The 72,089-nt window shown below is 38.2% G+C and overlaps 4 protein-coding genes, 1 long non-coding RNA gene and 3 pseudogenes across 7 annotated transcripts; 5 read left to right on the plus strand and 3 right to left on the minus strand.

Annotated features, from left to right (window-relative positions):
* LOC113067524 (low affinity immunoglobulin gamma Fc region receptor II-like) overlaps window positions 1-6,066 on the plus strand; it is a 6,179-nt pseudogene extending 113 nt beyond the window's left edge.
* A 3,453-nt stretch (window positions 6,067-9,519) lies between these two features.
* LOC113067642 (F-box/WD repeat-containing protein 9-like) lies at window positions 9,520-15,313 on the minus strand (annotated as a pseudogene).
* Window positions 15,314-26,389: 11,076 nt separating this feature from the next.
* On the plus strand, window positions 26,390-27,699 carry LOC113067654 (myeloid-associated differentiation marker homolog). Its single transcript, XM_026240035.1, has one exon. The coding sequence runs from the start codon at window positions 26,633-26,635 to the stop codon at window positions 27,476-27,478; it is 846 nt and encodes a 281-aa protein (XP_026095820.1). The 5' UTR covers window positions 26,390-26,632; the 3' UTR covers window positions 27,479-27,699.
* A 372-nt stretch (window positions 27,700-28,071) lies between these two features.
* Window positions 28,072-30,687, plus strand: LOC113067653 (myeloid-associated differentiation marker-like). The gene has a single exon (XM_026240034.1). It carries the CDS (start codon window positions 29,152-29,154, stop codon window positions 30,016-30,018), a length of 867 nt encoding a protein of 288 aa, XP_026095819.1. The 5' UTR covers window positions 28,072-29,151; the 3' UTR covers window positions 30,019-30,687.
* A 3,157-nt stretch (window positions 30,688-33,844) lies between these two features.
* LOC113067647 (N-acetylglucosamine-6-phosphate deacetylase) lies at window positions 33,845-43,819 on the minus strand. 3 transcript variants are annotated; one of them, XM_026240023.1, is made up of 12 exons: window positions 43,733-43,819; window positions 42,835-42,953; window positions 42,442-42,578; window positions 42,164-42,303; window positions 41,387-41,441; window positions 40,684-40,896; window positions 40,516-40,604; window positions 40,165-40,309; window positions 39,920-40,027; window positions 36,862-36,930; window positions 36,635-36,736; window positions 33,845-34,462 (listed from the first exon to the last, which is right to left on the minus strand). In XM_026240023.1, exons 2-12 carry the CDS (start codon window positions 42,915-42,917, stop codon window positions 34,389-34,391), a joined length of 1,215 nt encoding a protein of 404 aa, XP_026095808.1. In that variant the 5' UTR covers window positions 42,918-42,953; window positions 43,733-43,819; the 3' UTR covers window positions 33,845-34,388. The 3 variants fall into 3 exon arrangements, with proteins under 3 accessions (XP_026095808.1, XP_026095809.1, XP_026095810.1); XM_026240024.1 differs by having other exon boundaries at window positions 42,835-43,024; window positions 43,733-43,792; XM_026240025.1 differs by having other exon boundaries at window positions 43,748-43,779.
* A 9,913-nt stretch (window positions 43,820-53,732) lies between these two features.
* On the plus strand, window positions 53,733-54,447 carry LOC113067660 (uncharacterized). Its single transcript, XR_003279429.1, has 2 exons — window positions 53,733-53,773; window positions 53,857-54,447. It is a non-coding gene; the product is annotated as an uncharacterized LOC113067660 (long non-coding RNA).
* Window positions 54,448-55,296: 849 nt separating this feature from the next.
* LOC113067645 (elongation factor Tu, mitochondrial-like) lies at window positions 55,297-61,150 on the minus strand. The gene is made up of 10 exons (XM_026240020.1): window positions 61,070-61,150; window positions 60,506-60,552; window positions 60,034-60,172; window positions 59,785-59,951; window positions 58,654-58,923; window positions 57,295-57,427; window positions 57,066-57,170; window positions 56,232-56,383; window positions 56,022-56,141; window positions 55,297-55,930 (listed from the first exon to the last, which is right to left on the minus strand). Exons 1-10 carry the CDS (start codon window positions 61,104-61,106, stop codon window positions 55,760-55,762), a joined length of 1,341 nt encoding a protein of 446 aa, XP_026095805.1. The 5' UTR covers window positions 61,107-61,150; the 3' UTR covers window positions 55,297-55,759.
* Window positions 61,151-62,174: 1,024 nt separating this feature from the next.
* LOC113067525 (hsp70-binding protein 1-like) lies at window positions 62,175-63,284 on the plus strand (annotated as a pseudogene).
* The last annotated feature ends 8,805 nt before the right edge of the window (window positions 63,285-72,089 follow it).

The raw sequence follows: 72,089 nt of genomic DNA on the forward strand, positions 1-72,089 counted from the left end.
TCCAACTGTGATTGTCTTCTCAGGTGTTTCTCCTCCCAGTCTCTCTGATCATCAGTCCCAACAGAACTCAACACTTAACATCTGTCTCTCTCTCTCTGAGCTGTGAGGACCAGAGTAACTCTGATAGATGGAGAGTGAGAAGATACACAGACAATGGGTGGCTGAAGATTGTTCATCATCACACTGGGGATCACAGACAGGATCTACATGTACAATCAGCTCCACCAGCACATCAGACACTGGAGTGTACTGGTGTCAGACTGAATCTGGAGAGAACAGTCATCCTGTGAATATCACTGTACACCGTGAGTTTGTGGTTTCTGTATCTGTGCATGTTTATTTAGATATATATATATATATTAGTGATGGCATAAATATTATTTTTTATCTAGATTTATCTCACTGTAATCTTGGAATTAATATAGATTAATCTCATCTGAATTCTGCCGAAGGCATTCAGAATATGTGGGGTTGGGTAAGGGGGATCATTTAGCTTGCATGATTTAGAAACACCCAGCAGTTTGAAAACACCCACAAGGTGACAAACACACACTTTTGTAAAATGTAAAGTCCACGCTAGCTGCTATATGTTTTGCGTTGAGGTGATACTTGATGTGCTGCTGCGGTGATATGCGAACGCTAGTTGGTGCTCCAGTATAATCGGTCCGCCGAAACTCATCCAGTGAGAAACGTTCCGCGGTGCAAAAATAAATTATTAAAATTGCGGGAATTTTTTTTTCTGTAATTAATTAATCTTAGTTAACACGTTATTTTTTGTGTAATTAATTAATCTCAATTAACGTGTAAAGTCCCGGCCCTTTTATATATATATAAAAAAGCGCACGCGCTCCCCTCCTTGGTCCGGGGCGCGAGGGGCGGCGGCTTCCTCTAGCGGCCCCATCTCTCTCGTCGGCCGCGGCGCTGGTAGGGGAAATGGACGGCCCGGCATCCTGGCCCGTCGGCCGTGTAAACGAGTGCGGTTCTCCTCCGGATCGCGGGTCCGGCTGCTCACGTCTCTTGTGGCGCGGGAGTCCCTCAACGCACCCTTCCTGGACCCACGAGGACACCAGCGTGCATGCACGGGGAAGAGACCGGTCTCCTGAGGCGAGGCGCGTTGGGCTTTTAACCAGCGGCGGTAATGAGGCTCCACTTCCTTCAGGTGTGCCCCCATCACACGCTGCAAGCCCCTGTCTCGTCCAGCGCCCCTCCTTTCACACACCCACTCCAGCCGGAGCCTGGTGAAGGCGGCGATTTAGGACGGGGAGCCGGTGACAATCAGGGAGGAGGCAGCTGACTCGTCACATTCCCCCTCCAAGCGACATCCCCGTCATCAGGGCGCCGCCCACACGGGAGTGCTACCATCCCTCAACCAGGCTCCAAACGGTCGGAGTGGGTGGGGATTCCTCTCCGGGCGGTCCTCCCGCTCGCAGCGCACCGGAACAGGGACAGAGAAACCGGGTTTTAGTGACAGCCTCAACCAACCACAGGGTAAATGACAATAACAGAAGTCACTTACCCTTTTTGTGGCTGGGAGGCTGTCCCCAGTTTTCCTCCGTCCCAGTCCGGGTTCTCATGAACGTTTGCAAGCGAGAGGGAGTGACGTCACCAGATGTTTCCCAACTGCGCTGTCTAGGCTCCGCCTTGCCCGCATTCTCCACCAGTGTCACGGGAGGAGCACAAGACAGACACAGTGGGCGTGGCGTCAGGCCTCGGAGAGGCTGTTATTAACTGAAATCATAAAATAACAGGGAATAAAAGTGGCCAAAGGGGGAAAGTGTCCAAAATAACAGGGAATCTGGTGTCCTCGTTGTGCTGCGGGGTTCGTGTGGGTCAGGCAGTGTTCATGGAGGAAGGGTCCAGGTAAGGGGCGGAGTCCGGCGGCCGCACGCGCTCCCCCCTCCTTGGTCCGGGGCGCGAGGGGCGGCGGCTTCCTCTAGCGGCCCCATCTCTCTCGTCGGCCGCGGCGCTGGTAGGGGATGGACGGCCCGGCATCCTGGCCCGTCGGCCGTGTAAACGGGTGCGGTTCTCCTCCGGATCGCGGGTCCGGCTGCTCACGTCTCTTGTGGCGCGGGAGTCCCTCAACGCACCCTTCCTGGACCCACGAGGACACCAGCGTGCATGCACGGGGAAGAGACCGGTCTCCTGAGGAGAGGCGCGTTGGGCTTTTAACCAGCGGCGGTAATGAGGCTCCACTTCCTTCAGGTGTGCCCCATCACACGCTGCAATTTTCATTTACAATGCAGTACACAATGCAGATGATTAAACAAAATCAGGAAGCATCAGTCTGCACTACATACAAACAAACGCTCAGTGGGCAAGAGATACCAAAAATGTAGTTCTCTTTCAGGGGAACTTTGAACTGTGTATTCTAGGGGGCGCTATGGGGAACACCTCATTGTGACCCGTGTCTGAAGCATACATTGAAAAAACAGTTGGCCGTCGACAGCTTATGAGGCAATCTGCGTGTATTGTAAGCGTTTTTTCTATGAAAAAAGCTCCACTCTCGAATGTCTCTCTTTTTGAGGAAAGAGGGACAGCCATCTGCTTCCCATGGTTCAAACACCCCCCCCCCCCAGCACTGCTGAGCATAGAGTAAAGTGAGCTTGTGGGGATCACAGGTGGATCTCGCTGAGAGAGTTTAGAGAGGGACTTTCTCTTCAACTGCACTCTCTCCGGCGGCAGACGAGAGTGAACTTCAGGAGGAAGATGTGATGTCAATTAACACTTTCTGATACTGAAGGTAGTGCTCTGCAGGGTTCTGCCCAGGAAGAGCAAGGAAGATGGTCTGAGGTTGGCGAAGAGGCTGAAGCTGAGCCTTCTCAATCCTCCTGCCCTGGGTATGTGAAGCATGCTTAGAGTGTATGGATCGGCCATGGCAATTGTTTGGACTTGCCGATGGAAGCGTTGCACGCAAACTGCACGCCGCGAGGGTCCCTCAGCGAGCGTTATTTGTCTGACCCAAGCCCTCCAGCCCAGATGAGCCTTCCATTCTTGCCTGATTTTATATGGCAGAAGTCGAAAAAGAAATGCCATCTTAAGTTCCTGCCAGAATACATCTGGCTTAAATGGCAGAGCATACGCAGCAGGTCAGGCTATGGCTTCGTTGCACATGATGGCAGTGCTTCAGGTTTATCAGGCTGATCTGCTGAAGGACCTGGATAAAGGCAGGGCCTTTCAGCTGACCAGGTAGCTGAGCTGTGCCGCACCACAGACCTCTCTCTCCATGCAATCAAGCAGGCCGCCTCCACCATGGGTAGGTCTATGGTTGCCATGGTGGTAACGGAGAGAAATCTGTGGGTGAATCTGGCAAACATCGGGAAGAAAGAAAGGGGCTTTCTTTTCGATGCTATGATCTCACTTTCCAAACTTTTCAGTACCTCCGTCGAGAAATTCAGAGTGGCAAGGGCACACTCAGCTGCCTTTAAATCCTTCATACCACAAAGGTCCAGGTCCAAGCCCGAACAACATAGGGGTCCTGGCCCGTCTCGATCTGAGGATCAAAGATGGGTGCAGACGGGTTAGTGTCACGGCTCGCACTCCTCTCGTGCCTACAGGAAGGGGTAAGAGGAAGCATGGTTCACGTGGAGATAAGCAGTGTGTCTGATCCAGACGAGGCAGTGTTCTCGTCCAAATCAGAGTGATACCTAGGTAGCTACTCATTCATTTGGGTGTTTTTAACTTTTATCCTCCCCTTCCTAATTCCCCTGTAACCACCAGCTCTCCACCTGATCAAGGGTAACAGTCTCCTATGCTCAGAGCAACCACCTTACTGATGGTCTGGACTAAAAGGAGGCACCCTTTGAGCGGGGCTCCAATGCAGGAGGGTGGAGGTGAATATGTAACCCTTTCTGTTTCTGTTAAATTGCTGGTTGTTATGTGTCTACTAATAAACTCTGTAAGTTTCCTTTGCAGTGCTCAGCTACGTTATTTATTAAACACTCGTCAGCACCGGCCATCTGGTCTCATGCTCTGGTATTAGACGGCCAAGATCACAGGCTTCTGCGGGGAAGCCTCGCTGATCATCAGACCTGGCACAGCACTACAGGGAATTTCATTGATGTCCGGCTAGGTCACCCTTAGGGGCCTCCAGGCCACTTAGCTGTGTTGTCACATCCAGCAGGAAGTGGAGGAGGCAGTTACGGAATTGTTCCTGTATATACTGCCTCAGGTGATGCTCCCTTCGCCAGAGGTTTGAGCTTGCCTCTCCCATGTGGTTCAGCACCTCTGCGATGCTTAGGAAACTTTAAGTAAACATGCTAAAATACTAAGCATCAGATGAAGAAGTGAATGACGTGTTCTTCTGGCGCTTATTTATAGTTTCGTCGGTAGTGACCGCCCAATTGGTAATTTTTCAATGTATGCTTCAGACACAGGTCACGACCAGGTGTTCCCCATAGCGCCCTCTAGAGAATGCAGTGTCTCGTTCCCTACTCAGGGAACCATGCTTACATTCGTAACCTGAGATGTTTTGTAAGAAAATGTGAAATTTAAGAAAAATTACAATCTTTAATATTATTAAATATTTGTTACCATATAGTTGCAATTAGGGCTGGGACAACGTGTCAAGGTCATCGATGACATCGACGCAAAATATGTGCATCGATTCGTCGACCTGTTTTTATTTCTCTAAAAAACTTTGCAAAACATTTACCTTATGTGTGCCTGAATATACGCGATGGCCGGATCAACATTCTGTCCAACGTTATACAACCAATCCAGGGGTTTTTCTGCATTGATCTTTTTTTGGCGGCTGAAAAAAGCCTTATTTGATTGGTGAGTGATGTAGAATAGAATGACTGCTGAGCCTGACAGGGAGCGTACGAGAGAGAGCCCCGTCTGCGCACGCGCGCACTCACAGTCTTCAAACAACACGAGCGCTTCTTGCTCTCTTTCTCTCCCTTGTGCCATATTATCAAAATCATTTAACACGATAGAAAAAGGGCGAAACACCAAAGTTTCACACGCACTCGCGCACTCACAGTCTTCAAACTACATGAGCGCTGTCTTGCTCTCTCTCTTTCTCTCTCTTTCTCTCTCTCTCCTCATGCATATTAACCAAAATCATTAAACACGATAGAAAAAGGGCGGAACGCCAAAGTTTCACGTGGAGCATTCAGAGATTTTTTTTATTGAATGCTAGACATCAAGTTGTTGTTATTTTCACCTGATAGAAGAACTTTTTCTCAGTAAGCTAGGCCCTATGTGTTCAGTAAGCTTGTTTCAGTAAGCTATGTGTTTTCAAGGCTTCAAGGTTTTATTGAATGCTATCTCTATACAAGTGCAAAGTAATGCATTCTTTTATTTTGTAATTTTAAGAGCAATAAACTTATATTGCAATGTTAAGGAATTCATGTTTTTTTTCATTCAGATATGTAAATCAACATGTATAAATTGTTAGTAGTCAATTAATGGGGAGATAATCGAAATCGAATTGGTCTGGAAAAATTAATCGTTAGATTAATCGATGCATTGATAAAAATAATCGCTAGATTAATCGTTTAAAAAATAATCGTTTATCCCAGCCCTAGTTGCAATATACTATTTACAAACAGCACACATTTCCTCTGTTTGTGTAGCTGGTGTAATTCTGGAGAGTCCTGTTCATCCTGTGACTGAAGGAGATTCTCTGACTCTACGCTGTTTATTTCAAAATTCAACCCTACCAATCCTCAGAGCTGATTTCTATAAAGATGGATCACTCATCCAGAGTCAAACTCCAGAGATCATCATCTCTAATGTCTCAAAGTCACATGAGGGTTTCTACTACTGCAAACACCCAGAGAGAAGAGAGTCACCCAAGAGATGGATCTCAGTCAGAGGTGAAAGTCAATGAAACTGTGAGCTGATTTATTTCTTGATATGCTCTCGTTCAGATATAGTGATCAATAAAGTGTTTGTGTGTCTCTTTTTCAGCGTCTCATTCAGAATCTCAGATCTCTGTCCTCCACACACTCAGTTCTGTACTGACAGTTTGTCCATATCTGATAGTGACAGTCGTGCTGATCTTCAAGTGCTGCAGGATGAGAGGTATAACAGCTGAATGATTTATTACGTCATTTTAAATCATATTTTACTGAGCAAATATTATTATTATTATCATTAATGCTGTTTGGCTGAATGTGCATGTGGTCAAATTAACATTTGTGTTTGTGTGCGTGCACCGCTGTCCTCCTTTGACTTGCAGCTAATGGTTGATGGATTCAACAAGAAATTAACAAGAAAACTTGTAGAGAAAAACTTGATTTTACCCAACAGGAATTGTTTGTCATTACATAAATTTTCTTCTTTGTAATTGCAAAAAAAAAAAAAATATATATATATATATTATCTGATTTATGTTGATGACACAATGACTCGAACTAATCTGTTTGTTCATAAAGGTTTGGAAGCTTACTTTACATTACTGCTTTTTCAGTTGATTTTCAGTATTATTGTATCATGAAAGTTAATGTTTAATGTTTTAATTTCGTTCTGCTTTAATATTGTAATAAAGTTAGATCTTTTACAGTGTAAGTATTAGTGCTTCTATGTTATGTAACCTCTGTGATGTTTGCCTGCTTTATAACCACATGAACATGTCATTTGTACACTGTAATAAAGAATTTGTTGAGTCAATTAAAATATTATGTTACCCATGCTGCCTAAATTTTTTTTGTTATCTTGACAAAAAATCATCAGTCATTCCAAAATATTAATATTCTGACGGATGTCTTTACGCTGTCAGGTTTAGAGCAGTTCCTGTTTTTTTTTTTTTTCTCTCGCCATTCTGAATCCTCACAGTGATCCGTTGAGCTCCCGCGCTGTTTGAACGGTCTCTAACGCAGATGCGGGCTCAAATGATACATACAAACTGTATTTTTATCGTTCTCCATAGTTCAGCTCAGGACCGCATGTGATAATATCTGTTTTAATATTTAGAAGGGAAAATACTGTGGAACCGCCTGTATTTTGAGGCTTCAGAGTGCCACAATACGAACATTTGCATACAGTAACGTTACATACAGAAAATACAACTCTTTAAAGGTCCCGTTTTACGCGCTTTTTTGAAGCTTTGATTGTGTTTACAATGTGCAATATAACATGTGTTCATGTTTCCCGTGTAAAAAAAACACAGTATTTTTCACACAATTCACTTATCTGTATACCGCTGTTTTCCAGGCGGCAAGGAAGTCGACCGGAAGTTGAAGTCGGCTGCGAGCTGCCATCTTGTAGCAGAACTTCACTTGCGTTAGCATTCCCATTGACTCCCATTCATTTTGGCGTCACTTTGACAGCGAATAACTTTACATCTGAGGCGTTTAAAGACTCCAGTTGTCCATTATTTATTTCTAAAGATACACGACAATGTATAAAGGGCTCCATTACCTTCTATGTTACATTATGGCCCCGTATAAACAGTTTTTGTAAAAAATAGGCTAACGATTGTGTCATAACCACTCGACTCTCTGTCGCATTACCGACAGGAGGAGAAGCTCGCAGGCAATTAACTTAATATGGCGTACTGGGGTTACATTTTAAAATACTATACAAAATAATTAATCAGAATACTTACTCCTGCTCACTCACGCCAAAGAACTCCCCGCTCAAGCTCGCCGTCTCTGCGAGATTAACGATGGCAGTTTGGCACGCACAGCTACTAGAATATTTACATCTGTCAGACAGGTTGCTGACGTCGTCAAGCTTCGATTGAGTTTGGGCGTCAGAAACTGAAGTGCTTCTCCAGACAAAGAGGAACAGCTCCATCTTTCAAGAATAATCTTTGTGCGAATCCAGCATTAAACTGATTGAGATTGAGAAAGTTGTCCTCCAGCAAGCTGTCCCTAAGGAAAATGAGCTGCACATAGTTTAACATGTGCATTATAATGTTCGGGAACCGAGTTAAACATAAATTGTAACCATTAAACTCAAAGTACAGCGTTGCTGGGAAGCCCAAACAAAGAGGATTGGACTCCAAGATAAAAAAAACAGCGTTTTCAACAACATGGCGACAAAACAAACAGCTCTTCCTTCTTCTCCGTCGGAGCGCAACAAGGCCACGCCCCCTGTTTGTGAATTCATGTGGGCGGTGGTTCGTCAAAAAAACTGTTTTAGTGACGTCATTACTACAGGAACTAGAGGGATGTAGTCCAAACGGGTCGTTTTTTGTAGGCAAATTCTGTTAAATCAAATATCTCGCTTGGCATTGAACTTTGAGCTTTAGAATTTTACAGATATTATTTATACTCCAACAATAACATTACACACTAACTAAAGTTTAAAATATGGAATCACGAAGAAGGGGACCTTTAAAGTTACCATACTTACTCTTTTGAGACAACAAATGTAATTTTACACATTAAGCAAATAAATATGAATATTTTACTTACCAAAGTTGTATTCTGGTAAAATGTCCAAACTTTGAGGAGAACTTTCAAACTAGTGGAGACACTGAAAACTTACAATTTTTAGTTGAATGGACAAATTCAGTAACTGCAAGTTGTGTCAACATAAAAAAGTTCATTGAAACAACTAAACAGCTAAATATTTTTTTTTTACATTGTAAGTATGTTTATTCATTATTCTTTAGTGTATTCTTTATTCATGACTTGTATTGCTGCAATGCTCTGTAGTTTTTTCATATTTTGAACTTTATATTTTCTTTCTTAAAAAAAAAACATTCTGGCAGTGTCACAGTAAAAACAAAAGAACAATGACCCATGAGCCAATCAGGTTTTACATGTTAATTATTATACTGTAATCTACATAAATTATTACAGTTAGTATGTACATAAAAATAATACCAGCAAAATGTGACAACTGTAAATTGATTCCTTAAAAATAACTTATGAGACATTAGAAACACAGTAGAAGTGACTTACTGGACTATAAAATATTATTTTCTGTTGTTCTGATGTTACTGTTATCTTGTTTTTATGGCTCATGAGACAACAGACACTGAGCTGTTGTTCATAAGAGAACCTGTAGTTTAAGATACACATGGTATATTATACAAATAAATGATGTTACATTACTACACAACTCTGCAATACTGAATTCTGACTGCTTAATAGAGCCTTTCTGTGGTATAGAATATTTCTTAATACTCGTTGTTGCTCAAAGAAAGAAGAAGAAAAAGCTCTCGCGGTGATTTGTATGCAATACGTCGTGCCTTTTTACTAAATTAAATTACAAATATGTAAATAATATTTGACCTTCGATCGTCTTGGTTTGTAAAGATGAGCTCTCAGGAGACACGGAGCGGTGTCATCTTCCTCCTCCGCTTGTCCTTCAAGGCAGCTTGAAGTAAGCTTGTGTTACTGAAGTAACCAATAATATCGATACAAGTTTTTCATGTTACAGTGTGGTACAGTTTGTTGCGGGTAATTATTGTCATTCAGTAACACAAGCTTATTTCAAGCTGCCTTGAAGGACAAGAGACTGAGACGATCGAAGGTCAAATATTATTTACATATTTAGTAATACAAACCACTGCAAGAGCTTATCCTTCAACACCTTCAAAGACAAGAAGACCTGCGTCTGCGGCAGTCAACCTTTTTATTTGCAGCATTAACAACGACACGCTGACAAATCCAACTGAATCATCAAACTGTGTATTTCTAAAGCTTTTTTAAAAATCAAAGAGGATTTGGACATTCAGTCAGTCACAGAACATAACAACAGCACTGTCCGCAATAACTATAAATAATTCATAAATATAAACATTTTAAATTAGGATATTTAGTAGATTGCTCTGGTCTTGAAGTGCATACATTTTAAAGCATTGTGCCTCATTTGTAAACTGTATACTTGTGTATGTATACCAAAACAGAAATGATCTTAAATCACATTTTTAATAACTGATTTCCAAGTTAGTGTACTACAGGTATATAGAGAGGTAAATACTGAGAATAGAGATATTTTTTGATACTTGTTTGGACTTTACTATATTATACTGCATTTTCAGTCTAAGTATATTATTAGCAGAAGTGTTAAAGAGATGATCACACAAATCACAAAGGTGTTCCTGTGTTACGAGGCACTGAAATGTTTTGCACTCTCAGTGTGTAATCGTAGTGCGACCCCTTTAAGAAGAAGGACAGAAAACTAGGAATGTCATATTTGTGTTTCTAGAATCACTAGAAACATGTATCAGACACTTTTTTCCCATTAAAATTAAACAAAATAAAGCATAATGCATTGATAAATCCCTGGAAACACAGAGCTGATTGATTCTTGTTGTTCCTTGCCATCAGATGCTTCTAGACTCTGTGCCTCCAAACTTCCACATTCATGTCACCAGAAGCGATGGCCAGCGTTCCTCCTTCAACACTTAACTGACAAGAGATAAAAAATCATTAATTTAGGATTTGATAGAAGAGTAATAGTAGTATCGTCCAACAGAAGTATTTATGAGACGTATATTAATGTCTTTGACCGTTGCTCATCTAATCAGATTTATAATGCGTTTGTGTAATCAGTCTTTTGTTTTCAATTCAAGTGTTATAGAATGTGAAGCTCTTTTTGCATTGATTCCAGACAATTCATTTGTTTTGAATAATGATTTTTTTTTGGTTTGCAATCATCAAATTCTAAATAAAAACAGTATATGAAGTATCTTTCATTAGATAAAATTGTTTAATTCAATAGATTATCAAATTAAGCACTACCACATGGTTAAGTAATAAATAATAACAAAAAAAGTAAATGTACACCTGAACACTAAGTTGCAAGTTACAAAATTTGATCAACAAAGAGTTTTGTAGATAGATAGGTAGATTTCTGACATTAATAATTTCATGTAAAAATAAGATTTTGTTGAATTTGCAGAAAAAAAAACTATAATGTGATGAACAGATCTAATTAATTAATATTTTCTTTTGTAATTTATTTAAAATTGTAATTTATTAGTGTGATGCAAAGCTGATTTTTCAGCTGCCATTACTTCAGCTTGGGAATTAGAAATCACTTCCAATTCCAGAATCGGACACTTGTTGTAAAATTTCTATTTAAATTATGCCAATCAATTCCTGTGTGCATGTTTTATTTAGGTGGTGAAAAGGGGCTGTTAAAAATGTATGTCTTTGTTAAATCATTCATTAAAGAGATTCATTCAAAAATCCAGTAAAGGTGAAAAAATCTTGAGTGAATCATTGAATCATTACTTTCAGAAATCCCGTGAGATTTTGTTTAATATTTTTTTCTTTAGAATTGTGATAAAATAACAACCTCTGTTTAAAAAAAGTCTCAATTTATCGAGAATCATGCTTTTTGTACACAAAAAGCTCTGACTCAAGTAGTATTTTTTTATGTAGCCAGCTGATATTTGTTTATGGTATTCAGTTGCAAATAAATAGTTTTGCTATCTAAATATTTGACTTATTATTATTTATTTTTTTTAACCATACTGGAATCGATAAGAATCGGAATCGATAAACAAAATCAGATTCCCAAACCTAGTCTTCAGTGTGAAGAAACATTTCTTAATATTAAGAATTAGAAATGTAAAAAAAAAAAATATATATATATATATATATTTCATTTTTTCCTTCAAAATATTACACTTTTGCAACATTATATATGCATTTAATGTCATGTTTGATCAATTTAAATTTGCTGCAAAAATATTAATTTCTTATCAAAATATCTTCTATTACCACGTGAATACAAATAATATTAATAGTAATAATAATCAACATAGAGAAGATGAATCATGGGTAAAAATTGTAACCTACCCCATTAACCCCTGCCTGATGGTGAAGGGTGCACAGTGTCTTGAGAGGAGCACATGGAAGGTGGACCTGCATCCAATAAGAGACGTGAGCTGCCAATAACCCTGGTTAAAGATCACCTAAACTCTTTTAGCTGACAGAAGACTTGCCTTGATAGTGCGGTCAGAGGAGCACGTGTACAGAGCACCAGGAGAGTAGTGAACGCCGGTGACCAGTGACCTGTGGACGGTAAACTGGGACACGGGTGTCAGGGAGCTGTTGTGCATGGAGAAGCTGTGCACGAGTCCACGGTTATCCCCGGCCCACACCTCTCGACCGCTGTAGGTCAGAGACAGCAGGTACGACCTCAGCTGTAGACGTGCGGAGAGGACGCAGAGAAGAGCATTAGCTGACTGTTACTGTGATTCATTCTTTTATATGTGTGTGTGTGTGTGTGTATACCTGCACTTTCTGCAGGAGTTTTCCCGCCCTGCGGTCGAACAGAGCGACGGTTTGGTCTTTACTGCCTGATAAGATGTACTGGTCATCAGACGCCAGGCACAACACAGCATCACTGTGAAGATGAAGACTCTTGACCAATGGATCTGCAGCTGTGTCACATGAATGAGAGTTGTCAGCAAATACAGTTACAAATTATTAATAGTGTCTGAGTGGACTTTACGTGCTTTAAGAACATAAATATTCTGAACTGCGACTCACCTCGGGTGTCGTAGATGCTTAATTTCTGATCATGTGACCCGGCCAGCAACATGTCCCTCTCGCAGGACAGACATAACACAGCAGCTTTGCACTGGATGAGTCCCCGTTCTGCTCCTCCATCTTCCAGATCCCAGAGCCTGATGGTGCTGTCGAACGAGCCAGACGCCAGCAGAGGTCCGCTGGAGGCAAGGCACCACACCCAGCCCCGGTGGGTACTAATGGTCCCGCGTCCCGCAAGAGTGTACATCAGCTTGCCTCTGGGACCCTCTCGAAGGTCCCACAGGTTCACGTTTCTGTCCCTGGAGCCGGAGACACACAGAGCCTCTTCTCCACCCAGGAGGAGGACACAATTCACATCTGCAATGTGGCCAGAGGGAAGGATGATGTGCTCCAAGGGCGAAGAAGTGCTGGATGATTCAGTCAGATGGGGAATGTCAGAGGCATTCTGGGATTGAACTTGCACGTTCTCTTCTCCTGCTTCCGCTGCACAGTTTAAATCGACATCCAGCTGCATCTCTACCAAGTTCTCACCGTTCACGCCACCAGCTGCTCTTCCTGTCTCACTGCTTGATTCTCAAGCCCTGTCCAGCAGCCAATCAACTGCTCCATTTCCAAGCATGCCTTGGACCAATCAAAATCCTCCTTTGGCCCGACTGGGAAAGACGCTGCGGGACCCGAGAGTTTTTGAGCCCGAAGCTGCCACGCCAAGCGATCCTCGCCAAGCTTTCCCAATGTCTGACATACCTAAACACAGACGAACAACGAGAGTTCAAGAGGTGTTTATTGAAAGAAATTAAGTGAAGTGAGTGAAGTGACATTCAGCCCATACTCAGAATTTGTGCTCTGCATTTAACCCATCCGAAATGCACACACACAGAGCAGTGAACACACACACACGCACACTGTGAACACACACCCGGAGCAGTGGGCAGCCATTTATGCCCCGGGGAGCAATTGGGGGTTTGATGCCTTGCTCAAGGGCACCTAAGTCATGGTATTGAAGGTGGAGAGAGAACTGTTCATGCACTCCCCCACCCACAATTCCATCCGGCCCGAGACTAGAACTCACAACCCTTCAATTGGGAGTCCAACCCTCTAACCATTAGGCCACGACTTCCCACAAACAAACATTAACATTTCTATTCAGCAGGTATTTAAATTAATCAAAAGTGAAAGTAAAGAACTTATAATGCTACAGAATATTTCCATTTCAAATAAATGCTGTGCTTTTGAATGCTCTATTCATCAAATGATCTTGAAACAAAATGTATCACAGTTTCCACAAAAATATGAAGCAGAACAACTGTTTTCAACGGAAAACAATTTCTGACGGATCATGTGACACTGAAGACTGGAGTAATGATGCTGAAAATTCAGATTTGATCACAGAAATTAATTATTCAACTATTTTTCTGTATTTTTGATCAAATAAATGCAGCCTTGGTGAACAGAAGAGACTTCATTCAAAATTATTTACAAAAATATTATTGACCTCAAACCAAAAGGTTTAAGGTTTATAGGATCACTGAGCACAAAACCAATAGTTTGTCAAATAAAAGTATGCAAAAATCTTAATGTATTATTCTTATTAATAATATATAAAAGTTTATTACTATTAATAAGAACTGCATACCCATTTAGTGAAAGAAGCATGCCCTGTATAGAAGAAAATGTCAGGTTTGGATCTGAAAATGTTTACCTGCGGCAGAACATTAATGACACACTTTGCTGGGAGATGTGAGGCTATCTGGGTAACGATCTCCCATGGCAATGACAGCAGGTGTGTTCCATTGCTAGAAGGGGAGGGGCTTGTATCCACAGCGCTGACGGACGCTTCCAAATTCAGTCTTTGAGGGAAAACATCAGAATGCACAAGACTGAAACTCAAACTAAAGTTTGCAAACATACAAAGCTTATGAATAGGCATGAGTCCCTGCAGTCAGTAATAACTCTTACAGTAAACTATAGTATATTACAGTGGATGTTGAAACAACTATTAATACAGACCTTTCTGGTAAGGATTGTGGGGTGTCTGGGCTGAAGTCGGGTGGACTGGCACCAGCAGGGCATCTCTGCTTCTCCTCGTCCTCCAGGGCAACGCTTGTTCTCGACATCGACTGAATCACAAGAGCATAAAATTATGCTGACATCACGTTCTGTTATTCACATTTATATATATTAACCAATTTACTCTGAAGAGATCAATACTACATATGTTACCAAGCTGAATAGTGACCAACATAACAACATTATGTTCTTCTAAGCAACTAACATAACAGAAAAGACAACAACAAAAATTTGCTATAGATACAGAGTATATATCATAGATGCCCGTTGTCTCATTTTTTAGGTACTTACTGTAAAAAAAACGAATTAATTAGGAATAGATAAGTTTTATTCGTATTCTGCTGTAATATAAATAGGATTTAGGTAAATGTGAGATATGGTGGGCGCATACCTTATTTTAATCGAAAATCCTTGTATTCAAAGACAGACTGAAAGGGTAAACAATCAACATCTCTCGTCCACCTGGTTTTGTCATGAATCATTGATCATTTTGATATGATGCTGCACAGTCATCTGTGTTTGTATAGTCCCTCGCGTATGTTAAAGGTGAGCACTGATGTCAGGCGAGAGAGAAATCATAGAAAAGTGAAACGGGTTTTTGATCAGCTTCATCGGAGAAAATATGACTAACTTACAGTAATATTGACATCACTGTGACTTGCACCAACAGACACTTGTCAACACTACACTCCTCCGGCGCAAACTATTTGCGTCATCGGTGTTACAGCGTCGCGCGTCGTGACGACAAGGAACACTCTTCTTTCTTTTACTGTCTATGTTCCAAACGGGGCATTTCGCCAGGGGCGTAGCAAGCTTTTCAAAAGTGTGGGGGATGGATGTGGTTTGTTTATAAACAATAAAAATGATGAACACATTGACAGAGGGGTACAAAATGCAGGGCTTAGAGTTCTCTGGCACTGTGCGGGATTTCCGGCTTGCAGCGTTTGGCTGGGAAAAAAATAATCCTACATTAAAAAAAAGAAAAGAAAAAAAAAATCAGAAAAGGGGAGAAAAAAACGCAAAATCAGAAAATGAGAGAAAAAAAACGCCCACACAAAGCTTTTTCTCTGGTGGTATAAATAATGTAACAATTTACTGTTTTTAGACATTAAAATAATATACACTTTAATGTCATAGTTCTTCAACAGGTATGCAAACAATATCCCAATAATAGCAATTAGCATTAGTCTAAAAAACGAAATATAATACCGAAAAACACTCGTCATGTCAACAAAACGATTAACAGAACATCTTCCCAAACACATATCAAGCTTATTTAAAAACCTCTAAAGCATAAACACTCATTCAAAGTACCTGGAAAAGGGAGATGTAAATAACCATAAGTTCCCGACTCCTCAGCACGAGCTGACCGATAACACCCCAAGAGAGGCGGGACTTAAGGCAGAACAGCCAATCATCAGCCGGTCACACTCAAAGCCGGTGTCAAGTTTGAGAGGGAGGGGGAGGAGGCAGCCGCGGCGAGCGCAGACACAGAACGGTCAGAGAAACGGAGGAGCGACTGTAGTAAGGCGATTGTGCAAAACTGCGGAAAAACTGCAGAAAATGTGCGGGTGTCGAACCCTCTCACCGGGAAAAGTGTGGGTGTTAAAACCCCCACATCCCCCACGGGTGCGACGCCCCTGCATTTCGCCCTATGATTTCGCCCTTCCGAAGGGCACCTGGAACAGAGTTCTAAATTCTATTTAACAACCCCGTCTCTCTGACAAAATCAGAGAATACTTTACTATTTATTACACTTGCCCATTTTATTAAAACCTTAAAATTAATATCCTGAATTCCATTGTTCCTTATTTCTACTAGCATTTTCCTCTTTCTCGTTCATGCTTAGGCTCAGGGCCGTGCACAGGGGGGTGGCCCGGTGGCCAGAGCCACTGCCCCTCTGCCCTCATCGACTGAGGTGCCCCTTTTCCCCACCGCTGCGCTCAAAGCATTCCGTTGATTCTGTGAATCCGCTCCAGGTTTTCCCCGCTCGCTCCGCACTCCGCAGCATCACTCACAGTATGTGTCTGCGGCGCTTGTGAACACGACAGTTCACGAAAGCTGTCGCTTTAACAGGTAGGCTATGCAAGACAGTGTTTGAATCTGCGAAATTAGTCATTTGTGTTTTTGTTTTGTTTTTTTGTATTTATGTCGGTAATGTTTTGTGCTCTTGGTCTTCTACTAGTGCTAACAACTTGTACAACATATCCACGTTCTAAGAAACTGCTTGTCTAATCAAATTATAATTGTACTCTCGATCAGATCAGATCTAATACAAATAACTACAATTTCTGTTGTTGGCACACTTTGTAGACAAGACAACCATAAAAAACAACAATAAAGGATTCTGAATATGCAAGAGTTTTATAACAAGAAAGATAGACATTAAATTATTTGAATGGAAGTGTAATTATATTACAAGAACATACATGTAATTAGCACTAAAAGCCTAACAATTGTATTTAAAATATGATTGTAACAGGTTTGTTATTCATTCTCTATATTAAGATGAAAATGCCTCAGAATCAATTCAACGGAGTAAAAGTGAAAGTCTTGGAACTGAGCCAGAGACAGAAAAAGTTCAGAATGAGAAAGAAAGGCAATACAATGAGACAGAGAGGGAAGAGACAGATGCTGAACAGGAAGAAACGGAGAGTGAGGCAGCCACAGCCATGTATACAAGGGAGAAAAAAGCCAGAAGAATTTGAGCTTTTGCTTCAGTTACAAAATCCATCAGATCCTGCTCATGTAAAGAAATACAATGTAACATACAATGTGGCCTTCACAAAATTTTCAAATTCAGTAGGACCCTGTCGTCCAATTTTGTTGTTCCCAAAAAATGATCAAGGACGTTCATTTCAGGGACAGTGGTATGAAGAACACCCCTGGTTAGAGTATTCTCCTGAGAATGATGCTCTATGTACTGTTTCAGCTGTAGGCTTTTCATGAATGATGAAAAATATATTTGAGCGTGTACTGTCTTCTTTTTTAATTGTACATTTTGTAATAACTGGATAATTTGTGTTAACAAGCAACCACCCCCTTAGTGCCCCTTTTTTTGGTTTAGGCCACTGCCCCTCAAAATGTCTGTGCACGGCCCTGCTTAGGCTACTAGATTCAAATACATGAGGTATTGTTCCTTCAACATGACATTGTTCACATAACCCATTTGGGTGTGTCCATATTATTTCAAGAGGGCTATTTCAATTTGAGTGCCCTAATAATATTCTGTTAAAGATAACCTCTTGTTTCCTTGACTTACCTATACACTTTATATTATGACTTACTTTAAACTATAAAGGAATCTACCATTTTCCCCTATGTTCTGTTTAACTTAACTTTGTTCATTTATCCATTTTTTATTATTATTATTATTTTATTTTTTTATTATTTTATTTTTTTTGTGTGTTGGGACCATTATAAAACTGATGATTTATCATTCTGAACAATTCTTGAATGTATTTGTAGGATACTAAACAGAATGTTGACATGCTTTAAAAGATTTCAAACTCTTTAAGACTGAAACGGAGTCAGAACAAATTCAAACGTTCTTAGGTTTGTGTTCCTCAACCCACTGCAATGCAGAGAGCATTCCTATAATTTCTACTGTATGAACTGCCAAGTGATTTGAAGTTCACTTTACTCCACTGATCCTCTTGAACTAAAAAAGCAACCCCGGTTATTTGACATTCTGGATATTTTGAGCCACATGTATTCACTTGTATATGCCAGGGGTATTGAACTTCTGGGTTTCTACAGCTTTCATTTTCTTCCCAACAGATCTGTAAGACCATTTTTGTAGGATGTTCATCTTTATGCTCCCGGAGGTTAGCCCAGTAATTTACCATTAACTGTTTCTTTCTAACTTCTAGTGGCATCTCTCTTACTAAGACTTGTCTCATCGCTGGAGCTTGAATTTTACAAAGTATTTCCAACAGTTTTTTTTTTTTTTTTTTTGTTTTTTGAGGCAAAACCATATACCACACCACCATAATCAAACACAGACTGTATCAGTGTTAAATAGATTGTTTTTAATGAAGAAAAACTTGCCCCTATTCCACTCCATTTATACATCTCATGAAGTTTAACACCATCTAACATTTCTCCACTATTTTATTTATATATTCAGCCCAAGTAAGTTTAGCATAAAAATAATACCTAAAAACTTAGAAACGTTCACCCCTTCTAATGATTTCTCGTGCATCTTCAAACTTTCTTCTGGAAAAACCCTCTTCCCTACTTTTCTCCTGAAACGTATTACACCCCCTTGTGGAGTTCCATTTTCTATCTGGAATGTATCTGACACTTCATTCCCTGTTCTTACCTGGATGCTGGATGGATTCTGTTCGACAAAATTTTTTTTTAACCAATTGTATATTCTTCCACCTATATTCATAATTTTTTATTTTATCAAAAAACCCTCTCTCCACATCATTTCATAAGCCTTCTATATGTCCAAAAATACTGCAATTACTGACTCTTTATCTATCTGCACTTTTCTAATTTCATTTTATAAACATACAATAGGATCCACTGTTCCTCTTCCTTTTCTAAAACCACTTTAATATGAATCCTTTTTTTTCTAAAAAAAATATGTCATCCTTTCCATTATCATCTGTTCCATTATTTTACAGACATTCAATGTAAGAGCTGTTACGAGCCCCTGCTCTTTCATCCTGAGTGCAGCTGCTTAGTGATTGGGGGCGGGGACTTTTACAAACACCTGAGGCTCTACTCATTTTAGAGCTGCATCCGCTGGCACTTCACTGGTGGTTTGTCCTCAGAACTCAGTTTTGTGTTTGCATTTAGTCTCGTTTTTCCTTATTCTCGTTTGTTTAAGGATGGGGAGTGATAGCTTGTTTAGATACCACAAAGTACCTAGAAAGCATAGGCAAATTGAGCTGGTCCAGAAGACTTTTGCTGTGCTTTTTTTTTTCTCGGGAGATCGGATGTTTTCTTAACTTTTGAGTTAGTGGTAGTTATAATTAATTAGCTCACCAGTCCTTATTTATAATTTGTTTGTTAAAATACACTTGTGTTGCTGTTTCCTTCATTAGTACAGCTTTATACCTGTAGCTATTGGAAAGCAGAACTTAAGCAAATTATAAAAACGTTGTTCGTGGCAGTGTTTAGACTACCATGAGGCAAATTTGATCTAGATTAGTAAATCAGAGGGCATCTTCAAGTTATGCTGCTTCAAAAAAAAAATGCAGACTAGTCGGTTAGATTTGCATAAAGACTCCTTTGTTGATTTGCATAAAGACTCCTTTGTTGAAAAGTCTAAGAATGTGAAGGAACTTAAATGTTCATTTGAAGAACTGCAGGTTAAAGGGGGGAAAAAACTAAATCGCTTCTGATCAAGGTCAGACACGTTTTCCTCAAACTCCTTTCTTACCCTGAATGTAAGAGCTGGACTCAAGACCTGCTGCAGTTTCAATACTCTTGTCAGATTTGGTTCGAGATAGCAGAACAAACATCCCTTGAGTCAACACAAACTCATCTGTTAGGTTAGCCGATCTATATTCCTGGAGTACCTGCTGTTCACTCAAGAACATTGCCATAGTCTCAGGAAGGCAATTCTTAAATTTCCACAAGAATTCCCTTCTCTCCAAGCGGAGCAAAATCTGTAGGACTTCATGATATCTTAGATGTTAACAGCCTCAATCTAAAATCTGGTCAGAAGGTAAAGAACAAACCTGAGCCATACCTATTAAACCCCAATTGAAACGCATACCTATTAAAACGTATTAGTGTGGACAAGACCTGCAGAGTTCCCAGGGCAAACCGCCAGTGAAATGCCAGCAGCTCTTAAATGAGTAGAAGCCTCAGGTGTTCGGGGCAGGGGCTCATTACAAAGCTATTGATCTATTATTAGAGGGTTTTTGAAGGATCTTTTCCTGGCTTTCTTATAGGTACTATTATAGCTTCTTTCCAAACTTTCGTAAGTCTTCCTTCCTCCTATACTCTATAATTCTATTTTTTTTCCCCACAGCCCTATCTTTCAGATGTCTAATTATATATCCGACCTGATTCTTTCCTGCAGATGAACGTTTTTTTGTAGCATTACAAATAACTCTCTTCAATTCATCTCTATTGAAAGGGAAGTTAATTGGCTGATCCTTTGTTATTTCTCTTCTCCTCTTTCCTTCCTCACTTTAGTTCCCTGAACCATGAATTTGTGCAAATGTTTTTACTAGCATTTCTGCTTTATCTGTTACAGCTATTTCTCCTCCTGACTCTACTACTGATTTTCCTCTCTTTCTTATTACCTTCCATTCTCTTGATCATACTCCTCACATCACCTACTGGAATTGTTCTTCCGATTCCACTACAGAAACCACACCAGCTTTCTCTCTTAGCTTGCCTTATAGTTCTCCTCACAACTGCTTAAATAAAACTAGATGATTATAATTATGCTATTTCTTAAGAAGTTTAAAAGCATTATTCCTATCTCTCACATCTTTACTACACTTTTCTGTTCACCAAGGAACCGCTTTTCTTATACTTTTCCCATTTTTCTACATTAAATAATTTAGTTAAGGCAAGAATGAAAAAAGTTAAAAGTAATTCTAGTACTCAATTTACACTTGTAGAAATTAGTTGGAACTCATAAGTATATTTTACTTGGAACCGTTTGTTAAGTTTAAAATGATTCTTTAAGTAAATATCAAAGTTATGATCCCATATTTCCCATCATGCACTGAGGCATGAATAATTAAAAATGTTAAAAATTGTCAGTGTTTTCGAGCTGTATTTGTCATGATCCTGCCCTCGTGTCCTTGATTTTTCCTAGTCTTGAGGCAGGATCATGACAGACCCTTGTTTTGTGTACAAGCGCATGGCCTTGTCTTTGGGCCATGTGCTGGTGTTGTCTCGTTCCCTTGCCCCGCCCCCCTTGTTAACCTAGTCGTGTCGTGATTGTCCTATCTGTAACACCTGTCGTGTCTTGATTAGTTCCCCTATTTAGATCTCCTAGTGTGCGTTGTCTTTCGTCGGTTCATTGTACCTCTGTGATTTGTGTGTTCCTCACCTGTGTTTGAGATATTGTATCCTGTATAACCGTGAGTGTTATTTGTAGTTAGTGTTCTCCTGTTTTGAGTCTTTGTTTATCTAGATTAATCAGCCCTGTTTCGTTATTGTTGTATCTGCCCTAGTCCTGTTTTCCCCCTCGTGGGTTTTTGTTTTTCCCCTTTTTGTAAATAAACCCCTTGTTTTGTGATTCCCTGTCTGCACTTGAGTTCCTCCTTGCCTAACCCTGACAGAATGAACTGACCACCAAGGAACTCAGCAGGCAGGAGGGCCTCTGAGCTTCAGCGTCAGGCGGAGTTCCGGAGGCTGTGCTGGACGTCATCCCCCGCCGACAGGAAGGGGGTCACCCTCCCATACTCGCCTGAGGGGGAATGGGTCCTCCGTAATTATGCCCGGCTGTGGGAAAGCATCTCCCAGGAGGAGCCACAGAGGTCCCCTCCACCTACCCAGCTGCCAACGATCCCTGAGGGTCGTGCCCTGGCCGTGGCAACCCTGGGGGATCAGGCAAGCCCCTCCCAGAGTCCTGAGGTGCCCTCCACAGCCAGCAGTCTCCCCATGAAACGAGGGAGACGGTTTTCATGGGAGTCAACTTCTGAGTCTTCGGCGTCCGAGACTGCCCTGCCCGAGACCAAACTCCCCCAACCCGCCTCTGACCCAGCTGTGGCCTCTGCACCGCGCCCAAGGAGGAAGAGGAGGAAGAGGGGGCCTGCCGGTCCTGTGACCCTGTCTCCTCCCGTGCCAGCAGCGGTGAGCGCTGGCGTGCCCGTGCCAGCAGCGGAGAGCGCTGGCGTGCCCGTGCCAGCAGCGGAGAGCGCTGGCGTGCCCGTGCCAGCAGCGGAGAGCGCTGGCGTGCCCGTGCCAGCAGCGGAGAGCGCTGGCGTGCCCGTGCCAGCAGCGGAGAGCGCTGGCGTGCCCGTGCCAGCAGCGGAGAGCGTGCCCGTGCCAGCAGCGGTGAGCGTGTCCGAGCCAGCAGCGGTGAGCGCTGGCGTGCCCGAGCCGGCAAAGAAGAGGGCAGTATGCAAGTCGGCAGTCGTGAGAGCGCAGGAGAGTGCCGCGGCCAACTCTGCAGCGAAGACTTTAGTTCAGTGTGTCTCATCTCGTAAGGAGATGCCAATTGTCTTAGCGGCTAAAGCCTTTTCTGATTATTTGTCCCGTCTTGTCCAAATTTTAGAAATCCCCGTCAGTCCTGTCTTGTCCTCAGACCCTGTCCCCAGAAATCCCGAGTGTCCTGATGTCGTCTCCCCATGTCCCGTAGATGTCGTCTCCCCGTGTCCTGTGAGTGTTGCCCCGTGTCCTGCTGATGTAGTCATGTATCCTGTTGATGTGGCCCCGTGTCCCGTAGATGTCCCGTGTCCAGTAGATGTTGTCCCCCCCGTGTCCAGCTGTCGTCTCCCCGCGTCCCGTAAGTGTTGCCCCGCGTCCCTTGTCTGCTCCTATCATGTCCCCTGTCAGTTGTCCCGAGACCCCTCCCCGCCCCTCACCACCCAGACCTGCCCGTACCCCCCGTCGTCAGCCTTCGTCCTGTCCTCCTAAAACTCCTGCCCCACCCACTCACCCTGGTCTGCCCCCCATGAACTTTGTGGTCCCTCCCCTTCCCTGTTTGTTTTTTTTGTCACCCTAACCCTGCCATTGTGTTTTCATGTTTGCCTTTGTTATTATTAGTCATGTCTTGTTGGTTTGTGTCTGTGTCCCAGTCTGTCATGTCAGTCATGTCCCGTGTTTGATGTTCCCTTGAGGAGCGTCTGGAAGCCGCTCCTTAAGGGAGGGGTTCTGTCATGATCCTGCCCTCGTGTCCTTGATTTTTCCTAGTCTTGAGGCAGGATCATGACAGACCCTTGTTTTGTGTACAAGCGCATGGCCTTGTCTTTGGGCCATGTGCTTGTGTTGTCTCGTTCCCTTGCCCCGCCCCCCTTGTTAACCTAGTCGTGTCGTGATTGTCCTATCTGTAACACCTGTCGTGTCTTGATTAGTTCCCCTATTTAGATCTCCTAGTGTGCGTTGTCTTTCGTCGGTTCATTGTACCTCTGTGATTTGTGTGTTCCTCACCTGTGTTTGAGATATTGTATCCTGTATAACCGTGAGTGTTATTTGTAGTTAGTGTTCTCCTGTTTTGAGTCTTTGTTTATCTAGATTAATCAGCCCTGTTTCGTTATTGTTGTATCTGCCCTAGTCCTGTTTTCCCCCTCGTGGGTTTTTGTTTTTCCCCTTTTTGTAAATAAACCCCTTGTTTTGTGATTCCCTGTCTGCACTTGAGTTCCTCCTTGCCTAACCCTGACAGTATTTACACTGTTTTATGGTTGCTTTGATGTTAGGTTTAGTAAAGTATGGTTTTGTGACATCTGGAGTTAATTTTATACTCAAAATAACCCTTTCATACTCTTGTTACCATCATTGTGTATGGTGTACCAAGTATTGAGGTCTCTGTGGTTAATTAGATAAGAAATTTACTGAGTGGACATTATCTTAAAAGGATAACAGTCTGTCTACATGCTTAAAGATTTGACTTAATTCAGTACTTAAATTTTACTTAAAATAAATGTGTGCAAACCTAGCAAAATAAATAAAAATGAAGTAAACCTTGCTTATTATATTTCTTATTCAGTGCATTAAACTACTGTTACTTAACAGCACACTTTGTTTTTCTTTTTTTACAGCAATGATAAATATTTAAGTAAAATTTACAAACCAAGTCAAAAAAATTCTGTTTAAAGTTCCTAATAATTATGATTAGGATTTTACTTGACAAATGTTTGTAAATGAATTAGCCTTTTCTTAGTGAGAATTGTTTCCAAGCTTTTTCAAGTATATCCTACTTCACTTTTTTTTTTAAGTGTATACTTTTCATTAAGGATATCAAAATCTTGATCTGAATCAATTTCAGCCATTTTTTCCTCACACATTTCCTCAAATTTAGTCCATACCAATACCAATATTCCTTCTCTTTGAGTTACAGTTACTATGCGTCTCAATATCCAATAGTATAAATACTGGGTAGTGATCACTCCCAATGCTAGGTTCCCCCAAACTTCCCAATTAAACTTACTAGCCAAATTATTTGAAACTATTGTCCAATCCAGCACAGACTCCATTCCTGTGTCCACATCTATCCTTGTTCCCCTCCTATCTCTTAAGCAATTTCTTGTTTAATAAATGTTGCACACCTACCACCAGCCCCTTCTTTCCTATCATGCCGTACTACACCCTCATATATCAAAATCTAAACAACGTTTCATCCAAGTTTCTTAAACACATATTATATCTGGTTTTATACTTAAATCTTCAATAAAGTGCTTGAATTCATTACCATTTGCTATCAGCGATTTTGCATTCCACTGAATTATTGAAATCATCTATATGCATTATCCACATGTTTCTTGACTTGATCTTATCTGAAGTTCATCTCTGACTTCTCCCCAGGTCAGGCCTGTCATTCCAAGATACTGCTATAACAACGAACTGAGTCTTCTGTGTTTTAGATTCAATCCCAGCTGTACTATTTATAACTCCTGCAATAAATCGCACTATTTTTTTATTTTAAATCATCATAAATTCTTCCGGAACTTTGTTTCCTTCAACAGAAACCCCTGCCTGACCTTTTTAGTTTGCTTTTAGTTTGTCCTTTAACCTGTTTTGCTGCCTCTGCATATGTTAGTGTCTTCTCCACCCTCCTTTTCTAAATCTCCATTTCCATTTTCAATACTTCACATCCTCTGAATGCTGCCCAATGTGACTCTCCAAAGTTGCAACACTTTGGTTGTACGCCTTCCTCACATTTGCCATATTCAGTTTCCTCCACACCGAGCACATCTACACTGTTCCCTACAACTTGTAGCAACATGCAGTCTTGTAGCAATTTGCCAATTAAAACATCTGGTATATAACCTTTGGCAATTTAAACTGGTCCTGGTATATCCTCTCTTACAATGTAGCTCATCACACCCATCATTACTCATTTTGGAATTTCATTCTCTTGAAATTACTACAGTTTCAGTGTCTCTTCTGTTTCAATATGCACCTGATTTAATCCTTTGTGCATGTACTATCTTCCCTCCCTTTAAGTTACCTTTAACCTCTTCCATACCTATATTAAGAGGAACACCAATAATGATACCTTTTTGGTCCCTACTTTTACATTTATCTCCAAGTCTGTCTGTGCTGACAACTTAGAATTTAATTTTTTTATTATTTTATGTAGCCTACTTTTAATGGTATTTAATCACTTTGTGATACTGAACATTTTTTTAAAATCATAATAGGCTTAATTTCCCAATGGCACTTAACTTTAAATACTCCACTAATCATGATATCCCTTTTATTTTAAACTGGATCTTATCTTCATATTAAACAAGACTGTGAATATTGTGGGTTGTTAAAGAGATTATACATATGGCATGTCTGTAAAAACAAATTTTATATCTCTAGTGGAAGTTCAGCATTTAAATCATCAAGAAAACGCAATGCAAATGTGTAGTTGTCATAAAACATAATTTATGCTGCAGTAAATGCAAAATATCTGGAAACATAAGATAATGTAATATTTTAGGTGAGTTTTTAGGATTTTTTTCTTTTCCATTGATATCAATACAAATAGTTAAATGCACTTTGCAGATTATTTACTCCATACTCATATATTTAACATTATGTATTGAAGATGAAATTATATGGCTTAATTTTAAATTTTAAATGACACAGTGCCTTTCTAATAGTTTGTATCTGTGTCAATAGGTGTGATCTGACTCTGTACACAGTTACAGTAAGTCCAGCCCATTTTGTCAGTTTCTCCAGCACTCCCCTGTAGAGACACAAACCTATTTTCACAACCTAATTTGTTTGCTTTCCTACTGCAATAATTAAATTCACTTCTATATATACAGTGGTTTCAGGGTCCTCCCAGTTCCTAACACTTACTGACAAGCTGACGAGTAAAGAGAGAATGTGGCCACTCCCTGGACCGCTTTCCCTCTGGGTGAGGTTAGGAGGTGATGACTAATCTGGAGTCCATACGGGGAAAGCAACCGAAAAGCCAAGTCATTTGGAGAGTATGAGAGAGAGAAGTCAATGAGAAGACAACATTTTAAAGGCTGAAGGCATCAAAATCAAGACTGAACATCAATTTAAGCGTCATCATCATGGTAACCCTGAACACTCAATCTCTCACCTCGCCGGTGGGAATAATCCGCCTCTTTGAGTTCACACTAACGCTCATTACCTTCAGCCTGGTGGCTTCTGAAGGCCACGACAGCTCTTCGTTCTGGGCCTGGTGCACGTTCACCTGGTTCTTCTGCTGTTTCATAACCCTCCTCATCATCATCCTGGAGTTCACCAGCCTCAACACCAAGGTGCCCATTTCTTGGGACGACTTCACAACGGCTTTTGCGATGTTGTCCACGCTTATGCTGTTGGCCGCTTCGGTCATCTACCCCACGTTTTACGTGACCTCCAGACATTCGGTCAGGATCGCAGCCACAGTGATCTCCTGTGTGTGCTTCTGCCTGTACTTATCCGAGGTGGGACTGACCCGAGCCAAACCCGGGGAGATCAGCGGGTTCCTGTCCACCGTGCCGGGCTTGCTGAAGGTCCTGGAGGCGTTCGTGGCCTGCATCATCTTTATCTCTCTGAATTATACCTTTTATAGCTGGTTCCCTGGGCTCCAGTGGTGTGTGGCCGTCTACTCGTTCTGCTTCATCATCGCTCTCCTCATCATCATCCTCACCATCGGCAAGTTGATGTCTCGAATCCCCATCCCGCTGAACAAATGTCTGTTGGGGTACAACATACTGGCGGTTTTAATGTACCTCACGGCTGTGGTGATATGGCCTATCTACAGTTTCCAGAACAATCCAAGACCACCAGGCTGCTTCGCCTGTTACTGGGATAACATGGCTGTTGTGTCCTTCATGACTTGCATCAATCTGATCGTCTACATCGTGGATACGGTTTACTCGGTGCGTCTGGTGTTTGTTTCACCTGCCTAGAATGTCACGATGGTTGTGTGATGAAGTGCGTGTGATGTGAGTTTCAAAATGTAAAATCTAGTTTTTGGCATCAGCTCAGGATGGGAAATACAGTTGTTATACAGGCAGTTTTAAACATGCACATACTGATTGTGTTATTATATTAATCTTACTGAAAGTTTATTTATGTTAATGCACTCTAAACAATGTTATGAGGCTTTTTTTAAATATTAAAAAAAATATGACAAACACATAATATATAATCATTTAACCATTTTTTTTTTTTTTATGTATCTATTTTGGTTTCACTGACTTGTTCTCTGTCCACTATCAGTGTTTGCAAATAGTGAAACCGCAGAAATAAAAAGATCTTGAGGAGACATCAGTTTCCATGGTTAATGGATTTATAGCATCATAACTCTAACAGTTAGTGTCAGTGTAATATTGATCTTTGATCCTTATGTTGACTCTCATGTAACACATGCTTACAACACGGATACTATTAATGTACTAAAGGTCACGGGGAGTGTTGAGAGATGTTGAAATTCCCAATGAATGTCACCGTTTTCATCCTCAAAAAGCCTGAATGAATTTTGTTATCAGTGGTGTTTCAGGACTCCAACCCATGGAAATACACCCACTAACATTGTCCAATTAGTTCCCTGTAGATTGTTTTTTTAGTTTTTAAAAGTTAAACATCTTTTTGTTGATGTTGTTATGTCTATCTAGAATTATATTTTAACCTGGATTTCAACATGAAAATAGCAGCTGGCATTTAAAACAACACAAACAGACTAGATTTGTTCGGTTTAAATGATAAAACACCAGAAGAGGAAATCAAAATGAGATCAAGAAGTAAAGTGACACCTTCTGGTTATCAAATGCTAATTTGATGGCCTCATAACTTTAACGTTTCATGTCATAATTTACCTTTTTTTCATATTTATCACTTATGTTATAAATTTGACTTGTGTCCCCATTTTATTTCAACTTTTTTTCCTAATTTCAACTAACTTTTCATGTCACACTTTTTTACCAAAACAGGGTTAATTATTATTATGGGCTTCAGTATCAAACGAAACTGAAGATATTGAGCAATGAACGTGAAAGCCATAGACAAAGAGTTTTGCAAGATTGTTTGCTCTATCCGTAAAACATTCTTGATCTATATAACCTAGTACTCCACATCATGCTGTTATCAGGACGAGTAAAAGAATAATCCAAACGTTCCTGTGATTAAACTGAAAGGTATCTTGAAGTGGGACTGAAGCCAGTAGGTGGAAGTGATTAGAACGAGCCTGGCTCTAGACCAGAGTCCAGGGTTTGAAATCAGCTCATAGGACAACAGCAGATCAGCAACCAATGAGAACCAAGAGAAAGGTCATAAATGTGATAATCCCGAAAAAGCTTCTGTTCTCCTGTCAACATGATCGAACATGTTTGCTGCCGCATGAGAAGGAACTGAAGTTTTACTACAGAGAAGAACTTTTGGCTATTTGTTTTTAAAGAATCCCTGTGGAATAGTGTTTGGAGAAAAACGAGTTTGACTGGATTTGTTATGGATTTGTTGACATTTGTTGCATGGTGAAATTGCACAAAGATCCTCTGAAGAATGTAACCTAGTTTGTAAAAAACAGAAGCATTGGAAATCTGAAAAAAAACAAAGGCTTTGGGATTCCTGAAACAGTTTCATCATGTTGCATGTGGATTTCAGATCACTGATTCAGCCTATTGGCATTGTTCGGATGGTGGCGGTGGTTCTGACATGCATCTGCTTTGCATTGGCGGCATCAGCGGGAATCCCGACTGAAGCCAAGTCCCATTGGGCTTGGTGCATGTTCTGCTGGTGCTTCTGCTGTTTCACAACCCTCCTGATCCTCATTTTGGAGTTTACCAACCTGAACCTGAACAGCAAAGTGCCCATTTCCTGGGAAGACTTCACCATGGCTTTTGCTATGTTGGCTACACTTATGATGTTCACCATTGCGATCATATACCCCACGTTCTTCGCCAGCTCCTCCAAATCCAGGCAGATCGGGGCGTCTGCGGTGTCCTGGTTGTGTTTCGGGCTGTACGCCGCCGAGGTCTGGTTGGTCCACAAAAGGCCTGGTGAAACGAGCGGCTTCCTCACCACCGTTCCCGGTCTCCTCAAGATCCTGGAGACATTCGTCACATGCATCATATTTATGTCATTGAGCCCCTTCGAATATAGGAAGTCTCCGGGAACAGAGTGGTGTGTGGCCGTCTACTCCTTATGCTTCATTTTTTCACTGCTGATTATTTTCGTCACCATCGCCAAACTGTCTTCCATCTTTCCGTTTTCTTTCGACTATGTGGTCATTAGCTTCAACATCCTGGCTGTGGCTATGTACGCAACTGCTGTTGTTATCTGGCCGCTGTATGTATTTAAAAATAACTCACGTCCAGCAGATTGTAAAAACTGTACGTGGGATGATCTGGTGGTGGTGACCTTCATGACCGTCATTAACTTCTTAGTATACATTGGAGATATGGCCTACTCTGTTAAAATAGTATTCTTTACCCAACATGTGCAAGAGTAACCCATGCCATATCTTTGGTTTAACATAAAAAAATAATGTATGTAACATGAGTAAGGATGTTATTGTATATAGAGTGGATATATTGACGGGATTTCACTATTCAAAGGTAAATGTGGCCGCACCCTATTCAGTCACATTATGTACAGAAGAGAAGAAGAACCTGCTACAACAGTTGCACTATATTTTACAGTGTGTGTACTTACATGTACTTATTGTGTATTTATCCAAGAAAGTTCTAGGAATACAAGGTAACTACATGGAATAGGGTTAGGTTTAGGGGTATGTTCAGTGTTAGCACCTTACATAGGTATTGTAATGACCATAATAAGTACATAGTATGTAGAGTACTGTAAAATAAAGTGCTACCGGTACAACAGGAAGGTATCGATTTTAAGTTACTCCGCAATAATATACTTGACTGTAACTTTGTACAGTGCTTTTTATTTTTTATCTTTTGTTACCAATATGTTAGCAATCTTATTTTGGTCTGTTGCTGTACATTTTCACAGAAAGCCGGAAGGTTGTATGATGTGAAAAAAATTGAGAGACAATCAGAAGTTTTTGAGATTTTGTAGCTGGTTTTAATCTAAAGCCAGTGTAAGTAGTGTCACAGAAAATGAAGAAATGGTTGAAGTTTACCCTGTTGATTTTAAGATGAAAAGATATATATATATAAAAAATGAAAACATTTTTAACTTGTCTCTGTTTTATTTGTCATAATATGGATGCATTTTTATGGTAACATTTTTTTTTATTATTAACTAACATATCTTATTGACTGACCTTGTCCATTAACTTTGACATTATGTGGCTTTTTAATGTTGGCTGAAGAATCTAAATCTAAAGGTAATCTAATATATAAATATATTTTGAATTAATTCTACAAACTTTAAAGCAGAAAACATTTTTTTTTAATATAAAACAATTTGTATTATATATTTTTTTATCTTACAGGTCACCCATTTGTTTGCCATACATTCTTGTAATATGAAAGCAATGTGTTTTTCTCCATGAGTACACAGGTGTAAAATTAAAACCACTATGATCCTTGGAAGAGAGTTCGTTTTTACTAATGTCAGTGAGAAAGTACAATACAAAATGCATAAATATGAGCACAAATAAAGCCAGAGTAACATGAAACACAGAGGTTCAAACTGCTCCAAATTCATCCATTAGTTCACATGGAACATAAATACTTTTTTTTTTTTTTATCCATAAAATATTTGACCATTCACTGTTCAAAAACCTTAACAATGACATAAAGCACAGACAAACAAAAAACTGAAATGAAACTGTAGAAAACAGATGACTGAATGCTCCATATTGAGTATGTATTTGAAATGTTTTTGGAATGCAAAACTGCGAAGTTAACACGTTCTTATTTCCAGTTTTATGTATAACAACAATGAAATAGATCCTAATGCAGAGTGCAAACCGAAACATACAGACTAATGAATAATGTAATGACAAAATTTCCTGCTCTTGAAGCTGACAATGGCTTTGATGAAGAACTCGTACCAGAAGAAGGTACTCGTACCCTTAAAGAAACTCCAGACCCTTCCTCTCTGACGATCCTCACCAGGCTTTCAGCAAATGAGTATTCTTTTGTAAAATTATTTTATAGTTAAATTTACTAAACACTAAATATTAGATGAAACACTTAAAATGTTTTGACAAATTGAAATCAGTATGTGTTTATTAAAATGACTAAAACAAAAACTGAAATAAAAATGAATTAGAAATTGAATAAAACAAATAAAATAAATAAAAATGACACAAGCACATACCAAAATTACAAAAACTAAAAATAAAGAAATATATACAAGCAATTCAAAATTTACAAATAAAACACTGAAATGAAAATAAACGAAAGCTCAATTAAAAATAAAACAAATAGAAAATGACAGATGTACATAATAAAATCATTAAAATATTTTTAAGTTAAAATAAAAAACAATTAGAAATATGAATAACTACTATAGTAGTATATGAATAATACTAAAATCAGGACAAAATGTATATTTATTTCCACAGAATAGAATAGAATATTTTTGCAACAAAATTGTAGCAGAACAGAACAGAAGAGAAACTTTTTCTACCCTTAAAATTGGATCAGTTTTCAAGATCTCAAGATCATTTTAAGGTCAAAAACATTTTTTATGTGGCTTAATAATTAAGCAAGAAGATTATTCTGGCCTCATGAAAATGTTACATAAATTATAATACATTATTTATCTTCACATACCTGAACTGCCCCATAACACAAAGACAGGAGCTGGGCAGGACTGTGACCTTTCCAGAAATCAGGAAGTCCTTCTTCAGTAATAAACCCCAGTACTTCCCCTGATGACTCCTCCAGGACACCTGCTCCACCTGTAATTGCAACATGCACAAAACCTGATGTGAATGCGAAGATTTGAAAAAGTGTAACACACTGCCACCTAGAGGCCTGTCCCTCGGTTGCTACAGCAGAGAAACTACAAAACAAACGAAGCACAAAAACAGTTTGCATTTACAACCAGTTTAAAGCAAATGCACCGGCCTCTTTGAAGTGAGCATGCTCAGTGCAGCCGTGGGTTTGGGAATGGTGCTAAAAGCCCACAGGAAAACGTGACTCATGTTTCAAGCACAAGGATGCTTATGCAAACCAGATGTACTAGAACCGGGACTATGGTGTCAGCTATGAATGAAAACAGTTTTAGTTGAATGTGTTAATATTTGTTTTCATTTTATTGATATGTACAGAAAAACAGTTAGGAAGCTCAAGAGACCTTTGGCTCAGTGAAATGGAAGTTATTTCCTGAAATCTGATTTTGATAACATCCAGAGGGCTGATGTACTTACCTGTGGCTGACCCGGCCAGAGCAGCTTCCTCTCGGGACAGAGCCTCGAGAGCTGGATCATCATTCCTGCTTAGATCAGATGACAGAAACACAGCCACCGCCTGTGCAAATACTATTAATAATTATTATAAAACTTTGAGTGGGATACATTTAAATAATGAAAGTAAGAAAAAAAAAGTCAAATTATAATATATAAAAAATCTATATGATTGTGTGCATGGATGAACAGTACAGATAAATAAAACAAATAATAAAAATAATGGAAAATCTAAATAAAATATAAGATATTCAAAAAAAAATTGGTTACTCTTTATGTCATTGTAACAGTGCAATTATAAATTTACTGAATATTATTAAATACATGTATTTACTTGCATGTAATTATGCATTTTTTTGTTATTATAATAGAAAGGACATAAATAAAGTAAAATTTTAAAATAAAGTTTACCATTAATTAAAATGTAGTACTTTCAAAATATAAACACATGCATGTTAAATTTAAAGTTACACTATCTGAACCACTCTCTTCTGGGTCTCTCTGTCCTACCCAATCCTAGAGCTCGACCAGAGGCCCCTGGAGTGCACCATACGACCTGGAGAGGTGAGGTTTAACCCATTTACACACTTAAATATTGGGCATAAACTGTCAAGAGTAATGTCAAAATCATGTGTTCCAGAGATAAAACTGCATGGTTGTTGATGGGATGCAACTCTAAATCTGGACACCAGCATCTTCATTTCAGCATTTCTGGGGTGAAGACTGATATGGTGGACACACACCATGTGCATTTGACTTGAAGGACCGGACTAAGATTTGGTGTTCAGAGGACCAAATTAGAGGAGTTTTACTCAGTTTGAGCAAAACAGAAGCCAAGCCATTCACCCATTAACTTGAGCAATGTTTTTTAATAGAAGCTGCTTTTTATTGCGAGATTGAGGTCATTTTTGTCTCACAAAATTCTGTTGTTAAAACATATAAAACATATGCTTTGTTAGGTTTTATTGTTGGGTTTTTGAACATTGAATTTGAAAGATGCATTGAACTAAACAGATAATCAATTCAAGTAAGCTGGATATCTTTAATACATCCGTTATATGTGCGTCTTACTCATTCAGAATCACAAACATACATTTTTATTATACCAAAAAATTCTAAAAGCTTAAAAATGTTAACAGGTAAAAAGAACATAACAGAAACATTGAGGAAATCAGTTGGTTAAACTGTCCAGTTTCACATTAGATTGAGGGCACTGAATTATGTAGGTAATTAATGAAATAACTGGACCCTTTAGATTTTTTTACTATTTGGGTTACACATTTCAACAAGTTAGATTTGTATATATATAGGGAGTATGTTTTTTTTTTAATCCAAGATGGAATTAATGAATAGAATTCAATTTAATGAGAATAACACATATGTATTGGCAGTAATTTGCCTTTTTGGTTATCCAAGTCCAAAGAGAGAAAGAAATTGTAATTAAAAAAAATCTTTAATGATCCCAGCAGAAGACAGTCCTCCAGATGATGTCACTTCCTCCAGACCTGCTGTCCAGCAATGTAGGTTTCCCTGACTGTCAGTGTGTCATCGAGCACTACAAAATCTACAAAACAAAATGCATAACTGTGCATTTCACATAAAAAACACTTTATTGTGAACACATCATCTATCCAATGGATAATATAAAAAAATCATTCTAGCATTAATTTTACATTTAAATACAACAAAGTTATTTTAATCTTCATATATTCTAAAATATGTAGTACAGGTGCTGGTGATATAATAAGAATATCATCAAAAAGTTTATTTCACTAATTCCATTCAATAAGTGACACTTGTATATTAGAATACTGTGAAAAGGTTCAATATTGAAGACACCTGGTGCCACACTCTAATCAGCTAATTAACTCAAAACACTGCAAAGCCTTTAAATGGTCTCTCAGTCTAGTTCTGTAGGCTACACAATCATGGGGAAGACTGCTGACTTGACAGTTGTCCAAAAGACGACCACTGACACCTTGCACAAGGAGGACAAGACACAAAAGGTCATTGCAAAAGAGTCTGGCTGTTCACAGAGCTCTGGTCCAAGCACATTAATAGAGAGGCGAAGGGAAGGAAAAGATGTGGTAGAAAAAAGTGTACAAACAACAGGGATAACCGTACCCTGGAGAGAATTGTGAAACAAAACCCATTCAAAAATGTGGGGGAGAGTCACAAAGAGTGGACTGCAGCTGGAGTCAGTGCTTCAAGAACCACTACACACAGACGTATGCAAAACATGGGTTTCAGCTGTTGCATTCCTTGTGTCAAGCCACTCTTAAACAACAGACAGCGTCAGAAGCATCTCTCCTGGGCTAAAGACAAAAATGACAGTACTCCTGCTGAGTGGTCCAAAGTTATGTTCTCTGATGAAAGTAAATTTTGCATTTCCTTTGGTAATCAGAGTCCCAGAGTCTGGAGGAAGAGAGAAAAGGCACACAGTCCACGTTGCTTGAAGTCCAGTGTAAAGTTTCCACAGTCAGAGATGGTTTGGGGTGCCATGTCATCTGCTGGTGTTGGCCCACTGTGTTTAATGAGGTCCAAGGTCAACGCAGCCATATACCAGGAAGTTTTAGAGCACTTCCTGCTTCCTGCTGCTGACCAACTTTATGGAGATGCAGATTACATTTTCCAACAGGACTTGGCACCTGCACACAGTCCCAAAGCTACCAGTACCTGGTTTAAGGACTGTGGTATCCCTGTTCTTAATTGGCCAGCAAACTCGCCTGATCTTAACCCCATAGAATATCTATTGGGCATTGGGAAGAGGAAGATGCAATATGCCAGACCCAAGAATGCAGAAGAGCTGAAGGCCACTATCAGAGCAACCTGGGCTCTCATAACACCTGAGCAGTGCCACAGACTGATCAACTCCATGCCACGCCGCATTGCTGCAGTAATTCAGGAAAAAGGAGCCCCAACTAAGTATTGAGTGCTGTACATGCTCATACTTTACATGCTCATGCTTTTCAGTTGGCCAAGATTTCTAAAAATACTTTCTTTGTATTGGTCTTAAGTAATATTCTAATTTTCAAGAGATTCTGAATTTGTGCGTTTCCTCAGTTGTCAGTTATAATCATCAAAATGAAAAGAAATAAAGATTTGAAATATATCAGTCTGTGTGTAATGAATGATTATAATATACATGTTTCACTTTTTGAATGGAATTAGTGAAATAAATCAACTTTTTGATGATATTCTAATTATATGACCAGCACCTGTATATTCTTCTCCAACAAAGAGCAACACATTTGATGACATAAGGAAATCAGAGTAAAAGTGGAAATGCTGTGATATGCAACTAACACAAGATTTTTTGAATATTGTGTATGAGGTTAAAGGAGTAATTCACCTAAAAATTTACTCACCCTCAGGTCATCGAAGATGTAAAGGATTAAAATTTTTAACCAGAACATATTTGGAGGAAGATTTAGCATTACATCATTTGCTCAGCAATGGATCTTCTACAGTAAATGGGTGCCATCGGAATGATTAAAACATCACAATAATCAACAAGTAATCCACACCACACCACTCCAGTCCATTGGTTAATGTCTGGTGTAGTGAAAATCTGTGTTTGTAAGAAACAAATCCATCATGTTTGGATTCTCGTTCTGATGGCACCCATTCACTGCAGAGGATCCTTTGGTGAGCAAGTGATGTAATGCTAAATTTCTCCAAATCTGTTCTGAGGAAGAAAAATGTTAAAATAAGCCCCCAAAAGAATCATTTATACCTGCATCAGTGCCATACTCCAGCGTTCCCTTCCTGTGACTGATGCCCAGCATCTGAGCAGGATGCAGCGATGCAGCTTCTAATGCAGCTTCTACTGTACAACCTACACACACACACACACACACACACACACATAAAACTTCTTAAGATGGACACACATTGTCCTATAATGGAATAACCTCCAGCCAGTTCCTCTGGGTACATCAGACACACTTGACACACACTGACCTGATGCCTCTCTGAAGTGTCTCACACACATGTCCATGGTCGCAATGCTGCCACTCAAAGTTGTAGTGCCTGAAATCAAGAATGAATGAATAAAAACATGCTATGCTATTGTATAGAACCACAAATCTGTGTAAACAGGGACCAACAAATTCAGGAACAGCTTTTTTCCCTACAGCTGTCTACTTACTGAACTCTGCCCTCTGACATGTGGAGTCCCACAAGGCTCAATTCTTGCACCGCTCTTGTTTAGCCTGTATATGCTTCCACTAAGTCCAATAATGAGAAAGAACCAAATTGCCAAATTACCAAATCACAGCTATGCTGTTGAGACCCAGATTTACCAAGCCTTATCTCCAAATGACTACAGCCCCATTGACTACCTCTGCCAATATATTGATGAAATTAATAGTTGGATTTGCCAGAACTTTCTTCAATTAAACAAGGAAAAACGTAAGTCATTGCATTTGGAAACAAAGATTAAGTTTTCAAGGTGAATGCATACCTTGACTCTAGGAGTCAAACAACTAAAAGACTTGTTGCAGCCAAGACTTGGAGAAACTTGTTCATGCCTTTATCACCAGCAGGGTGGACTATTGTAATGGGCTCCTCACTGGCCTTCCCAAAAAGACCATTAGACAGATGTAGCTCATCCAGAACGCTGCTGCCAGGATTCTGACTAGAACCAGAAAATCTGAGCATATCACACCAGTCCTCAGGTCCTTACACTGGCTTCCAGTTACATTTAGGATTGATTTTAAAGTACTTTTACTCGTATATAAGTCACTAAATGACCTAGGACCAAAATATATTTCAGATGTGCTCACTTAATATAAGCCTAATAGACCACTCAGATCATTAGGATCAAGTCAGTTAGAAATACCAAAAGTTTACACAAAACAAGGGGAGTCCTCCTTTAGTTACTATGCTTCCCGCAGTTGGAATCAGCTTCCAGAAGAGATCAGATGTGCTAAAACATTAGTCATGCACTGTTTTAAATTCATTTTAAATAAGTAAATTTTTTAATCATTTTCAAAGTTTTCAAATTGCTTTGTTTTATTTTTGTTCTTCATGATTATTTTACTTTCTTTTATGTAAAGCACTTTTAATTACCATTGTGTACGAAATGTGCTATATAAATAAACTTGCCTTGCCTTGCCTTGCCTAGATGCTTAACTGCATTTCATTGCCCTGTACCTTACATGTGCAATGACAATAAAGTTTAATCTAATCTAATATAATCTAATCTAATCAAATGGAACAAAATTGACAGTAAAGACCTTTATGATGTTATAAAAAGACTTATATTTCAAATGAATGCTTTCTTTGGAGCTTTATATTTATCAAAGAGTAAAGCAAAGGATCATGTGACACTGAACACTTAAGAAATCTTGCATGACAGTAATAAATTACATTTTAAAATATATTCATTAAAAATATATGTTATTTTTCTTTATTACTATAACTCTGCACCTTATTGTTCAGTTGTTTAAATAACAATTTATTTAAACAATTAGACTAAATAATTACAAAAATACTCTAAAACAACCATACAATCAGCAACAGTATAATTACAAAACAATCAACTCAAACCTTTCGGTATGGTTTGAAATGACTTTCACTTTCTAAACTGACTTTACAGTTACATCTCAAAATATCAGAATATCATGGAGAAGTTCTTTATTTTTTTGTATATTTTAAAGTTCGTTCTTATATTCTAGATTCATTGCACACAAACTGAAATATTTCAATAATTTTTTTGTTTGAATTCTTATGGTTATGACTTACAGCTTAGGAAAATAAAAAAATTCAATATCTCAAAAAATTTGAATATTTCCTCAAAGATCAATCAAAAAACAGATTTACCAAACAGAAATAATTAAAGTAATTGAATAATTTAAGATCTTTAAAGCAGGTTTAATTATGCACTCAATACTTGGTTGGGGCTCCTTTTGTATGAATTACTACTTCAGTGCAGCGTGGCCTGGAGGGTCAGCCTGTGGCACTGCTGGTGTGTTATTGAAGCCAGGTTGCTTTGATGGGGCCTTCAGCTCCTCTGTATTGTTTGTCAGATGTTACTTATCTTCCTCTTCACAATACCCCATAGATTCTCTGTGAGGTCCAGGTCAGGTGAGTTGGCTGGCCAGTCAAGCACAGTAATATAATTACTTGGAAGTGGTTTTGTCACTGTGGGCAGGTGCTTAAGTCCAGCTGGAAAATTAAAATCAGCATCTCCATAAAGCTTGTCAACAGATGGAAGCATAAAGTGCTCCAAAATCTCCTGGTAGATGGCTGCATTGACTTTGGACTTCATAAAACACAATGGATCAACACCAGCAGTTTATCACTGACAGAAACTTCATACTGGACTTCAAGCAGCTAGGATTCTGTGCCTCTCAAGACTTCCTTCAGACACCAGACCTTGACTTCAGTCCACTCCTTGTGAAGCTCTCCCAAGTTCATGAATCGGCTTTCCTGACAATCTTCCCATGGCTGTGGTCATCCCTGTTGCTTTTGCACCTTTCCTACCACACTTTTTCCTTCAAGTCAACTTTCTATGAATATATTTTGATACAGCACTCTGTGAAGAACCAGCCCTTTCAGCAATGACCTTCTGAGGTGTTGATGATTGTCTTCTGAACAACTGTCATGTCAGTACTCTTTCCCATAATTGTGGTTGCATGCTCTAAACTAGCTCAATAGGTACCCAGTATTTATACTCAAAATTAATAAAACTCAAAATGTAATATTCTAATTTTCTGAGATACTGAATTTTTTTCCCCCTAAGATGTTAATCGTAACCATCAGGATTAAAACAAAAAACCTTGAAATATTTCAGTTTGTGTGCAACGAATCTAGAATATAAGAAAGTTAGCTTTTTTTAATTAAATTACAAAAAATAAAGAACTTCTCCATGATATTATTTTTTTTTAGATGTACAGTACCTGTGAATGGGAAAGGAAAAAAGGTAAATAGATATTGACAAACTCAACACTGCTTCAGCTGTCAGTTTAAGGGTTAACCTGCTGCACACTGAAAGCAGATAGAAGGTGACACAGACCTAAGACATAAGCGTGAAGCCCCTGGATGTCTATCTGCTGCTGTCCGAGTGTGTGTCGACCAGGAGGAAGACCCATTGCCATCACAGCGTCAGTGACCAACACCAACCCTGCCACCAACACACATACACACAGAATAACTTTACTACAGTGAAAACCTGACATGCATTTCATTAAACTATTTTGTATTGTCATAAATAGTCATTACTAGGTACAGGTTTGTAGTTTTGTGTGTGTTTGTGAATACCTGCGGGATTGGCTCTGTGTGCGATGCGCAGCGCTGCAGGGTGCGTGTGTATCCCGTCTGCGATCATACCGTAGTAAACCGTCCGACCTGGTGGAACACGATCACTTGTGAGCAATCCCACAATGCCCGGGTCTCGATGATGAAACTATAACAAAACAAAATAGTATGCATCGTTCACGGTATGCATATTCATGTTTTAAAATTATTGCATTTATTTATTTTCATGGGATGGTAGCGTACTAGGAATATGATGATATTTTAAACATTTATTTGTGTGCAATTTCCTGCTAATCACTGAATGTGCATATGTGTGTGTGCATGCCTTTCCATTAATGTGTTTGTGATACTAACAGGCAACATGGCATTAAATAAATGTGTAATGAATGTGGCTCCATGCTGCACAGCCTCTTCAGCCTGAGAGACATCAGCCATAGAGTGACCTGGACAGATAAAACACTTTAGAAATGCTCAGCCAGCTGAGAAATTAGTTAGGAATAAAATAAGAAATGACATACGCACCGAGTGACACTGCAATGCCTCTTCCTGACAGTTCACGGATTGCTGCCGCGCTATTGGCTAGTTCTGGTGCGAGGGTTACCATGGCTACATTGTCCAGGTGCCCATAAGTCTCCATCAGGTCGGCCACGCCACCTGCTTTAAAAGTGCGGAGGAACTTTGGAGGGTGAGCGCCTCTCTTCTCTTCACTGATGAATGGCCCCTCCAGATGAATACCTGAAACAACCGGGAGTAAAATCATTACAAAAAGTCTAATCAAATCAAATATGAAATAAAATATCAATGTAACTACAGAAATACCAACACCAGTGTTAGTTTAAGTATTATAACTGAGGTCCTAATATGGTTTTTGATCATTGTTTGAAATTAGTTTTTATTTTATTTATTTTTTTCTGCTTTTCTGTGTCTAGTAATTTTCTTTATAATATATATATATATATATATATATATATATATATATATATATTTTTTTTTTTTTTTCAGTTATTTTGGTAAATCAATTTAAACAAAAAAAAACAAAACAAAAGAAATGTTTTTATATGGTACTTTATTTCATTTATCGTTTATTTTCTTTCAAGTACCAAAAAAGATTTTTGTTGTTTTAGTAGCTTTATTTTAATAATACAGGTCAATAGACATTTGAATAAAGTAAAAAAATCTATTGATTTTGTGTGCACAGTGCACACTACATCTGTGTACACCTTACCTAAAACTCCTGCCCCCTCCGGTCCTCCGTCCTGAGCTTTGACCTCAGGAATGACCTGTGGAGAGAAACACAGCATCATTACTGGTGCTAGCAGCATCAAATCAGAATATCAGAGTGATTTCTGAAGGATCATGTGACACTGAAGACTGGAGCTATGATGCTGAAACATTCAGCTTTTACATCACAGAAATCAATTACATTTAAAAAGACATTCAAACAGAAACAGAGTCATTTAATTTGTTTACTGTATTTCAGATCCAGTAATGCAGCCTAGGTCAGAATATTAAAAATGTTACTGTATTTCTGATCAAATAAATTCAGCCTTGGTCATAATATATATATATATATATATATATATATATATATATATATATTTCTGTATTTCTGATCAAATAAATGCAGTCTAGGTCAGAATATTACAGTTTTTACTGTATTTCTGATCAAATAAATGCATCCTTGGTCATAAAATAACTACTTTTACTGTATTTTAGATCAAATAATTGCAGATTTTGCCATAATATTACAATTTTACTCTATGTCGGATACAGATAATGCAGTCTTTATTACAATATTACTGTTTTTACAGTATTTTTGATCAAATGAATGCAGTCTTGGTAAGCATAAGAACACAAAAACATAACTATTCCAACACATTTTATTTTAGATACAATATCAGATACTATAAAATCTCAAGGAAAAAGAGCAGAGGTGTATTTGTGTGCGTGTTTGAGCATTCAAGAGACTAATGAGGAGTGGTTATTGATGTATAGATTGTACCTTATGGTATATGTCTGGTGGAGACGTGACAAGGGTCGGGCAAAAGGAAGTGACACCGTGTTCTAGAATCTTTTTGGCCACCAAAGCCACACCTCCTCTGATGTCACTGCTGGCCTGGGAGAAGTCGATGCCATATCCACCTATGAGTGAGAAGAGGGGAGAAGCATAGCATTACAAGTATGCACACAGAGACTTTTAAATAAACTGGTGAGTGTAACAATGTCAGCCCAATGTGTACTTCTACATTAGACTTATGCTGGTTTTAGAGTCTTGTTTACCATTTATCTGTACATCTATGAATCCAGGTGCAATGATGTTATCCTCGCAGTCAACTTTGTGATCAGCAAAACCCTCCTCATCGAAGAACAGCTTCTCCGGGTTCAAAATCTTTCCCTCACGGACCCACAGGTCTTCCCTACAAACACACAGATTTCCCTTCAGAATCACTTCAGAAAATTTTATCAGGAATCAATTAGAGCTCATAATGTTTTAACCAGCTTTTATAATTACACCAAGGCATTAACATTTATGTCATCCAACATTGTTAAGGCCAGTCTAATATAATATGTGAGAATACATGTGAATCTGTACTGTTTGCAACAAACTTCTTACGTTAAGAAAAATGATAATTATAACTGTAAAGAAATCAGAGGTGTATCATTATGTGTTACCATTGCAGCTTGTGATCCTTCAGTATCCTGCAGTTCACAAACTGTGTGATCGGGGCATCTGAAACACTCTTATTGGACGGCATCTCTCCCAATATCCCACCCTGACACTTAAAAACACCCTGTAGAGAGAAACCAGAACTATCAGGTCTTGCTAGTGGATCATCCTGGTTTGACTTTATCCACTGGACATCTTGATAAAAACCACATAAAAACAGAAAATACGTCCATAAGAAAACAAAACGTGATTATTATGTATTTGTGACAACTTGAAAATTTAATGGCGTAATGTAAGGTTTTTAAATTAATAATTTTGATTTAATTTATTAACTGGACATCTCAAACCCAAACAGACTGCAAGTAAAACCGAAAGTACTAACATCAAAAAATATTAATAAAAATAAAAACTTGTATGATGCACACTTTATATGGGCTTATATACTACATTTAGCACCTATATAATTATGGACACAAAAATAGGTACTTTTAAATTTTTTATTTAAAGTGCTATACAAATAAACTGACTTGACATCCATGAAATACAATGACCTAACAATCATTGCCCCTTTGAACAGATTTTATCTCTTTTTTTTATGACATAGTATTTAACTTTGTACTGTCAAACATATTTACACAGAAAGAAACCTCCCATGTAAACGGACAACCAGATCTGTGAACATCTGGATTATAATTATTTTTCTTACTTATTATTATTCAGCACATAATGGCACCGTTTTTAAGACAACAAGTGGTGCTTTTACACAGTTAACGATACACTGTTGCAGCAGAAGGTAAACAAAAACACCGGAAGCACGGATCAAACTATTCATTCACTCATCATACATATACCAGTTCATGAGAGGGACATGATCCCCGCCTGTAGTTTAATAAACACACTTACCGTTAATTCACATACTTTTACTCTGATGCTCCGCTTGCTTGTGTCGTGCTCGCTAGGAAGTCAGCACAATCAATGCGTCACGCGCGCTGTCAGCTGATGAGGAGGCGTGGCTAAAACACACGCGCTCCAATCGTGTTTTGGTTTTAAACCGCGGACACAGATATGTATATTTAAATACATTTTAATTTTAGGACAGAAGCTCCAAAATATCTAAAAACAATGTATGAAAAACGTGAACGCTGTAAAATGTATAATTTGTAAACATTTTGTTTTTTATACTAACCTTTGATATTATCATTAATCATATTTATCATAATGTATCCTTTGGTTTTATTGGTAATTGTATAAAACCATTAAAATCATGAATTAATTAATTGCAATATATATATATATATATATATATATATATATATATATATATATATATATATATATATATATATATATATATATATATATATATATACATATATATATATATATATATAGGGCTGTCAGTTTAACGCGTTAACGTAATTATATTCAGGTAATTAAAATATTTTAATTCAATTAATGCACTGGCCCGGACCCAGAATCTTACATTTCATACAGTTGACTAATATGATGCAGGACAACCACTCCATATATGCAGTTGTGCCCTAAAAATGCAGGATATTGGGGCAAAAAAAAAAAAAAAAAAAGAGTTTTTGTATCATATTTATTCATATGATGAGCTATATTACAGGATTTCCGTTTTTTTTTTTTTTTTTCACGAAGAACACGAGGGCACATGTGAATTTATACAAAAATCCAGTAGATAAAAAGTCAATGTTGTGCAAAATTTAAACACAATATTGTGCGTTTTGTTCAATTTTATCAAAGAAAATATTGCCTAAAAAGTCACCGCAGAACCGTTTTCTGAATCGAATCATGAAGAGATTTACCGCCATCTGCTGGTAGTTTCAGTTTCTTCTTTAGGGTGTCATTTCATTTATATAAAATAATAATAATAATAATAATTTCTAATTATTTACTTACTTATTTACTCTAATTATTTTAAATACTGTTTATATAACTAAACTGTTTTAGTCAATATGACTTTTATTGGATGAACAAAAAATACTGAGAGGTTTCTTAAATTATCTTCTTTTATGTTTCATAGAATCCATACTTTATGTTAGGCCATTGTAGCCTAAACGTTTAATACAATAATAGGTTTGAATGATCTTTTGGGGGGGCTATTTCACACTCAAATTTCACACTTAGTTTGCGATTAATTATATATATTTTTTTAAATGAATCGACTGACAGCCTTAGAATGGACTGTTCTCCAGAGAGAGTTAGGCCTGTCTGTTTTCTCACACTGTGTGCTCTAGGCTCTAATTAAGAAAGCCTGTCGTATCTGTTCACTATTGTGTGCTCAAAGCATTAGTGTTTCTTTGAGAAAGCCTGTTGTACCGGCTGTAGTTTCTGCCTGCAGACGCAGTAAGGAGGTGGTTGCCACTTTTATTTTATCAATGCATGCTTTTCTCGGGGTTTTTTTGAAACAGTGAGGAAGTCAGGGAAAAGACATGTTGTTTATTTTGATGTTTTTGTTTGCTAGGTAAGTTGGATTCCCTTACTCCCAAGTAGCATCCTCTTTTTGTTTGTCATTTTGGCCTTAACCCCCTCCTGAAGCTAGAAGCATCTTATCTGTAAGCCACTGACACTAACAAAGTCAAGCGCAGGTTACTTTATCTCAGTCTCTCCGTGTGCACTGAGGCTACACATTGATTTCAATGCACATTAATATCAAAGGACAGACGTGAGCTCGTAGCTTTACCGTCAGACAAAAATCACTCGAACCTGCGTCATTACTGTTGGGAACGGCCCTGTAGAGCCAAACATGGCCGTCGTTTCCCACCAACCTCTAACCTGTGTCAGACAGCTGAACTCTCTCGTTCACAATATCACACATTAAGAAAAATAGAGCGATCAAACTAACTCTCTTCATTACCAAAACAACACATCAGGCTATTTGAGGCTATGCTGCAGTTGTTCTGTTGTTGAGGTTTGTTTGCTCAAGCAGTATAGTTCATTTAAATGAATGACATTTTCTGTCTGATACATAAGGAGTCCTAAAAAGCACATTAATGAGCACTAGTGGAGAAAGCAACAAACATTTTAAGCATGCTGTTTATAACCAAAGGGTTGAAATTTAACCAAACGTTAAAATTAAGACTAAAAAAAGAAATAAAGGGAAACAATTAACCAAGGGTTGAATTTCATAGGAAAAACAGAACAAAAATATAATATTGTAAAAAGGAACAAAAATAAATAAATGGAATGTATAAAATTATATTTACAATACTATCATTTAATTAATAAAATGTACTAGTAAATTATTAGCTATATAAATGTCATGTTGTTATTTTAATTAATAATTATAATTATTCAGTATTAACTTAAATTGATTTATCAAAGACTCAGTTAAAACGAAACTATCTGAAATAAACCTGCTGTATATTAATAAAACAAATAGGAAAATACAGAGATAGGGATGACTTCTTAGAAGACATTATTAGAAGTTAATAGTTTACACAACATTAAAAACATTTTCTTTAATATTTCATTTTATATCATAAGGAATTAAATCAAGCAGCGGTTTAAGAATTTTTAATTCACACATTTATCGCATTTCTTTATTTTGCATTGATGGTTCCATGAAGAACCTTTAACATCCATGGAATCTCTTAATTGCATAAAATGAGAAATTAATATTAAATAAAAACAAACAAAAAATGATTAAATTATGAATGCATTACATATTAAAATGTATTATTGAACTGATTAATTAATCTTTTCTAAAGAGTTAATTTAAAATAATATCCTAAATAACTATTACCTCTAAATCCAAATGAATTTTGAGAGTTATTATCATGAAATGTTAAAATGCTAATGACCTCTCTCTTGTTTGGGCTTCTGCATGTACTGTATATTTGTGTTGGTATATATTTCTGTATGTGTTTTGTTTTGGTCTGTCTAGGAGCTCAAGCATTACCTCACTGAAGACCGCTCTGACATGCTTGACCTGATGATTCGATTTATGAAACCGCGAGGGTGAGGTGTGTGTGTTGGTGCATGTGTTTACTGTGTGGTGTGTGTGAGCGGATGTTTTAAGGGGGTGTAAGTGATGTAGATCTTTAAGGCATAAACTCAGTGCTCATTATAGATCAGAGGTTGAGAAGTGAGCTAACTGGTTAATTTGAAGTGATGAAATCATAGACTGTGGATAAAATGCATCATTGATTCAAACTTGAAGGCCGTGTATCTGTACTCTGTCACGCAGACAGTCTCCATCCAAACCTTTAGTGTCTCATGGTCCAGAAATTACAGGGAATCGAAGGTACAGGAATCTAAGAATACAGCTCACAATAGAGTTTCATTGTGCATGACAATAAAATAATGCAATAAATAAATAAATAAAAATAATTCTATATAATTTTAATATTTTTTTTTATTTTAGACTCCCATAAAAAGTACATTTAATAGTATGTTACTGTAAAATTACATTAATGTCCCACTATCTACTTTTCCACTGTAAGATAACTTGTTTTGCTGCATTTTTACAGTCTTTTATTACCAGTATGGCCACATTAAAAATGTCTAAACATTTTAAAATAAATAAAATGTGGAAATTGTGTCTTTGCAACTAAATTAAATAAACTTAAGTGGAAGCAATAAAATTACCTGAAAAATCAAATGCATTTAAAATCAAAAAATACAAATTAAACTTGAACAGTAATATATATATATATATATATATATAAAAAGACAAATGCACATACTGAACAAAAATACTATAAATTAAAATAAAATGAAAATACATTTTTTTAAATTAATTTATAAAATAGGGAATAATATATGTGGGCCTAAAATGAATTATAAAATACTAAAATGTATTAAACAACAAATGTGTTCATATATATATAGGGATGGGTAAAATACTATTTTCTATTTAAATGAATTTAATCTTAGTATTTTTGTAGTTTCAAAAATACATAAAATACTTTTTGCCAAACAACTTCTTTATTAGACAGCTGATTTCTGGTATCAACAAGTATACAACTTCTACTAGAAACAAAAAAATACTAAGATACATATATCATACATTTCTTAAATATATATCTGTTTGTATTTATATCTATAAATATACATAGTACACCCACATATATATTTAAACAAACTTTTATTTTGGATATACGATAAATGGTGACAAATCAATTTGACAGCACTATATATGATACTTTAATTATTATATTTGCATTAAAATGCTAAGCATATAAGTTACGTCTGTGGTTCTCAAAGTGGGGTAATCAGTTACATATCAGTTAATGTTAAAACGCATGCATTTTAATTTAACCTTTATTCGAGTAAAGTTTTTCTTTGCATTTAAGTACAGTACATTTTTTTTTTACTTTTAGGTACAACATATTTTAATTTATCATTATTTCAGTTTTTTTATTTATATGTAAGCACATGTGGCTGACAACAACAAATATTCTTCTGAGGAATAAAACTGCCTCATTTCTGAACTCTGCAGAGCTGTAGCTGAATAACTAGGACTGCTACGCTGCAGTATTTAAATGAGGCAGGTGTGAAAGCACCCTTAATTTTGGTCATTATCATGGTACTTGGTATAAAAAGACTGATTGTTTATGACATGTTTACTTTCTCACTTCTCCTTTTTTACATTTGCTGTCTGTCTCTGTTACTCCTTCTTTTCTTCTCTTCCGCCTCGTCTCTCCTTCTCCACCTCCCTAATACTCTCAGTTCTGGTTTGCCCATCTTTGCGTGAACATCACACGGTTTTCTCTCTGATGTTTCAGGATGAACACAACAAGCAAGGACATCCATGAAGGTAAAGACAGAGGAGCTAGCCGAGCGCTGATATTTGTCTGAACAACAATAGTTTTTTAGTAATAGTTTTTGTAATTGTGGGTATGTGTAGATGTTTTAATATTTATTTAACATCTTATCTAAACATGAAATACAGTGAATGTTGTTTTTGCTCTCTACTAATTGCCATGTAGTTTTTCCACACTGTTAGTTTATGTATATTTTTTCTGGTGCTAGATATTTGTACTGATGTTTTATGGTGAGAGCTTCAGCAGTGTAACAGTTACTTCAGAGAAAATACAGTTTCTGTGCACGGTGTAAAAGAAAGGAAACGTGTGGCAGCTGCTGAGAAAACTGCACGCAGGTCCTCCCTTGGGATCTGTCTGTGAGCGTGTGTGAAACGAAACCGAGTAAGACTGAAAGTGTGAGGGTGACACATGAAGCAACTTTAGAAGATGATGCTTTTCACAAGAAGTTTGTCAAACCAAGTGACAAATCCACAATTCCGCAAGTCATGACATTCTTAGAATGTTTCTTCCTTGTTCTGTAATTTCACTAATGAACAAGGTTTATATTTTAAATCTAAAGAAGAGATTAAATGTGTTTGTTTTAATCCAACTATTTTGATTCAAATGTTAACAGATTTTTTATTATTACTTTAAGTTAATCAAAATAATTGTAACAATTTCACCTTCATTTTTTAAAGTTAGATAAGATTCATCTTTTTTTTTTTTTTTTAAGAGATTTAAGTTGAAATGACTTAAAAACCAAAAGCCAATCTGAATAACAACTGATGTGTATTTATTTATTGAAACTTTCAATTGTCATTCAGGACAAATTTGGGAAAAATCTTTAAAAAAAATGTTTTTTTTATAGTTTCCTTTCCTATAGTTTTTTATAATTGGAGCGGTTCAAGACTTGGCTATTTTGTAAGTTTGCCACCTGAACACACAGACACACACAAAAGAGGACTTGATTCAAAGCATAAATTGAAAAAAAGAAAAAGAAAGATTTGGGTTCACCGCTGTTCTCAAAAATTGCTAGTAGATTTCATGGTTAGAAATAAATGACAAGATTTGATTAAACTCTGGTACACTGTACATTATGTAAATCATAGCTTCACTTATATGTACAGTACAGACCAAAAGTTTGGAAACATTTTAATTTTTTTGAAAGAAGTTTCTTCTGCTCATCAAGCCTGCATTTATTTGATCAAAAATACAGAAAAAAAAATATATATATATTTTGATATATTATTACAATTTAAAATAATTGTTTTTAAATCTATTATACTTTAAATTATCATTTATTTATTATTTTTTTATCATTATCATTATCACATGATCCTTTAGAAATCATTCTAATATGATGATTCATCATCAAAGTTGGAAACAGTTCTGCTGCTTAATATTTTTTCAGAACATGTGATACTTAATAAAAAAAAATCTATGTTTTTAAAATAAAAATATTTTGTAATAAAAATGTACACTACTGGTCAGTAAATTGGGGTCAGTATTTTCTTTTCTTTCTTTTGTTTTAAATAAAATCAATACTTTATTCAGAAAGGATTTGTTAAATTGATAAAAAGTGATAGTAAAGAAAATATATTATTGGAATATATATTATTATAATTTTTTATTTTATTTGGAATAAATGCAGTTCTTTTTAACCTTTTATTGATCAAATATATATTAGACAGCAGAACTGTTTCCAACACTCATAATAAATCAGAATATGAGAATGATTTCTAAATGATCATGTGATAGACTGGATGTTACATGTGACCCTGAAGGCTGGAGTAATGATGCTGAAAATTCAGCTTTGCATCACAGGAATAAACTATTTTTTTTTAAGTATATTCAAATAGAAAACTATTATTTTAAGTTGTAATAATATTTCACAATATTACAGTTTTTTTCTGTATTTTTGATCAAATAAATGCAGGCTTTATGAGCATAAGAAAATTCTTTCAAAAACATTAAAAATAGTAATGTTTCCAAACTTTTGGTCTGTACTGTGTATAAAACACTGCACTTCTGGTTAGATGCTAACTGCATTTCATTAGCTCTGTACTTGTACTCTGGATAATGACAATAAAGCTGAATCTAATCTGATCTAAACATGATATTTGTGAGGTAGAAAGACTGAAATAGTATTTTCTTGTAAAATGTTCTCCAAAAATCTTTATTTTAATTACAACTTTTTTTACAGTGAGTTTTTTTTCTGTACTGTGTACACAGCCTATGTAAATGTATATAAACCAGCATGAAGTGAACTTTCAACTCTAAAGAAATTAATTTCCACGATCCATTCATACATGTCCACAGGCTACAAAAGAGTTATCACAACCACGTTTGACAGTGTGTCCCACAGCAAATCAAGTAAAAACTTACCTTCACATAACACAGCTGTCTGTGTGTAGCATTACGTCATTAGAAATCAGATGCTGGTTCACTTATTCATTTCTTTGTGTGTTGTTTAGCATCTCGACCTGATTGGTTGCTCTACACAGTTCCAGCTTCAGCCTTTCTGATTGGAATTGTTGTGTTCACGTACATCTGCAAAACACAGCGTCCCAGGAACAGCAGATGTAAGGCTACTGTAAACTCACCCAAACACTTACGCAGAGAAATACTCAACACAAACTAAAAATAGATGATTGATCTAAACAAACACATTTTTCTTGCAGTGCCCACAAAGCAGAGGACAAACACAACTGGACATTTTGCCACACACACTGACAATGGGTGATGCATTTATGTTTTCCAATACATTTTCTTTTTCTTTCAGTGTAAAATGGGTAAATGTTTGCCAATACGCACACTTTATTCAGAAATACCTTAATACATTTTAATAAAATTTGTTAAACATTTTCACACCCTCAGTCCATCCAAGATGTAGATTAGTTTGTTTCTTCATCAGAACAGATTTAGAGAAATGTGGAATTACATCACTTGCTCACAAATGGATCCTCTGCAGTGAATGGGTGCCGTCAGAATGAGAGTCCAAACAGCGGATAAAAACATCACAATAATCCACACCACTCCAGTCCATCACTTAATATCTTGGGAAATGAAAAGCCGAATGCTTGTAAGAAACAAATCCATGATTAAGTTGTTTTTAACTTTAAATCATCGCTTCTGGTCAAAATCCATGATAATCCATAATAATCAAAGTTCATAATCCATAATAATGCTTCCTCCAGTCAGTGAAATAGTCTTCTTTTGTCCTCTCACATTAAAAACCAAAACCATATTTGTTTAGAGCTGTTTTGGACTGATTTCACTTGTAAACCGCTACTTGATCTACATATACATTGTATATTTCTCTCCTGATTCAGATGAGGCAATCTTTCCACTGGAGAAATCAATCTCATGGATAGAGGACTCGTATTATACCAAGCATAGCTTTAAAGTTAAAAACTATTTAATGATGGATTTGTTTCTTACAAACACAAAGCTTTTAGTTTCACAAGATGATGGACCTTACTTGTGGATTATTGTGATGTTTTTATCAGCTGTTTGGACTCTCATTCTGACGGCACCCATTCACTGCAGAAGATCCACACTGGTCAGCAAGTGATGCAATGCTACATTTCTATGAATCTGTTCCTCAGCTACAGTACATCTTGGATGGCCTGCGGGTGAGTATATCTTCAGCTTATTTTCATTTTTGGGAGAACTTTTACAATTACTATTAAATCAAGCCATGCCCTTGATTTCCGAAAAGGTTATTTGATGTTTTTGAATGTGTGTGTTATCACAGGTACATTAAGAGAGGTGCTCAGAGGTGTATGGAGAGCTCTGAAAACAACAAGAAGGGTAAAATACTACAGTGTTCAAATCTCAAATCACAGTGTTCAACATAATATCTCTTTGTAATAGATGATTGACATACAGTACCACAAAAAGAAACCCTAAAAAGCTCAGTCACTATTTTGTCTGCTTCGACAGATGAGACGCAGTCATATGAGAATGTAGAAGCAGCTATCTACAGCAATCAAGACAAAGTCACATACTATGTTTCTGCAGATGAAGGTATTTCCTGATCAACAGTAATTATGTGAGTGGTTTTACTGTACAATTAAATGGTGGTTGGTTTTAGATTATCTTACCCCAGATGCAATTGGGGAAGAGGAAGCTGTGGGGCCACAGAAACATCACAACACCCTACAAATGCCTAGCAATCTGACAACTACGGGTGAGTGAGAAAACAATAGTTGAATTTAAGTTTGATTATTGTATTTTTTACATATTACTATTACTATTACTATTTAGGTTTAATTTATACTTGAGATTCAACTTACATTTTTATTTATTTAATGCTTTAACTGGCATTTCTAATTTTCATTTCGTTTAGGTATTTTATCCAGGATTTCTATGTTAATTTATTGGATTTATTTCCCTTAGCAATTTAAAAAAATTTTTTTTTAGATTTAGCTAATTATAATAACCCTGTATTATACAGCTCTGAAGAGGACACTGGCAAAAACATGGTCTATAATATTTCATAGCATATTTATTTCATTGAATTTTTTTTTTTCTAATTAATGAACATGATCACTATATATTCCAAAGCTTTGACTGCTTATTAAAGCTCCTCTATATGAAGGTCTTAATGTAGGCCTGAAGAAAAGGACATGACCCGAGTTGTGTTTGGAGTCTGATCTGATTTCTCTCCAGATGGAGAGTCGTATGAGAATATGGTGGAGTGTTTATATGCTCAGCCTCGCAAACAGACACAGAAGCTCCGACACTCCACTGTAAACGACGGTGAGAATCTGATATTCTATTAACTTCAATATATAATAGACAAATGAATGTGTGGTAATCTCTCTTCAATATGCCACAGACTACATAAATCCTGATGAAGATGGAAAACAAGACACTGGTAAAGATTTCACTGTGTTTTCATATATGCACATGTACTGTATGAAATATTGTAAGAACTGTCATAGACAAATGAACGTGTGTTAATCTCTCTTCAATATTCCACAGACTACATAAATCCTGATGAAGATGGAAAACAAGACACTGGTAAAGATTTCACTGTGTGTTCATATATGCACATGTACGGTATGAAATACTGTAAGAACTGTCATAGACAAATTAATGTGTGGTTATCTCTCTTCAATATGCCACAGACATAAATAGTAAACAGCAGCCCATGGCACCACGGAGGATGGTGAGTGTGTGTTTATCAGGTGTTGAAGACATGCATGTCTCTTTACATGTGATTAAGCGTGTGTGTGTGAACGCTTGTTTCAGATTCATATGAGAAGATGAATGGAATCCCAGTCTCGCTGCAGATAAAGAAGAGATGGAAGAAGGCCGTGTGAATGAAAGAGATGCAGAGAAATGGACAACTGCAATCAAAATGCAATTAACTGAGAGCTTATTTTTAAAATGTAAACCTTTAGGGGCAGCTACTGGATGACAACTAATTATATATATTTTAAATATAAATAGCCTATATCAATTATACATTACATTAAAAAAAAACAACAACCTTGAGATTGAAATCAAAATGGACTACTTGCTTCAAAGACTTTTAGGGCACAATTAAACACAGCAAAGAAACAATGACACACAAGCCATGTTTCACTTTCCAATCAAATCCTGAATTGCACTCAAAATGTTGCATGGCATAATATTAAAAGGTGTTTTTTTTTTTTTTTAAACCTTTTTATAATTGTTTTTTTATATATTTGTATTACGTTGTTTTTTTTTTTTTTTTGTTTTTTTTTTACAGTTTTTACCTGTTTCTTTCTTTTGGCCCCTTTAAAGTCACACTATGCACATTTTCGCCGCTAGAGGGCGTTTATTCAAAATAAACAAAGACAACTACCCAGTAGCCGATGACGCTGTGACTGAGTGTGGAATCATGGGAGTTGTAGTCTTCATCCTCACAGCCGATGCAATCCAACGGACTTGTGGCACTCGACCAGAAATCATGTTCATGATTTATTATCGTAGTAGAATGAAGCAGGGTGAGACTGGAAGCGGTCGATGTGAAACGAAGCCACAGCACAAGCACACGACAAAAATACCTACAAGTTGCTTTTAAGATGTTCTGTTCAAGCTTTTATTTGATGCGATCTGGGTGGAGAAATTCACTTTGTGTTTAGAGATAAACTGGTAAATATCACAAAAATGTCCTGGTCCTATATTACTTTAAAAATTTCATTTAAATGTATTACTTCTACATAATTAAAGCAATTATTTGAATAGTAACGTTACATATTTATATGAAATTAATGTTACTTAACATTTAAATAATAATTTTCATATAGGACATTAAATCACAGTACTAATTGTTTATTTATGCATTTTTGTTTAATCTCATTTCATAAAGTCTCTTTGTGAAATTCATTATCTGGGTTGCAATTTTCAAGACTTCCTGAACATTGTTTTATTGCTGTAATAATATTCAAGTAAATGTGACAATATAGACTCCATGAATGAGATTACTGTCGAAAAGCGAATTCAAACAGCTTTTTCATAATTTTGTCTTCTTACACACAATCATTCACCATCACACCAAATTGTTTTGATTTAAACATCGCACTCAAAAGCAACAACTTGAACTTTCCAAAAATGGGCTACTCTGTTAACACACACCTTAAAAATATACAATAGTTGCAACTTAAAAAAATCACTCTACTCTAAATTTTTTTCTTGTTGAAAAATGCAAGACACAAGGCTGAGTCTACAGACCTACTGAATTCATTTTATTACATTTTTTTAGACTGATGACCGGTAAACAGACAGCAAAAGAGCATAATGTGTGTCTGAGGATGAGCGACATGAAATGACAAGCCAAGTACAGTTTAAATTCAGAAACTTTCCTCAAATGTACTGTTTTTCACTTAGTGAATAACTGACAGCTCAGACGAGACAGAGGATAGTGAAAGCAGAGCATGTAGCGAACATTTTAATGTGCTGAAATGGACACAAATTATTCCACATTTCATTTGCTTCTTGGTTGGGGACATGGGTTTGCAGAGACATCAGCAATCAGGACAAAGACATCCTCCTTAGCAAATAGATTTAATTTTGCGATATAAACAGGGCCGCAATTCAATTCTAGAGTGACATTTCTAGAACTTCAGTCCAAAAAGGCTTCGGACACCAGAGTCTCAAAGAGTTTCCTCTTTTCCCGTCATCTTTCTCAGCCCCAGTTGTATTTGTCGTCCTCTGACATGGAGAGGATTTCTGTGACCAGGCCTGTGCCGATGGTTTGGTTGCCGTCTCGGAGCGTGAACCTTTGGCCTTTGTCAATAGCCATGGGCTGTCTGAGGGCCAGGATCAGAGACGCGTCCTCTCCCGGCATCACCAACTCCTAAGAGACCAAGAGACAGAGATATTAACACATTTAAAGTAAACATTTCTGGTGCTGATATATATTAAGTATTTGCACAGCTAAAACGTACCTTGCCCGGAAGCAGCTGTACTATACAAGCCATGTCCCAGGTGTGAGAGAACATGATCGGCATGAAGTTTGTGCAGAACGGCTTGTGTCTGCCGCCCTCCTCTTTGCTCAGGACATAGACCTGAAGACAAAGAGTTTAAATGATCGATAGGTTTGTGAAGTAGGACAGAGCTGCTGAACTGATGTTTATGCTGTTTTTAAATTCACACACCTGAGCTTTGACCTTCTGGTGCGGCTGGATGGATCCCGGTTTGCACATCACCATGCCTCTCCTGACATCCTCCCTCTTCAGACCGCGCACCAGAGCGCCCATGTTATCGCCCGCCTCCGCCCGATCTAGAGACTGGTGGAACATCTCGATACCTGAGGGAACGAGCAAGAAACAGAGAAGATCAGAGTGACAGTTCAATTTCTGTGTGAAGCCGAATCATATCGCTCTTAAACCCCAAGAAGTGATTCATCACCTTATCTCTCAGCTATTTATGAGAAATCCTCATCATTTGTTGATGTAGTGAAAATGTCAGTGTATTTTAAGAAGCCCATGGAACAGAAACCTAAGAATCAAACTAAATTATTAATAATATGTTTTTGTTGTTTTAATATTAATTCTATACTATTACAGTATGTAGTGTTTTGAATTAGCTTTTACTTATATACATTCAGTTAGTCACCAAACCAACAATTCAAAGCTTTAATCTTACACTGTTAATTGTAATAATTTAGTTAATAAAAAGAACACTATAAGACTAAAATTCAAAGACATTTTCAGATTAATACACAAAAAAACAACACTTTCTTTGTGTTTCCAGTTAGCTTCCATAAAAGTGGTTAATACATTCAATTTCAGGCTTTCTCCTTTAAATATGTTAATGCATTGGACAAAATGTTCTCCAAAAACATATTCAAACACTGAAGGGTGTTAAAAGAATCAATGATGTTCAATGTAAGATCCATTCCAAATACATTAACCATATTTTGCACACTAAAGTACTGCCTGTTAAGATACAATGCATGTTTATGCATTGAGCAGGAAATATTTTCTCACCAGTGATGACAGACTTAAAGCAACGATTGTGTCCGAGAAATTCACATTCATCTCCTTTCTTGATCGTTCCTCGCTCAAGTGTGCCAGTGACCACAGTACCTCGACCTGCACACAGAATTCAGAGTCAAACCCACACACACACAAAATATTCATTACAGAGATGAAGCAAAAAAAAGCACATTCAATCACACGAATACCACATCTGCACTACCTCAAGAAGAAAGCACACCTGGAATAGAATAGACTCCCTCTACAGGCAGCAGGAATGGTTTATCCAGATCTCTCTTTGGCAAAGGAATATAATTATCTACCACCTCCAAAAGCTTCATAATGGAGTTTACTCCCAGCTCCGGCTGCCTGTTCTGAACACACACACACACACACACACACACACAATCATAACAGCAGCACTGAAATGTGTGATTTAACACTGTTCAGAATACATCATTCCAGTCTCTTCACCACTGCCTGTGCATACACATATTAACATTGTCTTCTGTTTGAATATTTTGTTAAAGCTGCAGTCCATTAAGTTTTGCATCTTTGTCGCCATCTATGTTTGAAAACCTGGAACTGCAGTTCCTTGTGGAGTTGTATTCCCTGCGTGGGTAGTGATCCAGAGAGGATGAATCTGTTTAAAGCTGAATGTGTAGCTGTCAGTCACCTCAACGGTGTGGATAATCACTGTAGTTAGTAATCACAGATTCTAGCCCATGTCTTGGAATATAAGAACCAACTAAGAATTTTCACAGAATATTGTCATCTGAACAAGAAACAAGTCTGACCAACTTAGAAAAAAAAGCATTACAGTAAATTGCGCTATCAATGGTGTTTTAATCTAATGATCGATTAGCACATATCACATCAAACTCTGCAAATTATTATTATTGTTATACTTTGTTCTCAAATTATTAATGTTAACAACATCAGCACTGCGAGACTATGAGTATAGTGTATAAGCATGTAGATTTCAATCTCTGTACAGTCTAATCTCTAATTTTCACATCATTCGAATTTCATATAAAAAATTTTTATTTGAACCCAAAAAGCAAACGATGCTCCCATCGAACTGATGGTCGTTAAAATACACATCTTATGTGAACCCAGGCTCTCTGTAATCAGAAGCTGGAATATAATTTAATTTAATTCACTTGTTTCATATAATCTTTCCTGATTACAATCTGCCATCAAAACGATTTTTTGACATTTAATTATTCCAGCTGCTGTGGGAATAGTCCATAGTGCCATGCTTGAATTTCTCGCAAAAACGTAACGGAACCACTTAAATTAGAAAACATTATTATATATTAACCGTTGTGAATCTGGCTAAGGTAAGGCGATTGATGTACTTGCTCAAATATTGATTTTAGATCATTTTAACCCTAAAATGTTACAGACTGCAGCTTTAAATATAATGTTTTCCTGTGACATGCAGCTGTATTTCCAGCATCATTACTGTCACATGATCCTTCAGAAATCATTCTGTGATGCTGATTTGCTGCTCAGCTCTCAGTAATTATTGTTGGTGTTCAATAATTTGTTGTAACAATCTTACTTAATTCTTAAATCACTCCATCTCCATTCTTACCTCCAGAGCACAGAGTGCCGATCCAATAATAACTGGTGTGTTTTCTCCGTCGTATCCGTACTCTGTGAGCAGCTCTCTGATCTCCAGCTCCACCAGGTCCAGCATCTCCTTGTCCTCCACGGCATCGGCTTTGTTGACGAACACCACCACGTGCTCGACGCCGATCTGCCGCGCCAGCAGGAGGTGCTCACGCGTCTGTGGCATCTGACCGTCGGTCGCCGCCACCACGAGAATACAGCCGTCCATCTGAGAGGTGCCTGTGATCATGTTCTTCAGACAGAGACAGGCATTTATAATACAGATGTCATGATCGTGCATATACACACACACACACAATAATGTTGGGTCAGTAAGATTTGTTGAAAGAAGTATCTTATGCTTGCCAAGGCTGCATTTATTTGAAAACAGTAATATTGGGAAATATAATTGGAATTTAAAATAACTGCTTTCTATTGAATAGGTATTTAAGTGTAATTAATTTTTCTTTATTTTTTAGTTTTCTATTTTAAAATATAATTTATTCCTGTGATTCAAAGCTGTATTTTCAGCATCATTCCTCCAGTCTTCAGTGTCACATGATCCCTCAGAAATCATTCTAATATGATTTCTTCTTCTATTATTATTATTATTATTATTATTATTTTTTTTTTTTTGGGAACCATGATACGTTTTTTTTTAGGATTCTTTGCCCAAGTCAACAGCGCTTATTTGAAATAGAAATCATTTGTAACATTATAAATGTCTTGACTGTCACTTTTGATCAATATAATGCATGCATGATTGATAAAATAATAATTTATAAAACATATAGTTCGGTCCTTGATTCTGATTGGTCGAAGCTGTTGTAAATTCCTCTACAAACATCTTCGCTTACTTCTGAGGAACTACATTGTTTGGTGGAAGAATACTGTTTTATCAATATCATTACACTTTATTTGCTCTGTTTTACTCTGTGAAACCTTACTACGTATATGGAATAACCATTTTATAAAAGCAATAACTCCCTGCTTACATCGTGCCTAACTATGTTTTCTCACTGTAAACCACGGATACCTAGGGCTTTATTCTCCTCTTACTGACCCCAAACTTTAGAAAGGCAGTGTAGTCATAGATATGATCTGTGTGCGATACCTTAACGTAGTCAGCATGTCCGGGGCAGTCGGTGTGAGCGTAGTGTCTGTTGGCGGTGGTGTACTCCACGTGCGAGGCGTTGATGGTGATCCCTCTAGCCTTCTCTTCAGGAGCATTATCGATATCCTCATACGTCTTATAACTTGCACCGCCGGCCTCGGCAAGGACTGACACCAACAGATGAAGAAGATACACTCAGCGCACCACGTCTGATTCATCAGAGCAAAGAGCAAACTCCAGTCAGCTCACCTTTGGTGATGGCGGCGGTCAGCGTGGTTTTGCCGTGATCGACATGACCGATGGTCCCGATGTTCAAATGGGGTTTACTACGAGAGAAAACCTTCTTTGCCTCCGCTGCGAAACTCCTCCGACTTAGAGGAACCGCACACTAAAGAGAAAAAAAATCAAACAAAGACACATTCATACATTTCAACTTTACTTGTAAATGCTCTTATAATACTATACACTAGTAGCATTATATGTCATACATTCCAATTAAATATACATAGAAGGCATTTAAACAAAAAGGGAAAATGTTAGGTTTGATAAATGTTAGCTTTAAGTATAAGTTAGTTTGGATTTAATAGTTATGCAGGTTATAATATTTTGATTTGACTTTACTCTCAATGATAATTCTAAATGACATAATTAATCTTATGCATTTCAATAAAATCTTGTAATGTGTTACGTTATATAGATATTTGCAGATGAAAACACTCACCAGTTTATAAGAGCTGTGCAGTAAACTCGGTGAGGTCAACTGCAGAGCTGGAAAAAAAATTAGGGAAAATGTGCTTAATGTCACACATAAACCTAATAATTCATAAACATGAGATTTATACTGTCTTAAGATTCAGATACGAGTCTGAAAATTGCTTTAACAATGAAAACAATTAAAAACAGGGCTCAATATCACATTAATCAACCCAAAACAAAACCAATGAATCAAAGCCCCAGTCTCTTAGCTGTCAAAAATAGCACGAGACTGAAACAATCCTAATCCATTTCCCAGAAGTCTAATCTTGACACAGGACAGGTTCTCGGTTATACATGCATGCACACCCTGATGCATTACTGTCATTTAGGTTGCAGTATCTCTGCGGTTCATGAGACAAGACTGAGGAACTTGACCTTGCTTATGAAACGCACGAGCATCCTTCCTCTATCCACTCTGACTTTCACATATAAACTTATATATGATAGATCCCGCTCGTGGAACACTCGTAGCTTGAAAACAGTGTCATTGGCACAGGGGAAAGAAAACGAAAAACATTTAGTAACTTACCGGAGAGGCACGCGCGGATGCCCACGAGCGCAGCCATTTTGCGGACAATGACAGTCTCGCATGCGCGCGGTGACGCACACATACGCCATCAACACTGGACGCGTTTTGCGCCTTACCGTAAACATCCTAAACAAATGGACAAAAGTCGGCTCTGGCTGTGTGTGCAGCGAGATTGTGTGAGATTGTGTGCGGAGCGCGTGCACGGTATTATTACTACTGCTGGGACATATAAATTATACTATTAATAAACACAGAGTTTTTAAATGTACGTTAAGCGCACTTAGTTTTTCTCGTGTTTTATCTTTAATTTGTTCCTGGAGTAGAATGTGATTCAGTTTATATTTGCCCAATGGTCCCTTATCTGTGAGATATTGTATGTAAGTTAAATAATATAAATGAGTGCATTAAAACATTATCTATGATAAAATATCAGTAAGTCAGAAATACATAGTTGAAAAAAATAATCTGTGAAAAATAATGTAACTGATGTATTTATGTATATATCTGTAAGTAAACAAAAAAAAAATCTAAAACATCTGATATTATATATTTTTAAGTGACATAATAATAAAAAAAATTCCCGAAATAATAAATTAAAGAAATATGTCAAAACATTTCAGTTCACAACGTGCCCTTATGAAACAAAAATATATTGCAGTATATTGGAAATATCATGTAATATATTAGGCATATATTCTTATATATATTTATTTTTTCCAATATATTGCAATATATTGAAAGCGGCAATCATTTGTATATTTTGCAATATATTATATAATATATGTATGATCAATATATTATTAAATGTATTCAAATATATAAAATATTAGAAAATAAAAAGGGAAAATAATATATTACAATATATCACAATATATTTTAAGAAATATATTGGTAAATATATTTTCCTTTCGTAAGGGTGACAGGAGCAGTTACCACAAACAGTCAGCAAAATAAATATTTTTTACAAATTGTAAATGTGATTTTGTGACTATCATTTGTCTTTATAAAGTGTTAATAACGAATGTATTTATTGGACCTATTAAAAAAAAAACATTTATGGACTAACAGAAAAACACTGATGTGTGATGAATCTTTTTCTCCTTAGATGTCAGAAGGTGGAGACAGGCATCACCCCTGTAATTTGTAAGGTGTGCCTCAGATGGCTGTGGAGGCCGGTTCTGCTTCTCAAGATCCAGCTCCATGAGAACACCTGATGCAAGTGTTGACAAAACAGTAGCGCCAGCCACCATGCAATCTCACAGATTTACAAGTGTATGCTGTTATAATGATGTTAGTGTTGCATATTATATTGCTTTCTCTTATCCAACTTTCTAGAGGATTTTTCTGAGAGGAGCTCTTGTAAAAGTGTGTAAAGGAAAGATCGAGGTCGAGCAGATGAAACGCTGTTTGGAAGTGTTGTGTAGAGATGAATGCAAGCAGAGAGGGAGCGATGAAGAGGAGGAGGATGAGCGAGAGGAGGTGCTGGAAATGCTTTCTGAGCTCTGTGAGAACTCGGATAATGCAAGAGGTGTGTGTGTGTGTGTGTTTGCTCTTCAAACACTCGTGTTTTTTCTTGTAATGTGCATCCTAACACATGCATTACTTCTAAGTGTGTTTTGCAGATCTGAAGAAACTGGGCGGTCTGGATTTGTGTATGTCCCGGTGTCTCTGTCACTCCGAGCTGGGGTTCGATGGAGGTCTGCTCAGCTCATTGCCAGCTGTGCTCAGAACATGCCAGAGGTGCAGTTCTACCTGCTCAACCAGGGGGCGCTGCTGACTGATATAAAATAATCCACACAATTATTTATGAAAGAAAACCTAGTTATTTTTGGTTGTTGACCAAAAATTTTTATTGAAATTTTTTATTGAAAAGCTTCCCAAAGCAAGTCTCCTCTTTACTGTCTCTGGAATTAATAATCTTTAACTCATGTCTCTTGCAGGTAAAGCCCGGGAACAGGAAGCAGGTCTGTGGGACTTCCTGTCACATGATGGCTTTTCAGTGCTGATGAGGGGGATGCAGTCAGACAGTGAGAAACTGAGAACTACATCAACCTTTCTTCTGTTAAACCTTCTGACCTGTCATCCAGAACACAAAGGTAGTGCTGATTCTGTTCTGTTAGACCATATAGACCATATAGACCTTTTTCTTCGCTTGTCCATGGAGGGCGCCATAGCGGCGAGTGACTTCCTGTGGGATGCTTCGAACTTCCGTTAATCCGTTTACCAACTGTCAAGTTACGTTAGTGTAATGGCGAATCGCAGAGGCTCTGGGAAATTTTGTGCTGCTAAAGGCTGTCACAACAGCTATAGGAAGCTCAAAAATGTTCTTGATCAAGAGTGTTATGATCACAAGCCAACAATAAGAGCAATAAGAGCAGAATGTAAATGCCCAAGACCATTTAAATTGCACAAGATGCCATCCGACGACGACGGTAAAAGACATTGGCTCGCAGCACTTAATTTGAAATGCCCGCCTCGTAACGTCCATGTATGCTCATTCCACTTTGTGGACAGACAACCAACGACAGAAAATCCATATCCTGAACTTTGGCTTGAATATGATCGTCCATTAAGTAAGAAGAGAAGACGACGAACGTGGCCGGACGAAAGTGAGAATATTTACTAACGTTATTTACACGGCTAACGTGCTATTAGGGCTGCACAATTAATGGAAAAAATGCAGCTTATGATACAATCATACAATCAATCATTTTAGTATGTAAGAAGACCAAGTTCTCATGATGTGTATTTAAACATTTTTAAGAGACCAGCGTTTCATTCAGCATTTAAGTGTATTCAATATTTAATATATATTCAGCATTAATGTATGTGTTATGAAAACTAAATTTTGTTGCAGTAGTTTCAGTGTTATCAAATATGATAATCACAAAATGAGCACTGGTTTATAAAACATATTTATAGAATTTATAGAAATTGAATTATTCTGACTCATGTATATATTTTGGCAGCAGAGTGTGGTTTGTCTGATTATTTTACCAGCTGTAAATGTATAGGACCTTAAGGCTTGGTTTTACAGGCAGGGCTTAAACTAAGCCAGGATTGGGCCATAGTTCAATCAGGACATTAAAGTTTTTTTATTTTATTTTTTATAAACGCGCCTTAGAAATTACATTACTGGTAAACATGGTCTGTTAAATACTCTGCATCGTATGGTACATTTATCAGAATGTGTTCCTTTGGAGACCAGACAAACAGTTTTGCCATTCTCAGCCCTGTACAAAACATGCCTAATTGTATTTGCCTGTAGAAGCCTCTGACTCCGTTCTTCTGTAATTCAGAAGTAATTTGATGTAATTTGATGTCACTATTATTTATGGTGAAATGGTCTGCTAGAGAGGTGGTGTTGTTCTTGGGAACGGGACACTTTATTTCCAGTAGTTCCATACCATTTATTAGGCCATCAGGGCTTGCAGACAGCCATGGTTCTGCCAGGCTGACCCTGATACCTGAGTGGGAGACCTGTAGACCTTTTTCTACAAGAAAGCTACAAGCTATTGCCTCTTTCTCATTTCCATACTTTGTAGCCGCATTACCCCGAAAGGTAGGAAAGAGATGCTCTTTCATGAATTTATCAGGATTTGTTGTTGCTCGCACTGGTACACTTTTAGCTGAACTAGCAGTGATCCTGGGCTGTCTTGCACTGTGCCACACCTCTGACAAACTCTGATTTTGTGTTTGCATCTCCAATTCAGCTGCCTGGTCAAAGTTCAGTTCTATGTATTTGCTGTAAAATGCTTTACATTTACAGCAAGTCAAAGTCTCTCCATGTGGCTGGTGGACTTCTAAGCTCTCAGTGTCATTTCCTTGCACTGATACATTGGCAGTGTAGCATTTTTCCAAAAGACTGTTTTTTAATTCAAAAAGTGGTCTTGTGGCTGAAGAACTGACTCTCTACCTGAAGTCTTGATGTGTGTCATAGCTTGGTGTAGATGGTAGCCTTTCTCCCTCCCTTGTTGAAGAGGCACCATGTACATCCTCAGCTTTGTGACGTCTAAAGGTCATCTGACTGATTCTTTTCTGTTCAAGGTTTCTTCTGGTTCCTGCATTCCACCTACACTGCTCATCAGTGCAAGATAGCCCTGTCATACCACTGACCACTGCATTTTGCACCTTTCAAAAACCAGAACATATTGTTTACTTTATTATTAACAATACATTACCATAAGCACTTTTTTTTGAGCTAAACAATTTAGTTAGAACTGAAATGTATAATTGGTTAACTATTGCTGTAAAAATAAGTCTTCACATTGTATCACGCAGTCAGTCCTTGTAGTGGTCAGGTGTTTTGCTATTTTATTACCCCCTAGTATTGTTAGGTTTGCGTTTAGCTACATTAGAAGTTTTGCTGTATTTATAAATACCCACCTTCCACAACACAGCAGCAGCATGACTACAAGACCTGCCAGGACCAGCTACACAGGAGCATCCAGCTGTTTCCACTACTCCGTTATTTTGTAACATAACCCACGCGATGTGATTTGGTTTATTAATAGCCTGACTCGGCTCTACCTCCGCTTTCAGTAATGTGAACTGCTGATGTTTATGGCAAAGAATTCGTCCAATTTTGTTACGGTGTAGATAACTGTATGCTTTGGTACTTTTATAATTTCTAAGTTCCTCGCCATCCAAGCCCTCAGACAAAACAAGATAATTGAATATGTCAACATATGTGACTGCTGGCCATTGTTTCATATCATCAAACCAGGAGGTGGCGCTGGTCAACTTCGTAGGATGTGGAACAGACAAAGTTACATTGTTTACGGTTTTTGTTAAATAGCCTTGGCCATGCTGCCACCGCAAACTAATGTTACCGTTGCTTGTTGACATTATGGACGTTAAAAGTAAGTAAAACCGATTACAACTGTGGTTTCAGAGCGGTCCAAAAACGCTTTAAACGGCTAATTAAACGCATCTAGTTGCGAACTGGAAGTTCGAAGCATCCTACATACGCGTACGCGCAAAGCATAATGGGTAATTTCGCGTTCCATGAAAAAGGTCTATAGAGTCCAGTTTGTATGAATAACTGTTTCCATCACCCAGTTTTTATGCACATTTTGAAGAATTGCGTCAGAAACAAGTGATGGAAATGCAGAAAAAAAAGAAAGAACTTATTTCACTATGTTTTATGCTTACTGAGGTGGTTTTTTATTTGTGTGGTAAACGACTCAATGTGAATATTATTGTGCTTTGTCTGCTCACCCTGGGGTGCAAGGAATTTATTTGAAAATGATTACATGAGTGGCTTCCCTTGAACGATGAAAACAAAACTGCAGTATGCTGATGAGCAGGGGCGGATCTATAAAAATATTGATGGGGTGGCGAGAAGGGGGCAGGAATTTTTGAGGGGTGGCAACATAAGGCAGACATATACAGTCAGGTCCATAAATATTGGGACATCGACACAATTCTAATCTTTTTGGCACTATACACCACCACAATGGATTTGAAATGAAAGGAACAAGATGTGCTTTAACTGCAGACTTTCAGCTTTAATTTGAGGGTATTTACATCCAAATCAGGTGAACGGTGTAGGAATTACAACAGTTTGTATATGTACATCCCACTTTTTAAGGGACCAAAAGTAATGGGACAGATCAAACTTTCATTTTTTAATACTTGGTTGCAAATCCTTTGCAGTCAATTACAGCCTGAAGTCTGGAGATCAATTAGACATCAGCGTACGCTGGGTTTCATCCCTGGTGATGCTCTGCCAGGCCTCTACTGCAACTGTCTTCAGTTCCTGATTGTTCTTGGGGCATTTTCCCTTCAGTTTTGTCTTCAGCAAGTGAAATGCATGCTCAATCGGATTTAGGTCAGGTGATTGACTTGGCCATTGCATAACATTCCACTTCTTTCCCTTAAAAATCTCTTTGGTTGCTTTCGCAGTATGCTTCGGGTCATTGTCCATCTGCACTGTGAAGCGCTGACCAATGATTTCTGAAGCATTTGGCTGAATATGAGCAGATAATATTGCCCGAAACACTTCAGAATTCATCCTAATGCTTTTGTCAGCGGCTACATCATCAATAAATACAAGATAACCAGTTCCATTGGCAGCCATACATGCCCACGCCATGACACTACCACCACCATGCTTCACTGATGAGGTGGTATGATTTGGATCATGAGCAGTTCCTTTCCTTCTCCATGCTCTTCTCTTTCCATCACTCTGGTACAAGTTGATCTTTGTCTCATCTGTCCATAGGATGTTGTTCCAGAACTGTGAAGGCTTATTTAGATGTTGTTTGGCAAACTCTAATCTGGCCTTCCTGTTTTAGAGACTCACCAATGGTTTACATCTTGTGGTGAACCCTCTGTATTGACATGGTGAAGTCTTCTCTTGATTGTTGACTTTGACACACACATACACCTACCTCTGGCCAACTGTTGTGAAGGGGGTTTTCTTCACCAGGGAAAGAATTCTTCGATCATCCACCACAGTTGTTTTCCATGGTCTTCCGGGTAGTTTGGTGTTTGGAAAGCAACCAAAGAGATTTTTAAGGGGAAAAAGGGGAATGTTATGCAATGGCCAAGTCAATCACCTGACCTAAATCCGATTGAGCATGCATTTCACTTGCTGAAGACAAAACTGAAGGGAAAATGCCCCAAGAACAATCAGGAACTGAAGACAGTTGCAGTAGAGGCCTGGCAGAGCATCACCAGGGATGAAACCCAGCGTACGCTGATGTCTAATTGATCTCCAGACTTCAGGCTGTAATTGACTGCAAAGGATTTGCAACCAAGTATTAAAAAATGAAAGTTTGATTTATGATTGTTAATCTGTCCCATTACTTTTGGTCCCTTAAAAAGTGGGATGTACATATACAAACTGTTGTAATTCCTACACCGTTCACCTGATTTGGATGTAAATACCCTCAAATTAAAGCTGAAAGTCTGCAGTTAAAGCATGTCTTGTTCGTTTCATTTCAAATCCATTGTGGTGGTGTATAGAGCCAAAAAGATTAGAATTGTGTCAATGTCCCAATATTTATGGACCTGACTGTATATACTGAATTTAATCACAGTTTGATGATAAATATATGTGCACACTACAAAAGGACACAGGCTATCATTTACAAACTTAATCTAATGCAATCAATGTCTTGCATTTGAAACAGTTCATATAAGGAAGTGAAGTGAAGTGACATTCAGCCAAGTATGGTGACCCATACTCAGAATTTGTGCTCTGCATTTAACCCATCCGAAATGCACACACACAGAGCAGTGAACACAAACACACACACTGTGAGCACACACCCAGAGCAGTGGGCAGCCATTTATGCTGCGGCGCCCGGGGAGCAGTTGGGGGTTCGATGCCTTGCTCAAGGGCACCTAAGTCGTGGTATTGAAGGTGGAGAGAGAGCTGTTCATGCACTCCCCCCACCCACAATTCCATCCGGCCCGAGACTAGAACTCACAACCTTTCGATTGGGAGACCAACCCTCTAACCATTAGGCCACGACTTCCCCATAGAATAAGTGACCATACTCCATAAGCACCACCACACTCACTAATGCATACAGTAAATTAATACTTCTTTGTAAATTATTATTTGAAGTAACAAAACCATGGTTATTTTGCAGTTACCATGGCTACAAGAACGATGATTTGTGGTGTTATTGTTAAAACCATGGGTAATTGTCGTAAGGGAACCTGAAAAAAAAAACTTTCACACACAGGAATGTGCCTGAAAGAGATAAACGGGCCTCGTTTTTATGTAAATGATTTATACTTTATTTTAATATATATTAAAAATTTATAAAGTGTGCATTGTAGCTGACACCTAAATGAACACATTACAATAGTTTTATGACTGCAAGTCTTTCTACTCAAAAGCTCTTGAGCTTCAAATTTGCATTTGAGCCCATATGAAAGAGTTGCATAATTTACATACAGTTTATTTTAATACATATCAAACATTCAATTCAATTGTGCATTATAGCTGACACCTAAATGAACAATTACAGTTGTTTTTATGACTGTAAGTCATTCTCCTCAAATGCTACTGATGTTAGAAAAGTGTATACCCAATATCGCATGTAACTTTAGAGACGGTCCCTAAATTTGAGACTCGTCCAAAGTCCAACATAAAGTCTTTATGCATAAATAACTTTATGCCCGTTTTTTTATTTATTTATTTATTAATTTTAGTTTTCCTTTCTCTTCGCTGGATTGCTGATGTACTCTACCCGGGCATAGATGTTCATTCATCAATTATGAACATTCAGCCGCAAACATGAGGTGCGAGCAGGTGCAAGCAGTCACGAGCGCGGATAGGAGAATGGAGGAAGTTTTTTTTTTTTTTTTTTGGAGCAACTGGGATGGTGCCCATAGACAGAAGATGGTGCCCTCTCTGGGAGTTGGTGCTCAACGTAGACTGCGTACTCTGCGTGTAGGGAGCGACGGTACTGAACACATTTAAATGTGCAGACACTACTCCATATCGAGATTTGATTAAATGCTCTCCTTTTGATTTATTCATTCAAAAATGGCTGAATTCCATGACGTTCTGCTTTATACAGCAAGTTCCATTTCCGCGATTCAATCCCTGTCTCTTTTCAAACACAAACGGGTGAATTTATGAATGAAAGTGTGAAAGTTGGTTCTGACACAAAACGAAATTGGTATCCTAATACTTTTTAAAAGTGGGTAACGTATCACGTAGTAGACTACACCACTGTAACGTTGGTTATTTATCATCTCAAAGTCTGTGCTTTCATTAAAGGGGGGGTGAAATGCTCGCTTTCACTCAATATCCTGTTAATCTTGAGTACCTATAGAGTAGTACTGCATCCTTCATAACTCCAAAAAGTCTTTAGTTGTATTATATTCATAAGAGAAAGATAGTCTGTACCGATTTTTCCCGGAAAAACACGACCGGCTGGATTGCAAATCATTTGAGTCAGTTTGGGAGTTCGTAGCGGGTTCGCGAATCATTTGAGTCAGTTCGGGAGTTCGTAGCGGGATCGCGAATCATTTGAGTAAGTTATGGGGATCGCGAATCATTTGAGTCAATTTGGGAATTCGGAGCGGGATCGCGAATCATTTGAGTCAGTTTTGGGATCGCAAATCATTTGAATCAGTTCGGGAGTTCGTAGCGGGATCGCGAATCATTTGAGTCAGTTATGGGGATCGCGAATCATTTGAGTCAGTTTGGGCGTTCGTAGCGGCTTCGCGAATCATTTGAATCAGTTCGGGAGTTCGTAGCGGGATCGCGAATCATTTGAGTAAGTTATGGGGATCGCGAATCATTTGAGTCAGTTTGGGAGTTCAGAGCGGGATCGCGAATCATTTGAGTCAGTTTGGGGATTGCAAATCATTTGAATCAGTTCGGGAGTTCGTAGCGGGATCGCGAATCATTTGAGTCAGTTATGGGGATTGCGAATCATTTGAGTCAGTTTGGGAGTTCGTAGCGGGTTCGCGAATCATTTGAGTCGGTTCGGGAGTTCAAAGCGGGTTGGCGAATCATTTGAGTCAGTTTGGGGATCGCAAATCATTTGAATCAGTTCGGGAGTTCGGAGCGGGATAACGAATCACGAAAGATTTGCGCTCGTAAATTTTCAAATTGGCCATAACCTTTAATTCGTTGCTGCCAACTGGGGTGGCAGCAGGGGTGGCAAGGCTTTCTTTTAGGGTGGCATTTGCCACCCTATGCCACCCCGGTAGATCCGCCCCTGCTGATGAGACTTGGTTTCTGACAGTTTTTTCAACATATAATCGTAGTCTGGTTGAGAACTCTCTCTGCGGTGTGAGTGTTTGCAGAGATTCATCTCTTGGCTTGGAGGAACTGCTCAACCAACGAGTGCAGGACCTCAGGTGGCAAAAAGGAGAGCCTGGTAAACTACTGTTTCTCATTCCTGTACTTTGTTCTTCACTCTCACATTCATGTTCTAATCTAATATGTTAAAATCCACATTAAATCAAAATGGGTATTTCACTAGTTCACGCTTACATATAATTAGCTGAGGTGTGGTATGCGTATTTGACGTGCTGTCCGGGGAAGGGCTCCGAGCTCGGGTACCCCCGAGTACTCCGAGTAGGGCTCCGAGTAGGGCTCCGAGTACCCCCCCTTCCCCATCTATTTATAAGATGAACTCAAAGTGAGGAGATGGGGTGGAGGAGGGATGCTGACAAACCGTCAATGAATAGAGGTAAGTCAGCGATATTTATACTATGGGATTGATTACTTGATTAGGGCTCCGAGCTCGGGAATGGCACAAACCTAGAGTACCCCCCAAAAAGCAAATGTACAAGAGGACAGCTGCCAGTTTAAAGAACGCCCCCCTAAAAATAGCATAGAGTACTGGCGGGGGCTGATTTGGTTTTCTGAGAAGTCATTGGCAGGCTGGAAGAGCCTATGTACTCCGGAGGGAGCGACTTAGGCGTTGGGAGAGTAGGCCCTCTACCCCCCTACCGGCTGCAGGTAGTGAACTACGTGGTTGTTGGCGCCCGGTCGGTAGGGCTCGAGCCGGACCGGAATAGGTCATGGTGTCGGTGTACGGGCCTTACTGGCTGATAGCCCCTGCGAAGGGCCTAATGCTGACCGAGAGGGCCCATGAAGCCTCCGACAGGAGATTGAGACTCAGGATGACGGACGTCTGGGTCCTCTCAGTTTGGCAGATAAAAAGCTTTTGGCTGGCCGACAAGGAGGACTCTGGCAACATCCGAAGGGAGATCGGATGGATGAGACTCGCTTGCGGCCGGCAAGCATAGGCCCGACTGGGAGAACTCTCGCCAGACGTCTGAACGGAGCGCACGCATCAGACGGGTAAGCCTCGCCGGACGGGGAGAGTGGAAAGGAAAACCCGACTGGGAGGACTCTTGCGGCATCCGATGGGGTATTAAACTCAGAACATCGAACGGGTAAGCCTCGCCAGGCAAAGGTTAAAAGATGTGAGGGTAGCTGAGTGTTTTTTTTTTTTTGCAGGATTTGGCGAGAGGTCGAGACTCGTAGCGTCGGACGGATAAGCCTCGCCTACCGTCAAATGGAAAGGTAAGT

Source organism: Carassius auratus, linkage group LG28B, assembly GCF_003368295.1.
Source record: "Carassius auratus strain Wakin linkage group LG28B, ASM336829v1, whole genome shotgun sequence".
Taxonomy (NCBI): Eukaryota; Metazoa; Chordata; class Actinopteri; order Cypriniformes; family Cyprinidae; genus Carassius; species Carassius auratus.

Coding starts and splice junctions, on each gene's coding strand:
- LOC113067653 (XM_026240034.1), top strand. CDS start 29,152: ATGTTGCATGTGGATTTCAGATCACTGATTCAGCCTATTGGCATTGTT.
- LOC113067654 (XM_026240035.1), top strand. CDS start 26,633: ATGGTAACCCTGAACACTCAATCTCTCACCTCGCCGGTGGGAATAATC.
- LOC113067645 (XM_026240020.1), bottom strand. CDS start 61,106: ATGGCTGCGCTCGTGGGCATCCGCGCGTGCCTCTCCG. Junction 60,553..61,069: donor CATCCGCGCGTGCCTCTCCG/GTAAGTTACTAA, acceptor TTTTTTTTCCAG/CTCTGCAGTTGACCTCACCG. Junction 56,142..56,231: donor ACCAGAAGGTCAAAGCTCAG/GTGTGTGAATTT, acceptor CTTTGTCTTCAG/GTCTATGTCCTGAGCAAAGA.
- LOC113067647 (XM_026240023.1), bottom strand. CDS start 42,917: ATGCCGTCCAATAAGAGTGTTTCAGATGCCCCGATCACACAGTTTGTG. Junction 36,931..39,919: donor GCTTCACGCTTATGTCTTAG/GTCTGTGTCACC, acceptor TCTTGATTTCAG/GCACTACAACTTTGAGTGGC. Junction 36,737..36,861: donor ACACTTCAGAGAGGCATCAG/GTCAGTGTGTGT, acceptor GTGTGTGTGTAG/GTTGTACAGTAGAAGCTGCA.